Genomic DNA, 64,308 nt, shown 5'->3' with positions numbered 1-64,308 from the left:
TTCTTTTTTTTAATCTAATTACCTCGTATTCAACACAGATTTCCAACTCTGCTTGTGAAATGATCTGTATGGTGCCTAATGGCAGCGTGAGCTTCACCTCCCACAGTCTTCCCATTCATTGTCTTTTTTTCTCTGATTGCCATCAACTGAATACATATAGGGAAGGATGTAATCAGTCATAGCAATACTATATTTTTCTGACTAACTTTCCATGCTGGGGCACAAGCATAGTTGCCTATATCAAAATCACTGGAGTGCACTCTCAAGTCTCTGAGCAATTACAAATCTGTCAATCTACATAATGTAGAGGAAATGCCTCATGTAAACAGCTGGAGACCGGAGAGCTGCTGCCGGGTGGCAAAAGCACAAAAGGGAGGAAAGGTTAGAAAGAAGAGGGGGGGAAGGAGAAATAAATTTGTGAGCAAGTCATCAAGAAATAACGAACCGAGAAAGTTTTTCAAGAAGTTCAGTAAAGTCCATGTTCTTTTATTTTCGCAGGCTTGCACAAATCTACATCCTGTCCAAGTGTCCTGCTGATTCACCTGCTCCACGTGCTTCCTCTTTATCTCCTCCTACTTTAAACCCCCTGAGCTGCTGCCTGGCTCCCACAGTCCAAACCCAGCCTGCCTAAGCACCCTAAAGCCCATCCTGGCACCCCCATCAGCCCTTGCAGCCCCCCTGCCACCTGCTTCTCCTCTCTTGCCACAGTCCAACCATGCCTTGGACTGCAGCACCAGGGATAAGCATGAGTGTTGAGATTACTGATAATTAGCAGGGCAGATTAGAGCCCAGGTGTCCAGATGGCCAAGGTGAATCCCGTCCTGACAACAGCACAGACAGACACATTTACAGCTTCACTGCTTAAACTCAAGATACGTCAGAGGAGCAGCGGCATACAAACTGCTCACTTGCAAACTTTTTTTGTCAGTGATTGATGGCGTGCAATTAAAAGTTATCAAATTTAACTCATTTCCCATCTTGTTTTCTTCGAAACTTTGGAAGCTAAACGTTCATTAGCTGAACATCTTGAAAATATCGGGTACGAGACAATGGAGCCCTGGGCGCACATTAAAGAAGCAAGTTTCAAGGATCGATTTATTCATCCATAAGAGCAGAAAAATAATGTCCCCGGCCTAATTAACCATCGCTGATTTCAAACACACAGGAAACATATACGGTGCCTATAAAAAACATCCACCTTCCATCTAAGTTTTCCTCTATTATTGCTTTTCAAAACTGCATCCTGGTGAATTTTATTTGAAAAAAGACTCTTCCATGTCAATGTGAAAACACGTGTCTACAAACTATTGTCGATTAATTATAAATATACATTTTTTAAAAGTGCAATGACAATGTTTGTTTGTCTTCTTGGTTCAGTTACAGCCAGAAGTACTGATTCAGCAGTGACTGGCCCTTCCACATACGGGTGTCTTTACATTACAATCATTTGAGACGCATTCACTGTCCACCGACCATCTCAATTTCACTCACTGTGTGACTTCTAGCACTGATTAGCTGCACCTATATTTAATTAAGTGAGTCATTCTAAAGAGTGTGAATACTTTATTTTACATCTTTTATTTTTAAATAATCGACATGACTGTGTAGAAATCTGTTCCTACTGTGACTTTAAAGAGTCATTACAAAATAATAAAATAAAAAATCCTGTCAAAATGATTGAATGTTAAAAAGCGATAACAGAGAAAAATTTCCAAGGGGGTTTGAATACTTTCATGGTTTCTGTACTCATAATAAAAGCTACTTATTGCAACATAAACTAGATTTTTTAATCTATTTTTTTTATCATATGTAGTTAAGGAGGTGGGACACAAACACTCAAATAACAACACAAAAACAAACTGACTGACATTTTAATAAAAAAACAGTCAGTCCTCATTATCTGTAATTTATACTGCAGCTGTATTATTAAGGACAAAAGTGATCAGTAAAGATGGAGCAGAGCTTCTATAGAAATCAATAGAAAATAAATATTTGTATATTACACTTAGGTAATACTGCAATACAGTGGAAAAAAGCTCTTCACAGTTCTGTTTACATTACAACATACAAATAATTAAATGCGATAAATGACACAATTTATTTATTTTTTCTGCTAAAATGCCCTGTTGGTAAGGCTTGAGGTGACTACTTTAGTGATACCTGATTCATAGAACAAATGACCCTGCACACTGTGGGCTACAGCATACAGTTTTACAATGAAAAATGTCAATGACAGTTAACTCATGTCGAGATCATGGCTGTTGGACACCATCCCACCACCTATACAGCCTTTAAATCCAGCAGTAGCATCAGCACATTGTTTTATGCGCAAAATGTTTAATTTGTAATGAAATCGGTGACATCTTTTAAGTAGGGGAAGTTCAGCAGACTGCTTCCTCTGTCAGTTATTGCCATCTTCCACCCGCCTTTGCCCAATCTGCTATAGTATCTGTGTTTTGGTCTAATCTTCCCCGTCGTTCAGATGGCTCTTGCCACTTCACATATTTATAGTCTCTGTACAGTATATGCAGAACTTCAGTTACCCTTTTTGTTGCTTAGCCTTATCCTATAATTTGCCTCTGACACTTTGACTGGCTCTCTATGACTAATTTAATGCTCCCTCTTTGCCATCCTACTTGTGCTCGGTGTTTTCGCACACCCCTCATGCTTTCCCCTGTCAGTTATCCTTTCTGTGTCTCGGGGCTTAAAGGCGAACAGACTGAAAAGTCAAAGGGAATCATAAAGCGACAACGTGGACATGACGCATTACTGTACACGAGTAGTGACCTTAACTCCTCTTTTCTGGCCACTAGCTCTTGCCCCACATTGATGCCCCTGAGAGATACGACTATCCCCCTCCCCCCCGATCTTGCATGATGGAGCCCCCCTGGTGTTTGGAGGGCCAATATGTTTGGTGACAGATGCTCTCTGTAGGACATGTGTGTTAAGACGAGGAGCGGGGGCAGCCGAGCATGTGTAGCCTCGCTGGAGGACAGAGCGGTGCAGTGAATAAGGTACACATCTGGCTCAATGCCCGACTCACTATAAATAACCCAACACACAATGAGATAAAGATGCCTCAAGCCAGTGCTACTGTACTGTATGTGTGCTTACATGGCAGCATGCTGTGGTCAAAGACAAATACAGAGCCAACGTAAGCATACACATATGTACAAATTAGCAAACACATACACCGTGCATTGATGGAGATAACGGTGTTAGACCTCAGGCGGCTGCACGCTATCTCCAGCTCTCCACCGCATCCTCCCAGGTAATTATCACCGATGATGCTTTGCTATATTAGCACGTACTTCTCCTGTTTATTGCTGTCAAGAGAGGATGAGGGAGGTAAATGGCTTGTTTGCCTGCTAATGCATTTTTAACCGTTCTCAAAGAAGGGTGAAAAGAAGGCAGCCAGTTAGATCTAAAACCTCGCGGCCCACGAGTCATTAGGCCCGCACGGGGATGGCTGTTGCACATCTTCTCCTAGCAACTTGCCTCCCTCTGTGCATGTGTGCGTCTGTGTTTGTGTTTGGAGATGCCAGCTGCCTGCTCAGCATGTTTGTGAGACGGGGAGTGGACCTAGTTCGTGCCCCCGCGTGGCTCTCATACCAACACAGCGCCGAGGCCCCCGAACGCTCACCCAACCTGACCTCCGAAAAACAAAAAAACCCACGTAAGCACAAACATGAGCGTTAAAAAAAACCCCATAACAGAGCCAAAATCAACTGGCGCGCACAAAACGAAAAGCATTGAGACTGACATAAATAAGCACGGAGCGGCAGCTGAATGTGCGGAATGAGCAGAAAGAGCAGCACATCTGATAGTACACTCAGGATAAGATGTTGAGAAAATGAGTCACTCTGAGTTGTCGCTCTCCTGCATGCGGTGTGTCTATTCATAAAAGAAGATGTAATCTGGGAGCCTGAGTCAGTTTAAATGCACAGCTGATGATTCACATACAGATGAGATGGGGAATAACATTTCTTTCTGGTAGTAAATATTGGTTTTCCACTTGCTGTTGATGTACTATAGATCGATATTAAACATACTGAGTGTACTCGTGGACCTATATCTGTTTGGTGCAGCGAAACAGAACATCTCTGCTGACGAAGCCACGCAGAAACACATGACAGCACGTCCCAGCGAGGGATAACGGGACGCTTTAATGCTGGAGTTGCTCGGGAAGAGAGATCAGATGGGAAATCCTTGTCAGTTAAATACCGCTCCAGTCTCCTTTCATTTTTATCAACTTTGCTGTCTCTCCTTGCTCCATTTTCCAATCCCCCCCCTTGACGTACATCCGTTCCTGTTCTCTTCTGCTCTCTTCCTTTTCTTTTTCCAAATAGGGGAAGCGGTGACCCAGCTGGCCACGAGACAAGGATCATTCTAAGAGCGGAAAGCAGATCGGCCCAGAGCATGTTGCCATGTTGAGCCGCCTACAGTGACAATAGCGCGACAGGAGCACAACGAGGGTCAGATAACCGCCTGAAGCTCGAAGGCGCTGCGATAAAGAAGTCTCACAATCTGTCGGTTTTGATAAGCTTAACTTGGAAAACAAAAATAGATTAATTAATTAAGTTTGCTCAATGTGACGAGGAGCAGTTGCATCGATTGCAATCTGCTGTTTGGATTTTTCCAAGAGACAGAGAAGCAAAATAAAAAAAGTAATGGTAAAATATCTTTATTGTAACACTCTGGATAGAACAGGCATACCACTATGGTGACACCACTACAGCCTGCTTGTTATATGGCACACAAGCAGGCATGCTACACTTTTTTCAGCCACAAGTTTCACAACAGAGATTTAAAAAAAAAAAAAAAAAGAAGAAGAAGAAGAAGAGGGGGGGAAAAAAAGCAGCATTTCATCACAATCTGGTTTGTGCATCTCACCGCTGCTGCTGTTCAACGTCTACGGGTCAACACTTCTCACACATCTACTGTTGAATGTTGAGTCTCAAGGCAATTCGTGGAGGTGAAGACGGAGAGCGTTTCGGGGCACCGATGCCTGAAATTTCACACATGAGGCGTGTCTCTCCATGCTTGTGCTAATGACTGACCTTGGCACTCCTGCGTTGCAGCGGTGTGCCGGATTAGAGCGACAGAGGAACGCTGCCTGTGACTGTTTGTTTAGGGTTGGAGCCACACTGCAGGCACTGTATTGTCCTGGTCTCTGAGGATTCGTCAGGCATCCCAGACAAAAAATCATCTGTTGTCCAGGAAGGGAGCCACATACGGTTTTCACAACTATCTGCGAAGCTCGCCAGCTATGCTTTTTTTCTAGGCCAGACAGAGATCAGGTTTCTTATTCTAATGTAATTAGCATGTGATAATCTCTTGGTAGAAAATGTACATAAGCCAGGGTTTAAAAATGACATGACACTGTCTAACCTACATAAATATAACTGTGACCCTAACTTGCCGGCTGTGTTCAGTGAAAATACTGTTCATATTGGCACCAAACAAATGTCATTTGTAATCTTTTACAAATCAGCAAATTGTTACTCTGCAGGAAGCCTTGAATACTAAAGTACTTCATCAGTTCTGAATTTTAGATCCAATCTTCTTCACGATTTTTTTACTGTGCAAAGTAATTAGGTCAATTATTGGCAACAAAATAAGGGGTTTTGTAATCTGCTTTAACAGAGCTTGTTATCTATGCATGTCCTCGTTTCTATCCTGGCTCTGTTTTCTGGTCAAGTGCTTGACGCAAGACCGGGCTGAGAAAAAAAAGAGGGAAAAAATGTGGAGGAAAAAAAAAAAAGTGGAAAAAGCAGATGGAAGGATGAGGGAAACTGTGCCTGCGGGTGGAGTGCTGAACATTTAATAAGAAGTAGAGCTATGTCCAAGGACATTTCCTGTAATTGGAAATGCTGAGATGTAAATGTGAACTGGTGTACTGGGTGATTGAGGTGTATTGTTGTTGAAAATTAAGAAAAAACCAAAAACTTGGCTTGCGTTATTAGGAGGGCTTTTGGCCTTGTTTTTCCTTCCTTCCTTGCCTTTCAAACTTGAGAAAAAAAAGCATTTTTGTTGTTGTTGTTATGAATGGAAAATACAACCAGAATAGAAAGAAAACATCTTTTATTTGACAAATTTGCTTTTTCGCTGGACACTTTTAATTTCAGTGTTGCCTACGTCTGCAGCGACACACTGCAGCGGCTCTAACATATTGACTCAGATGTCAACAGCACTTCATCACACTGAAACACAATATTGCGATGTCTAGACATTTCAGAATACATTTATTGTCACTGTCAGACACTGAACTACAACCTGACACCTTATAGCTCAGGTGCAATCCTGCACTACACTGCCTCGCTGACTGGCTCTCAACCTTTTAAAAACGTCTTGCTCATTATCTTATTACAGCATCTACACGTTTCCTAACTGCGTCTGCATTTCCCCCCCGTAATCTGCTGGATCCTTTCTTGGATAGAAGTGTCTTCAGTTTGTATTGTAGTCTGAGGTATATGATGTGCAGACCTGTCCTGAGGCTGTATCTGCAAAACAACACTCGTTCTTTAACTCGCCCCTTTATAACCTAAGTTATACCCAGTCACCATAAACTGCCCTCACGCTGCTCTTTGCTACAGTGGTGAGAAAAAAACACATTGGGCTTTGGCTGGCTACAGCGTAATCCTACCCTTTCTCATGGGTATTCACTTACAGTAAGTGAGAGCTATCATCAAATATGCAGCAGCTTCAACTAATGCTGAACCGAGTATTAAGAATAACATTATTGTTTACAGAACACTCAAAACATGATCCGCTATGGCGACTACCACCACTACCTTTTTTTTTTTTTTTTTTTAACTTTTTCAAACAACAAGAAGTCATGGTGTAAGCCTGTCCCCAGGAACTGTAAAAATGCTCTTTAATATGAAGAAAGAAATGTCAAAGAAGCACAATGAGGGGAAAAAAAATAGAGCAATTGGCTGTGAGTGATGTAACACCTTCCCTCTCCTCTGCCCTCCCAGTGTGGCTGATTAAAATACTGAGAGCTCCATTGCACAATCAATACACACACTTCATTCGGCAACCTTTTTTTTTTCTGTCTTTCAGATCTCTTGACATCTGAGCTTTCATCGTTTTTCATCAAAGCCTGTTGCTTGTACGTTCGCCACAAAGCTGTTGTCTCTTTGTAAGAGGAAACTCCACGCAGCTACATTCTACTTTTCCCTGAAAAAAAAAAAAAAGTTCATTCTTTTCCTGTCCGTGTGGCTGCGTTATAACCCCTCGTTCATTCAAAACAACGACTGAACACACTTCACTATGGCACGTTCCCAAACCACATGGTACTGGACACATTTAATAAAAACTGAGGGGAAATTCGATTACACTTGTTTCTTGTGCTGGGGCTGCTCACGTCCCTCAAGGCTGATAAGATGTCCAATTATTTGGTAATTTAGTTCAGAGGAGCAGGCGAGAGTCCGATCTGCTCATGTAAGCAGGCAAAGTATAGCACTGTACATCATGGCAACTCTTTGAAGCCCTTTCCCTTATGCCCTTATGACTGGTTCAGTAGTCATAAAGACACACTTGGGGCGCTTATTTAACAAAATTAGCTCTTGGATACAGTATTGTGCTTCACCAAGGCAGATGCAATATATAGAGAGTACAAAAAATGGGAATAGTACATAGAAGGTTTCAGTCTCTGCAGGAGAGGATGTGGGGTTGCTGTGGTTGAGGACTGGGGACTACAACTAGATGGAGCAGTGGCTTAAGCAGGGGGGCAAAAGCTGGACCTGAGGCTGAAGAAGGGGGTTGGATTTGGGGTTGAAGGGGGGAAGGCTGCAGATCGGACCTGCAGAGAAGGTATGAAGAGTCAGAGCGACGGTTGGGGTACTGTTCACAGGATAAAAGCTGCAAAGAGAGATGGAAGGGCACAACATCTACGGTACATCTACTGGTGCAGAGGCCATCAAAGAGAGAAAGACAGGATGGCTGGAGGCTGGAGGGGAGAGGAGGGCTCTTGGAGACAGGGTGAGGGGACCGGGGGGAACAAAGCCGATAGTCTCACTCACGGTAGAACACATATTCAGTGTAGCTGGTCCAGATCTTGTCGTCCGTCTGCTCATGGGCAAAGGCGCAGGTTCCTGTGGAGTTACAGGCCACCATGTGAAAGCCTGCATCTGCCAGCTTGTCAAACGCCTGCTCCAGAAAGGTGAACTTGAGATAGTAGCGGGACGTGTAGCGCTCAGGGGGGCGGTCGGGGTCGCGGCTCTCGTTCAGTGTTTCCCCAAACACCTCTTTGGCCAGGGAGGTCTTCCCACACACCATGATCCGTGCCACCCTGCGGAACTTGGCGTCGGTGTGGCTGTCGCGACCGAGGGTGTACGAGCCTCGATAGCCGATCGTGATGAACCCAGACCGCTTGCCGTCCATGGCGCCGGGCACCAGGCTGGCACAGGCGGCGGCGGCGGCGCCCAGGGAGCCGAGGTTACGGGCCGTGTCAATCCCAGGTGAGGAGTCCTCTGGGTCGCTCTGGCATCCCTCGTCACCCAGGGAGTTCTGCTTGCTGATCTTGGGCGCCAGCAGCTTGACGAGCTCTGGCAGGTTGAAGAACTCGGCCTCCCTCTGCAGACGGCCGCGCTCGGGGAAGTGGTCCGGAAGAACCAGCTGCTGGTCCCGCATGTAGTCCAGGATGTAACGGAACAGGAAACCATCCCGGTCCACAAAGAAGCGCCCCTTGGTGTCCCTCGCCAGTCCTTTGGTTGACTTTTGACTGAACATCTCCCACAGCAGAGAGTCCGGCACACTAGTGAGGGTCGAGTAGCGGGTTATGTACACCTGGCCCCCAACGTTGAGCTCTATGATCTCTGGGAAGGGTACCTCCTCCCCAGAGATGCCACTGTCTGGTAAAGCCATGGTTCACTCTAGCTGTGCTGGTGCAGCTTTAAAAACTCTCTCGGTTGTGCTGAAAGTTAGTGAAAGACTCGACAGTGTTCTCAGCACAACCCTCCACAGTGATTGGTGTGGCCTGTTGCCTGTCAAAGATTCCAGGTCCTGCTGTCTGTGGCAGTGAAGCGGCTAAAACGCGGTGCACAATTGGAATGCGTGCATAAAAAAGAAAAAAGAAAAAAAAAAAGAAGCCCAGGAAAAAAAAAAAACAGCAGTTACACAAGCACAAGCTCTATTCTAACTACAGCTTTCCTCTTAATTACTAAAACATATCACAGATTATTTCAGGCGGCGGCGAATTGAATCCGTTATGTCCTTTACGCGCAGAGATGTGATATCCTGAGGAGGAAATTCTGCTTTTCACACCAGTTCTCTGAGCAGGAACTGCAGCATTTTTTTCTTTACACACCCGCTCATAACGACTTCTCTCGCTCTAATGTTGCTCGCTTGTCCTGGCGCAAACAGGATCAGGTGGCCCAACTTCAATTAGGCAATCCATAGTTGGTGAGAGCCGTGGGTGTCCCGCTGCTGAAAAGCCACGAGATGAAGAAGATGTTCCAGATGTAGTGAGAGACGAGGAAGGTGTACAGAAAGAGCTCCGTCTTTTCCATCACTTGATGGTGGGGGGGGTGTGGAGGTAACAGCTGGTCGGCTCCTGAAGTCCCTGCGCTCCCGGCTCGTGTCAGACTGTAACTCTGAACTGCAGCGTAACGGAGGATACAGCGTTATTCCTCCCGGTTGGCCACGCCCACCCACGGTGACGCGCCTCTGCCGTGATCCAGGTCAAAATCCATCCCCCCCTGAGTCCTCCAGGAGACAGTGGAGACAGGCAGGACATCTCCTGGAGCTGGTTTTTGTAATTAGGGTAATCATATTTTTTTTTGTGCAATTTCATTTAAAGCTTTTATTGAAATGTTCATTGCCCCCAATTTTGCCACTCACACAAAAATAAACTGTGATTTTTATTTATTTATTTTGAGGAAATTGTGCCCAAGTTTGCAGGAATCAATCCAGTGACTCAGAGCTGGTGATGCATTTATTTTTGGGAACACTCGCTATGATGAGTGCAGTCTCCTACAAGGGTGGGTTAACAGTGACATCTAGTGAATACTCAAGAGGTAAAAAAAAAAAAAAAATCTCTTACAGAACATTGACAACATGGGATTCTAATGACAAATACAAAAAAGATTTAAACATTCCAGTCGAAATGCACCTCCGCTGATGAATGTGTTTCCTCGCTGGGATGTTTGACCTTCGCTGTGCAGAATGATTTATGAGCAGAGCTGCCGCAAGACTGCAAATTCATCTGCTGAAGAGGGGAAAAGTTTCTCTCTGCTCGTCTGCAGTCTGACTTTATCTGATCTGAGCATGCAGCCCGACTACTGTGATGTGGGAACTTGAAAGCTCAAGGCCACTTACACTGAGGATGGGCTTTTCACTGAAGTAGGAGATGTCTTGTTTCCAGCAGTTCAACCTTTAACATGAAAAAAGTATTTGGCTACTCTGCAGTAGATGTGATTTTAATGAGATTTTATCTGCCTAAAAACACGAGATAAATATTATTATTGTTTCACCATACCTTGTGTTTGTTAACAGGGGATATTTAATTATTAAATATATATATTGTTCTACCTTTAACATGTCCACGTGATGTTTTTTTATAAGCTGGAAGACAGGTTGTGAGTGAAATAAGCAGTCAACACCACGGTGGAGCATTTCCACCTTGAAATGTACTGATGACCATCTGACAAACACGCCTAAGGAACCAATTCTGTTAACAAAAAAATGGATATTTGTGCAGAAATCTGTCAGCTACAGCACACTGGGGCATTGTAAATAACAAACAGGTGTAGGCACACACACACATAACTGTACTCTTGCACAATGCAGCATCACAAGCTCTACCTCCTTATTATTTATGTCTTCTTTCTATTGTTTTTATTGAAGCTTTGAGGAAGTTCTGCATTTCACTGCACACGAGCATGTCACAGATAAAAACTCTTGAATCTTGAAATGTAGCTAATTTCCCCATGTTCGGTAGAAATTGGATAATTGAGGTCGTTTTCTCGTGTGGTTTGGTGATGTCATCTGCAGACACACCTCTGCCTCCTCCACCACTCTGCTCTAAAACTCATTACTTAGGAAACTTATTCTACTCGTCGCTGCTTATTGTATGGAAAAGGCCGGCAGGTCAACTCTGTGCTGTACACACCTGAAACATCTGACACCAAGGACTAAATAACACTTGTAGGTCAACTGAAAACTGTAATTACAAACCGCTCCGCTTCTGAATGAATGAATGAATGAATGAATGAATGAACTTGCAGTACGGGGCCTACTGTATCATTATTCATCTCCAGATTCGATTTCTGGTTTAAACATACGGCTAAATGACTAACATTACAACTTGCTGTTGTGTAGCATAGAATACTTTTACAGTGTTGAAGCAGAGTCGTAGGTGAGCTGGTGTGCTTAAGCTGCAGCGAGTGGGAGTGCTGGATGGTGAGACAGATGGGTGCTCCACAGGTTTGGGCATTTTAGAGCAGACAAGAGTACATAGTTACATCTGGACCATTTTAAGGTAGGATGGGATTGAAAAAAACTTGTAAACGTGTGACTTTGAAGCACAGAAAGGAGTTAGAACTACAGAGATTTAATTTTTTTGCATTTGTAGCAATGGACACGGTCCTAATTGAAATTTTATTGTGTAAATGTATCTGACATAAATCATTATTGTTCAAAAGGTATTTTTATGTGTGAAAACTCCACTTGTCATTTTATGAAAGCAGTGACAAAATACTGAATTTAAAGAGCTTCAGTTCATTTCATTGCTAAAAATGGTGATATCTTTTCTTTTTTTAAATTTTTTTTAAACAATGTCAACTCTACCAGTTTTTTCTTGGGATCTTACCTAAAATACATAATAGAAGTTTGCATAATAATTGAAATCTGAAAATCAAGATCCACTTTCTAACGTTCACACACCATTTTCACATTAAGTTTTAAACACACCTGTAGATAACATGGGTGAGTCAACCCAGTCAACAGGCTGCCTGCTGTTTAAGCTATCGTTCCCTCTCTTTTCTATTTCAGTCATGTGTACTCAACCACCTTTCACTGACTAATCAGCGGGCCAATTTTGCCCGTCTCCAAGCAATCTGGCACTGATTTCCCCGAGGGCCCCGCAGTCTCCAGCTGGCTTTCAGCGCCGCAGCCTTGTCGCTGACAATCTGGATTGGAAGACTCTGGTTATGTGGGCCACCACAGGATCTGGAGGTAATGTGGCAGCACGGTCTGCCAGCGTTATGAGTCGATGACACAGACATTTGCTGTTCATCTTTACTGAAATATGCAAGAGCAATATGCTGTGTAACGCCAGAATCCTGCAGAGTCCAAAACCAAATATCCCAAACAATGTGCTCCCATGCAGAACCATATTCACATATTTGGAAGCGCTGCAAACAAATTAACCCCTGCCAGTGACTGAAAATGATTAAGTTACTAAAATTGCACCATTTCTGTATGAATCTTCACCTTTTAACTCACTGCACATCAGCATGTGACCCTGAATTTCTACTGGTTGGTTTCATTATTCTAATCGCATCCACACCACAGCCCATTGATCCTGGGAAATATGGACAAAATGACTACATCAAATAAATTAGTTTGACCTTCTGCAACGGCTGGATTATCTGTACACGTCTGTCAATTCTCATCACTGTGATGGCCTTCTGAGGCTGTTAGGTGCACTGTGTGTGTGTGTGTGTGTGTGCGTTTGATGCTCTGCTGATTCAAAACAAGCAGAGAAGAGGCTTGTAACCCATGGGAGCGAGAGATAGCGCTTCAGCATACTCAGAGAGGAAAATGGAAAAATGTGCTTACAGCTGATGCTTGGGGGGGGAAAAAAAACAGCATGAATTTGGAGAAAAACAACCGCACATGCTCCTCATACTGAGTTGATATAATGCATAATGCGACAGTGACAAAAGCACAGTTACTTAGGTAGGATTTTATAGATATGTCTGCATATTGATCTCCGCAACCTCAGCGGTTTTCCACCGACAGCGGCATCAGTGAGTGATTTATGAGCTGTTTAGTGGGATCAACAAAAAATGAACAGGCTGTTGCATCTATTTTCTGAGGCGCTGGCGGCGCCCATGTGAACCCACCTGCACAGCCTCATTTCCCTCAGTATCAGACATCATACATCTTTCATGACAGGTGACATCCAACTGAGAGGACAGGACACATCTGAGACACATCTCAGCGAGGTTTTACAGAGTGTGTTACAACAAGTTAAACCCTCTGAGAGCTTCAGCGGAGGCCGGAGATGCAGTTGTTTATTTAATAATGAGACTATTGAATAAACAGTTAGGGTTGACACCCAACAAATGCACAACACACTAATGAAATTAAAAGTGGACATTTAACCCGCAGCCCACACACCCCCGTTACTTCTGCAGACTTTTTAATTGAATCACTTTACTCCACTTTCTTCCTGACTCAGTCACCGCCTTCCATCTCTTTCAGCGATTACACCCAAATATTTTAATCGGCCCATTTGTTTCCTCCTTCTCTGATGCCTTACCCAAACAAATCAGATCTTCTCTATAAAATATATCATGTATTCGACTTTGACAAATGTGGTCCAACATTCATAAGCATCTCCCATCGATCTTTCTCTTCTCTCAGTTCTGAAGTCTGTGGTCTGAATTTGAAGCAAATTAAAGAAATTCACTGAATCTGAAGCAACTACTGGTTGAAGTTTAAGTTCTAAAAATGGAATTAAATGTATTTATTTAAACCGTTTGTAATTGACCGCTGCTGTAAAGTGTTCACATCACACTATTGGCAGTGTTCAAAAGGTTTTGAGGCTTTCGATTTTTAGATCTATCATATAATACCATCAGGATCGGTTTAAGTCATAAAGTCATACAAAGTATTTTCTGTGAGGAGTCCTGCAACAGATGGCGTGACCCCCTGAGGGCCCCGATCTCCACCCCACGGAGTCAGTCTGAGATTACATGAAGACGCAAAAGACACCGAGACACAGTAAGACCACAGAAGAACTGTGGCTATTTCTCCAAGTTGCATCATCAAACTACCGGACAAGTAACCTGAAAAAATGTATGCAAGTGTACCTAAGAGAACAGCTGCTGTTTGAAAAGGAAAAAAGGAGGCCGCGCTAAACACCGTCAAGATGGCAATTTGTTCTGTCTGCGTATTAATTGAGCTACTTGTGGCATCCTCACAACACTTTTAGATTTACTATTTAAACAGGCAACATGTCAATCTCTGTGTAAATGTTGTGCATTTAATTAAGTTTGTGGTTGAGTCAGTGTGCAGTAGTTCAATGCTGACAGCTCTGGAGGTACATGTGATGTAAATATAACATGCCTTTTCAAAAAAGTGTTTTTGATGAAACAGAAACAGGAAAATCAAAAATGTAAATAATGACAGAAATGATGGCTGAATTTCATGTAGCTGCTTCGCTTTCAGGGTCTTTGTTGTGACAAGATAAGACGGCTGCTGTGAAAAGAGACCATTTAGTCTTTCTAACATCTAGACACTTGTAATAATAGTAGTCGATCGGTGATACAATCAAACTGCTTCTCAGCCCATTAGCTTCTTTTCAGTTCAATGCAAATTAAACTTGTATTGTGACCCACACATGATGCCGACATCAATCAGCCCGATAAGCAGATGCAATGAAGTGTGCTGATTTCCTACAATCAGATAAAACTCACTGAATGTGGCCTCTAACTTGCTGGGGAAAACTAATTCAGATTCACCGCAGGGTTGAGAACTGTGCAACTGTGTCCGATAACTTTCCCCTCACTGCTGTCTGAGCTTTTTTTTTCTTTCCAAAGCCAATGAGGCTCCGACTCCCTTTGAAGCACCTCAGCTTGTACAGTACCCACAGAATCTACTTGCTGAGTTGGAGATGCTCTTAATGCTGCAAGATTGCATCATTGCAGCTGAAAAAAAAATCAAAAATTTATCTGCAAGCTCAAAATGAGTTAAACTGAAAGTGCTGAACTTTGGAAGGCTTTACTGTTTCTGTATTTCAGAGCTAAAGAGGAAAAGATAGCGAATGTGAGATAAAGCTCTGCCTTCTGACACACTAAACCCGACATCAATGCACAGATACTGTACGTGTATCGATGCACTGAGACTCAAGCAAACTTTTAATCCCCTTTTAGTAACCAGCTTCAGAACCGCAGATTTAGTGAGACTTACGGGCATATTTCATCATTTATCAAGGGTTGCCTCAAGTTCCACAATCATTGCAAATGTTGAAACGGTACTTGAGGGGTCACTATGAACCCAAAACTGATGAGGAGGCTGCCTCAACTAAAGGTAGTTGTTAGGTGTTAAAAAGTTACAGACGTGCTCATGTGAGATTTGGGTAAATCATATTCATATTAATTATTATAAACAACAAATTAATCAAATTAGTCCAAACTATGTTTGGTCCTGAATGTACTCTGTATCAAACTGGCCTATAAACCTTATGATCGAAATACAAATGTATGGCACAGTTTTATCTATATTCTGCTTGTTCCTATTAACTTCAAAGGATTATCTGAAATAAAAACCCACAGCTGATGTCACTTTAACCCGATACAGATTTGCTAAAGCCAAATCTATTTAGCTCTATATGTGCATCTGTATGTGTTAAAGGGTGAGAACATTTCTAAATGGGCCTTTTCTTCTTATTGGGACAGAAAGTACAAAAAAAGAGTAAAAAGATAATTGTTTATTTTGGTTCTTCCCCACCAGTAGTTTATCCACAATCAGACTGAAAGAAAATATAGACTAAGGTACACGAAATGCAGGGATTTTTAATATATACCACAATTAATTTCATGGAGACAGCATATGTGCATACTTTAAAGACTAATGCCAATATGATGACCACTGACTTCAAGGAAATAATCCCATGTCTGGGATTGGGTTGGGTTATTTGGGACTGGAGGACTAGTGTCTGGGAAACTTGTTAGTGAGCACAAACAAAACACAAAACCCAATCACTTATCCATAGAACAAAACAATAACTGGTTTCACCCACCGCTGTCAATGACAATTCAGTTGTGATGCAGTAATGGATCGTGCCCACTTGCTAGAGATAACACTCAAAAGAATCTTCACCTTTACCCACTCACAAAGCTCTGTATGTGTTTATTATCTAGGAATGCACAGATATATTCCTAGACAATAAAATCCCATACATGTCATTAAAATACAAAAAAAGAAAAAAAAATGATTAAAGTGCTTTCTACTGACTCAAACACATAATCTCTGAGAGAATGGCATTGATACAGCATGTTTGAGAGTTAAAAATCACTTATTTTCTGATTAGCTGTGTTCATCAGTGCTTAAGGGATAAAGACCAACAGATGTAAGGCATGATTGCAATCAAACGGTTAGCTGAGAGTACATCTGTGTCAGGTAACATCACACATATGCAACTTACAGTGGCAGTCGGATATAACCACTTCAGGGGTTATTAAACGTGAAGCCAACCATCTGTCAAGTTCATGTAATAATAATACACCGGTCAATTATCTGCACCATCATAGCAGATGTAATCGTGGATTTCTGTGTCAGAAATGTGTACACTAAAGGGATATTCTAATAAACCAACTGCACTCTTCTCTGTGCTAGACAATGTTGACCAGACCAGAAAATTTCTGATTCAACTTTTAAGACATATTTAACAGAATATAGTCTATATTATTTATACATGATAATTTAATGGAACTCCAAGTGTTTAGGCTTGGGAGGAAAATCCAAAATGATGAAAGTTCAGCTGTTAGGTTTAATGAAATATCTTTTCAAGATGCATTGTTTGTCAACATCAATGAAAACCCATTTTGAACATAGATGGCCCTGTCCATTAAAGACCACATGGCATTGAAAACAAATGTCAGGGTAAAAGCTGGTTAATAAGGAAGATACTAGTTGGTACAATGGAGGCAAACTTCTTCTGTACTCGTTCCACATCATCTGAAGAACTAGCATGACGTTCAGAAAGCACCGCCTGTTTTACAAGACACAGTCATCATCTTGCAGCATTTCAGCTGAGTGGGTATAAAAATATAGACATTTGAAACCCTGAATATATGTTCATATGTGATTTTCTGCAACAAAAGACAATTTACAGCTGTCCCACTCAGTGTGCACACGGTCTTTTGTAGACTTCACCCCCATCTAAAATGTGTTCTTGCATTACTCCTGGGGGAGGAGGTGTATACGCAATACAACACAGAACACAGAACAGCAAATATAATGTTGTTGCCTTTATCAACTGCCTGCATCCGTCATTTCTTTGTTAATACACTAAAATTACCTCTGGGTGTGTGACACAGATTTACTCGGAAAAGAGGAGTGTGTTTGTGTGTGTGCGATGACATTACATCAACATGTCTTTGTGATGCCTGGCTATGTGCTGGCTCTTCTCTGAAGGCCTCCTAAAGCCCTTGGTGCAGTAGTCGCAGCGGTGGGGGTAGTCCTTGGTGTGAATTGAGATGACGTGGCGTTTGAAGCCAGAAGCGTCCGTACTGTTATACTCACAATACTGGCACTGATAAACCTTTCTACCACTGTGTGTCTTCATGTGCTTCTTCAGCTCAGCAGGCTGCCTGAAGCCTCGCCGGCATCGCTTGCACTTAAAAGGGAGGTCCTTTGTATGCAAGGACAGGATATGGCGACTCAGGGTGAAAGTGTCGGGAGCATTGAAGTTACAATGCCGGCACTGGTGCACCTTGTTGCCCTTGTGCGTCTCCGCGTGCTTCTTCAACTCTGAGGGCCTGTGAAAGCCTTTCTCACATACATCACACTGATGGGGAAAGTCCTTAGTGTGAACTGAGATAATGTGACGCTTCAGATCACTGGAGTTGGTGCTCTTGTGCTCACAGTGCGGGCACTGGTGGGTCTTGTGGCCTTGCACCATCTCTATATGACGCTGGAGTTCCCGTGCATCAGCATAAGCTTGGGGACAGTGGCTGCACTTAAAAGGCAGATCTGCACCATGCTTGCTCTTGATGTGAGTCTTTAGGTTGGACTGATCTGCACAGCGAAACTCGCAGTGCGGGCAGTGGTAGGGCTTCTCGCCTGTGTGGGTCCGCATGTGTTTCTTCAGCTCTGACGGGTGACGAAAGCCTTTGGCGCACTCGACACAGACATGTGCAAAGTTCTTACTGTGCACGGCCAGGAGGTGACGGTTGAGCAGACCCTGTTCAGCTGTCTCATAATCGCAGTACTTGCAGTGATGCAGTTTGGGCTCCCGGTCCTTGACGATGAGTTTGTCCGAACCCAGGGGGCTGGACTCGTGGTAGCGCCGTGTGTACTCAGTATATTCTGGAGATCGCTCACTGTTGTGGCTCAAAAGCTTGTGACTCTCCAAGTGGTTGTGGAAACTGACCTTCTTGTTGGTGGTAAAGTCGCAGTCTGTACACTGGTACTTCTTCTTAAGCAGATGGTCCGGGTGGTTCTTCATATGGCATTTGAGGAAGCCCCGTGACCGAAACTTCTTTCCACAGATGTGGCAAGGGTAGACAGTCAAAGGCATTCCATCTGGTCCAATGATAACAGCTGCAAGAAAATTAGAAAGAAATAGCATGGAAATTATGATCAACTGTCCTTATATGTAAAACTGATCAAATCATCAGTGTTTCTGGAAATGAAACACAAACACTCGCGTCATCATCTCATGCCCCATCAGTAGTATATGCTGATCATACCAGTCTGACATTGCCGTGTTTCTCCTTTCTTCTTTTTCTTAGCTTTGGGTTTGAGGGCACGATTTGTTCCCAAGCCCTCGCGGATTTGCAGAAAAGGTGTAGCAGCTCCATTCTTCACCTGATCAATGGTGTTACCTGCACAGACATTGTCACAGTTTATATTACAAAAGGATAGACACTGTTTTATCTCACTTTCATTCTGAAATCTACAAAAAGCATTTTAGAAAGAAAGTTCGCTTGACCCTATGGTTACATTTTAAACATACTGTGTATCTCAATTGGAACATACCAATGTCATCGTCGTCATCATCATCGCTGTCATCCTCATCATCCTCTTCTTCTTTTGGGTGGTTCTTGACTGCCATGTAGACCATCTTGTCACGGCCAACTCCCAGCCTGCCCGATGATGCTGCTTCCAGATCAGGGTGGCCATTCTGGTAGTCATCTTCTGTGATTACCTCTGTTCCACCTGGAAAAAGAAACACAATTTGTCACTGCCATGACCCACAGTAATTTTCACAGGGACAGGTCTAGGGATAATTTTTTATGTCGGAAAAAATTATGTGTTTCAAAGCACACAGAGGAAGAGGCCACTTGCCTAAATCATCATCTGCTTCAGCTTTAAAGATGTAGACTTTGATGACCTCAGAGCCGTCCTCTTCTTTGGATTCCTTGTCTTCCATTACCTCCGTACTGATCTCAAGAGGAGTGTCTCCTATGTCCAACTTCTCTCCCACCTCATCCACTTCAACAAAACAAACACCACTGGTTATGTAAAAAGATTTAGAAAAGGAATGTTTAATAATTTCAGTTGTTTATACAGCAAGTAGTCTTACAGGAAATCATGAGGTAATCTTCAGAGCTGCTTCTTGCATCATCGTCCTCATCAGTCTGCAGGGGAACAGCCTCAGTTGGCAGCTGTTCATGGATTATGGTCTCAGAATTTGCCTCCGTCACCATCAACCCTTCTGACACAAGCTCGTGGTCCAGTGTGTTGTCCTGGTGCTCAGACAATAACTCTGCCACAAACACCTGGTCTGGCATGTCATCGTGGTGGTGGTTTGAGTCCTGGATGAGGTCTGAGGTTAGGACATGGTGGTGATGGGCGTCTAGAGCTTCCTCTATTGCAACCTCTGTCCCCAGAATATTTTCAGGCATGATCACGCTGTGTTCTGAAGGCACCATGTCCTCACTGGTTATTTCATGTGCCTCTACGCCTTGAGACTGCAGACTTTCCACATCTACCTCCAGGCCTTCAACAACCTCAGCTTCTAAGCCCTCCACTTCCACCTCCTCCTCAAGACCTTCAACAACATGAGCTTCCAGGCCCTCTACATCTACCTCAGTTTCCAGGCCCTCGACTACTTGTGCCTCAAGGCCCTCCACCTCCACCTCACCCTCTAGGCCCTCAACAACCTGAGCCTCCAACTCTACGACCTGTGTCTGTAGCCCTTCGACTACTTCTGCCTCCAAGCCCTCTACGTCTGCATGTAAGCTCTCCACTACTTCGGTCTCCAGTCCTTCAACCACCTCTGTCTCGAGGCCTTGAACCACTTGAGTCTCCAAGCCTTCCACCTCAAGTCCATGCTCCAGGAGGATGCCCTCGTCCGTCATCACATCAGAAAGAAGCATGCCCTCAGGCACCGACACCACAATGTGCTCCCCATCGATGTGAGCCAGACCCCCCATGCCTGCAACTGTGAATATAAGACACAAAAGGATTACATGAAAAAGAGTTTCAAAATGACAGTTAAAGCTACAACTTTAGTTACGTTGGTGTAGGTGGGTCATCTTTTTGTTATTACTACGCAGTGAAAATGTCACAGTGACCATGTAATGTTTCTTTGAGTGAATTATTTAGCGAGGTGATTTACCTAAATGGCATTTTCACCGTCAACTGTGCTGGCACAACTGATTCAAGCCAATAACTCAAAGTCTAAAAATCGTGCTTTTACAAATGACAGGTATTAGTTTTTACAGCTTTTGCCATTAGCTGTATTTACACTTGTTTTGTCAATTAGAAGTTGCATTGTGAAATGACACACATGTTCGTTACCTTGTACTGCTTAAGCACCTACCAAAATCTTGCATGATCATAGCATGGGGCATCTTCAGCTCCTGAGTGTGTAGCTCCAACACTCCTCCTCCTTGATCCATGTCTTTACTCTGTAAAAAAAAGACTGAAAATGACAGCACACACTACATTATTCACATTATTTGTATGAATTACTAAACATGAAAGTGAAAAAGAAAGCAAAACTATGATGGCTAGAATTTAAAACATACCTTCACATTTGATGACAAAAACCTTTACAATAAAACGAACAGGATATTTGAGGTGTCTCCTTCCATCAAGGTGATCAATCACTCTAAAGAGGAAAGAACAAATGATATGCATACATATATAGGATTAGAAAAACAAAGCATATGCAATGGGTTAATCTTTGTGTTGTGCAAATATTTTAAAAATTGTCTAGATGGGGTTGAGTTCATAATCTGGGCGCTGGTGTCACCACAGAAAATCTACCTCTGTACGACTTAAATACAGGAGGTAGAAAACGTCTTTTTCCTGCCACTGAGGAGGAGGCGGACAGTTGTGTTGTTGACCACTGGCTCCATCCATTGCCTATGAGGAGTACTACATGCAGTATCAACCTGAGGACATATAGCTATACACCTGGAGCTGGTACAGCCTGATGGCTGGAGCCCAGCTGAGACAAAGGACTGTTCCGCTCAGTGTACTGAGGGCTGGCTCGCAGGCAGCGGCTCCGATAGCTCTTGGAGGACGAGTCCTGCTTGTTATGTGGGAGGAAATGCATTGTCGTCACATGACGATTCAAAATAAGGCAAATATGTCATATCTGCAATGGTCTGTGGTGACGTTATGGGTGTTTGGTTTTCACGGATATGTCTTTCTGGGATAAAGACGAACACTGTGCTCACACTAATCGTTTCTAGCGTCTAATATTATAGGGTCTTTGCACAAAAACACACTGCTCAGAGTTTCTGGCCGCCAAATTAAAGTACGGCAATTATGCAATGCATACTAAGGCGGCTACCGCCCTCCACCCACCGGAGCTAACTAGCAAGCAAGCTAGGGCTGAATCTCCGAGCGCCATTTTGTTTTAGCATAAAGGCTAACACAAGGGACATGATAACCGTTAAAATGCGGCGATGTAAGCACCAATTACACACAACGTCACTATATGATCAAAGCCATTAGCACAAGCAACAAACTAAGATGCTTCATGATTTTTTTTTTTGGCGCGTCGCTTCATCTGGCACGACGACGGCCGTCCGTTTGGCTAGCTAGCCTGCTAAGCTAGGTGGAGCAGCTCGTGCCGCATTATCTTCCATGTTGTTTTTCCAAAAGGCTGAAAGAGGCCCGCTACGTCCGACTGGGCCCTTGCGTCTTATTCCGTGTGCCTTTTTGATCGATTCAAAATAATTTTACCTGATATCGTCGTCTTCTGACTCTACCGGCGTTTCGCCCCCTTCTCAGATTTGTCTGTTATTGTTTTGGTTTATTTTTGACGGTAAGCTAAGTGCGGCCTGCAGTTTTGGATCCCCGGGCGCTCTTTGCTAGGCCTCGGCCAATCAGCTTGCTTCCTGACGAGCAGAGGGAGGGCGGGGGGCAGACAATGCGTGGCCTCGTTTACCGCTGATCCCTTACTATTTGCGTCATGCATAAGAGAGCAGAGTTACATTAACACAGCCATTCTCTTAATGGGGACATATTTACGCCAGGTTCAAAGACACAAAATCCAAACATTATCACAGTAGCAATTAAAAAAAAATATATGTGCTTGCACACTGTGTGCTCAGACTTTGTATGCGCAGACGAGGCCTGTAGGCCATTTTGTCACAAGGGGTGGGTAGCACTCTTTTGACAAGTGGTTGGTCGCACACCCAGGAAATATCCGGGATCTGATGACGGAACTGCTTGTGCTGCATAGTGTAACTAATTAGCCTTTAACGCAAATACACTCGGACTTTGCATGCATGGATTAAAAATAACCACAAATACAATTACAGTTTCAGGGTAGACTTTATTATTCATTTTCATTACAGCTCCTAATTTTCAGAGGCACTCTTCATGAGGGTGCATAGCTGACTAAGGCACAAGGCCTTTGTGCATAATTTTTTTTCTGTCTTACAGTGGTTTCCAAACGTTCAAATCCACCTCTAGATATGCAGTAAAAATGCCTGGAAAACTCAGTACTGTAACAGTACCTTTATTGACACAAGATTACTTCTGGAATTAAAGAGTTGCAGCTGTAATGCACCTTGGCACAAACCATATTTCTTCTTTTTATATGATTCATAAGGGCAGTGTGGTTTACAGGAGTTGCATTGCTGTGTAAGCAAATAGCAAAACACAACTACAGCACAAATCTAAAGGTAATTTCACTATGAACCACTCGAACATTCATAAATTCGCACAGATCGTTGCGGAACACATGGAAAATCTGTCATATTGCAGTTAGATAATGATGAAAAGGCTGTTGGGCAAAGGGAAAACAACAAAACCAAGCATGCAACAGTCAGCACCTTCATCTAGTAGTAATTCACACAGAAAAATGAACAAACCAGCAATATCTTCATTTAAATTGTCTTCATATCAATTACATCAACAGTACAGTAATACAACCCCTTAATATTCCAGCAGTTTCTCACAATTACCATAGAAAAATAAGTAAAATTGACACAAACGAATCTTCTGGAAGCTCCGAGTTGGTCCATATAACAAGTGGAGTGTGCGTGTGTGTCTTCTCGTCTGCCTACACATCCTCTCTTTGTGTGGGTTGACAATGTTTCATGCGAGGGAAAGAGATTAACTACAAATCCAGTGCAGCCCAGCGCTCTAGTCTGAAATGGGGGACCGAGAGGTTGTGTAACACATTTGTGGACACAGTGGGTGTCGTTCCTTTGTATTGAGAGGTAACACGGAGAAGTCAGGTGACGGTTGCAGCAGTGAACATCCTTCATCGCCGGCAAAACTCAGTAACAGCCGTCTTTCCAGGATTCGTCTGAGATTTTAGTCATTCCCAAAGACCTGTGAATAAAATACCAAGTTAAACTCAATTTACACAAGAGGCCAAATATCAAACTGTAATGAACTGAATGGGATAGAAATATGTACTCTCAATGAAAGGACATGTTCTTCATCATTGCCCCACGTCTTAACAGTTTCTATTTTGAGCGCTCACCTTCTGGGAGGGTGTGAAAGTTTACTTCTCGTGGAGGCTGATGGCACAGCCTGACCCCGCCCCACTACAGGCCTTCCTCCCCCAGCTGAGGCCCTTCCGGGTACGTAGGCTCCTCCGTTAGCAGAACCCGGCGACTGGACCCTGCGGCCCGCTCCTGCAGGTGGCCCTTGGATGACAGGCAGACCTCTGGAAGGCTGACGACCAGCTGCCATGGAGCCTACAGGAGCGACGGCTTTAACTGGAGTCCGCAGGGAGAGAGGAGACTGACCGTTGCCACGCAGCCGACTACAAGCCATACCTTGAGTGGAGGAAAGGCACAGTGGTATAACAGGACCCTGACCCAAATTGCTTCTAATAGATATGTTGGGAACTCAAATGAATGGCATTATTATATACAAAAATATAAATGCACTGTGGTTGAAATCCATTTGTGGTATATAGGAGTTGCAGACAAGCTTATGAGTAGCAGTACTGAAATGCCAAGGACAACGCCGGAGTTGTAGAATAATCATGTAGCAGGTGAGTGAAAAGAGGATTACCTGTACATTAGCTGGGAAATGTCAGGGAAGATGAGTGGTCAGGGAAGAAGGAGGACACAACTGAGATACTCTGTGTAAATGTAATCAACTCTGACCTAGCTGTAGTATAAGCTGGTTACAGATGGTGACTTCTTTGTCATTGTCCACCTTAGCTCAATACATCCATTTTCATTTAACAGAGCAACATTAGATTTTTCAAGTCAATGTCCTTTAAAAATATACAAGTTGTATTTGTTAATCTATATATTATTGTCTACAGTTTGCTTTTGTTCTATGGGATAAAAGTCATGAGAGCACACAACATCTGTTGGCATGTAGTATTGTTGCTCATGGTACCATTCTGAACAATTGTGTAGTTTCTTTTATTATATTCAAACAATGTTCTGCCCTAATGATGCTGAAAAGAATTTAAAACCGCCCTGTTTCTTTGTTATAGTATGAATCCATTGGTATTGTGCCACCTGCATGCGTGCATTAGATGAGAAAACCTATTCATTAAAAAAAAAATAAAATAAAACCTGTTCCATAGAGCCGCTGGCGGTTACATTTTTCAGAGTAAAATCCTCCTGAACACTGGTCAAAACATACCTGTGGTCATGCAGAGGTTAAGAAGAGGTCAGGTGGTAGGATTAAAGTGGCACTAAATGGGGCTTTATGCAAGGAAATGCAGGTGCTGTTATATCAGAGGAGAGGTGGGGATCAGGTGAGGAGGGCAGGGTTACCTGTGGAGGGGGAGTGTGTCAGGTGAGACATGCGGTTGCCAGAGCTCTGGAGGTTAGCCTCCATGCTGCGGCTGTTTCTGACAGCTTCCAGGGAACGTAGGCTGGTGCGGGGGGCCAGATTAGGCATGCTGTGCCTCAACTCCTCTGGAACCACACACACACAATGCATTTAACAACAGCAGTATATGAATCATCACAAGTTTGGCAGAAGAATCTCTGTGATCGTCGTGGTGATCTTCTGGATGCTGGGTAAAAATGCAGAATTACTACTGGTTTGAGCTTACCCTCACTCTTGGCAAATTTGAGCAGCTCTGCACTGGGGCCCTGGAGAGACCGTCTGGGTGTTCTTGTGCGTGGAGCCCCGAGTCGGCTGCTGTATTCCTGACCGTGGTTGGAGGTGGAGGGAGAGAGGCACCGGGGTGAGCCTAACGGCGAAGGGGTGAAGCGGTGTCGTCGCTGGGGCATGGACGAGAACTCATCCTCTTCGTCCTCCAGGCTGTAACTGTCAAATTCCTGGTCGCTGTATGTTCCGCCCCGGCGCAGGGACTGCAGAGATGCTGTGGAGCTGCGGCGTGATGCAGACGCTGAGCTGGAAGCGTAATCCTGCCTCAGACCTGTCACCAAAATTGTTAAAACAAAGCAAAAAATGCAGAGCTTAAAACAAAGTCAAATTATCTGACTTAATGGCGTGTAAGAAAATTTTAGCCACAGTCGAACTATGCAAGTTTAAATTCTAGTTCGCTCTCAGTTCAGGGCCCACATGCTTTATAGACTGCATCTGAAAACCAGATGCTTTAAAGTGGTGCAACAAGAATGTTTCATTTAAAAAGCTCCTTCAAGTGCAGTCAAGAAATGCAGCCTTCTTTACCCAACCTATGCCTTGATTCATTGGGATATTTCCAAAATATCGAGCACTCTCCAAATGAAACAGTGCTGAGAATTGTGTCTTTAAATGCAAGAACTGGTTTCAACTCAGTCAAACAGCTCATAATACAGATGTTATGAATGTGTCTTTGCTGCTGTCAAGGTTGCCAGGTGAAAGGGGCAGCGCTTGGAACAACTGGTGATGCAAATAAGAATTCCGTGTGTCATTTCACAACGTTTGGTTTGGTCTTTGCGGTCTACAAAGGCCATGACTTCAATGCAATCCTATTTACATGTGATCCCTCTACTCACTCTCTTCCTGTAGGCGAGCCATGATCTGGACATCCGTGAGGTCCTGCAGCTTGTAGCCCATAGAGATGGAGTCATCTGATGTGCTGAGCTCACTGTCTATGGAGGACTGCGAGCTTAGGGCTGAGTGCATGCTTGTAACACCTGTAAACACATGTGGGGATACCTGTTAATAAATGGCAATATTAGCCGTAGTTTTTAAGTTATTTCCACCTCTTCGCAATGACCAGTAATAGATGCAGCGCTCTTCGATGGCACTACACCTTCATAATCACTTACAAATTTATGTACATATTTCAATTTGTAATTTCCAAATCCTTTTCATTGATATTCCTGAGGAGCAAACCGGTCGCAGGCTTATACCTGACACAATACAATCACATTACAGGATGATGAGTAGCTATCAGTGTAATCCCAAATTAAAAACAGAAATTGGTTGTGAAGGAAAGCGTTGTGATAAAAGGGCCTCTGTCACACCACAAAACAAGCACAGCAAACTGGACAACTTTTGATTTCATATTCGTCAGGTGGAAGTGAAATTTAAGGTATCACAGTGAATTCATCAATATTTAAGAATTTAAAGTCTGACCTTGGCAAGTTTAAAATAACCCGTTTCTCCACCCTGACTTCACTACAACTCAGATCAGCTGCATTAGTCTAGAAAAAGGCCTGTCTGCTTTTGATGCCCGGGAAAGCTGTGGCTGAAGCTTCCCTGCCGGCCATGTCTCTGTCTGACACAGGCCTCACACTTGAACTGAGACAAACGGGAAACGACATCATCATCCGACGGCATTTGGTTATGTAAAATATTTGGGATTAGATAGGATCACCACCCACAAGCCAAGCGTTTACAAGTTCATGCAAAGATTTGTTATTAACAGGGATTTCACAACAGCATCAGCATTGTTGGTCTTTGCACAGTATCAGATATTGTGAGACAATGTGAGAAATAACAAAGTGACTGTTAACAACTGCCACCGCAAAGTCAAGATCCGAGGTTTTACAGTGTGTTTCACACAGGGTAGCATTGCCAAACACGCTCCATATACCAGTGCTTTATCCCCTGAAGTACAAATTGCATATACTTTACACAACTACTGACCATCTTCCAAAGCACACGAGTGTACTATATGCTGACTCACACTGGGGTCCATTCATTTCAATACAGCATACTGATCAAATCAAAGATAAGAACATTGAGATAGATCATCGCAATGAATACCATATTTGTTTGTTTTTTATTTACCTAAATGATCATTGGCCAAACCTAGGGCAAAGGTCTGTTTTTGTGATACAGACATGCGTAGGTTGACGAACAGCGACCTTTATAAAGCAATAAATTCAAACTGACACCTTTACCTTTTTAGGCAATCCACACTTGCTTATTCATCTGTGACATCAGGTCATAAAATGAATGGTGGCCAGACAGGAGCAAAAAATAAATCTAGAACATTTATGGAAAGTTTGGGAAATGGTTTGTAGTTACATACAGTATACGTACACAGTAAAGTGGGTAAAACATGCAAAAGTGCAACAGTAGTCATTAAAATTTACCACCGAGGACACACTGCTGATGCATTAGAGCAAACACATATCAACTGACCTACACTTTTACAATAACTGACGTTATTGCCACTGTTGTGTGGAGCAGAGAATGAGGAGCACAGTGTGTTAATGTCATGCCATACCTGAGCTGCCACAGGTTAGTAGGGATTTGTTAGTTGATTTGTGGTACCCAGGAGAGATCAGGCCTGAGCCTGTCGAGCCTGCTGAGCCTGCCTCTGATGGGCTGCTGTACATGTTCCTCCATCGAGACGCTGCAGGGGACAGGACAGGAGGGATCAGATATTACCAGAGAAAAACGAACACCATTCCCAACACGAATGTGATGTTAAGTGTTATGGTGGCTAGTTGTAAATCATTTCAGTCGAGGGTTTTGTGAACAAGCTGTCACGATTGAGGTATGTTTTTACTGCAGCCCCTGTTTGCTTCTGTGGTTCCACTGAAATATGCTTTTTGCCAGCAGGTAGTTTCATGGCCCGGTGACAGCGTTTAAAAAAAAAACGAGCGCTGTCCCAGGGGTGAAGGTAATCCAATCTAACCAATGACTGCATGTAGTCATTCAGCCCTGGTGTGAATAGCTTTGTTGTTCAGGTTCTGCACTGTGCAGGAAGTAGGAACTGCACGCAGGATAAATAATGAATAGGGTCTGTAGGATCAGATGCAAACTTCTGTCCGCACGTACAGACGCAAACATTCACTGCCAGCACTCAGGCTTTGTCGTACAACTTCACAAGTCGCAGATCTGTGCACATGCACAGCAGAGGTGAACGGTAAATAAGACAGCCAGAGCATGGAGCAGTAAATGTCCTGAAATCGGTGTCTGAACTTGGGTTTCGGCTAAGAATCTCTAAAGGCAGTGGTATGAGTCATAGACCTTCAGATACAGAATCTCATTTATCAGGAAAGCCTTCTTATTTCAAGTTTGCAATGCAGAATAATAAAGAGTTAATGGAAAAATGCATGTGTATGTTCATTTAACACCTACTCTGGTCCAAGCGATTGATCAGGGTCCGACAAGCCATTTCTGTCTCTGGGCTGCGCTGATCAAGAACCTGCCGACACCACTTTAACGGAGAATCTGGGCCTTGTTCTGCTACTTGCTTTTTAGGAGACACATATAACCTGCAGGAAAGAAGCACACAAGAGGAAAATATACTGTTATACCAGGGAAATGAAAGGGATGAAAACCTGAAGTATGGAAAAGGCTGCAAAGGCTGAGGAAGTAAGCCTAATCTGCTTCTTATTAAACATGCTTGTCAGAAGTGTTTGCCAGTAAGTGCCAAGCAGAAATTTTAAATAGGAACAAGCTAGAGATTAGTGTGAACAGCTGGTGTGCAAGTTATGTACTTAAAAATACTGTGCAAGCTATTTGACGTGGGAACGTTTTTCAGAAGGTACGTGATATAGTTATGACTGACGACGGGCAGAATTAACACACAATCACTGGTGGTTTTCTGGCAAAAGGACATTGTGCATCAGCAAAGATCACTCATCCAACACCCAACCTGGGCCTTTTGTTGGAGAAGAATGACGTAATCAGACTAAACAGTAAGTGATCACACACCTTAGGCAAGTAGTGCATCTTTGAATGTCTTTGCTTAAACCTCGTTCAATTCAAATCCACATTAATCTACTCCACTTGGTAAATCAGGCTCATCCTAGTCTATGTTATGTAACGTCAGGTCACACTGAGACTACACCTAGAAGAAGGTGCACAGGCTTCTTGCGTGCAAAAATGGTTTGTACACTCGTAACGACAGACAGATAAAATTAAGAGATCATCTAAGATTTAGTGGCTTACTGGGGATATGAATAGATGATACTTAAAATATGGTGACTTTCATTCCTGCGATCTGTTTGTATCACATTCCGCTGTGAGGAAAAAAAAAATTTCAGCAACATCCCTTAAGGACAAATGTGCCAGCCAAGGTGGGTTCATACGCAGCCGCAGTTAGTGATGCTTCCTCCGCAATGTGCCCGACGTTGCCCCAGTGAGAGCAAACAGCCATTAAGTCACCACAAGCTTTGAACCGGCGATCACATGGGCAGATCCTTTGAGTTGAACGCACAAAAGGCCCGGACTGACTGGTTCTGGACCAATCAACTACAAATCATCTTCCCATTGGGCAAACACAAAAGGGCCCATTTCCCACTGGAATGAGGAAACAATACGGAGAGCAATATTCAGGTCACACATCCTGCCAGAGAGCACAGCTTCTCAGTGTGGGGAGGGAGGGAGCTACTTCGTTCATACACAAACCCTGTGTTTGATGCAGAATAACGGTGCTTGCATTTCATCCGTTGACACCGCAGTTTTGGTCACAGACTCATACGCTGCTATTGGTATTCATGGAAGAGACAAGTCTGCAACTGTCCTTCAGTTGAACTCTTAATAATGTGTAATATCTATGTATCTTTGTGCAATAACACACTGTTTATTATGCTGTATACTTATACTTATCTTTATTTCTATATTTTTTGTACTGTTTATATTTCTAAGATTTTGAATGGGAGCAACTGTAACGTCAGCAATTTCTCCTCAGGGATCAATAAAGTATTTCTGATTCATTACTGCCAAATCATAAAAATACACCAAATTACATTGACTAAACCAACATCGTAAGGGGTCGAGTTAACCACACAGTCATGCTATAATTATGTGCTACGTCATAATTTTTTTCTTCTCAGCAGCGTCACAGTGCCATATGTGCCTCATTGACACAAACAAGTCAACTGCAAATTCAGGATTATTCTGCTCCACCGCCACCATGTGAGCAGCACAAGTTGGGAGGTTTGAAGTTAAGGCCCATGTGTGGAAGCTAATGTACTCAAGATACCATTTTACTGAGCTTAAGAGTTTCCGACCACAACATTAAAGCACGACGGACACTCAAACATCAATACTAAATAGCTCTAGCAGAGTTGAAACATTGCCTGTTTGATCTAATGAAGTTGGATTCCAGCGCAAGAACACTGCTTTCTTTATCTACTCTTTAAACCTGTGCTATTAAAAGCCTAATTACTCTCTTATACAATCAAAAACCCATAGTGATAAAAATCTTGCTGCCTGTGTTTCAGTCCCTGCTGCAGTCTGGTCACACAGGGAGGGGGGCCCCTCAGATCACATGCTGTGCAATCCCACCTAAAGCAGTTTAGCCACGCGGCAGCATCCAGCCCAGAGCAGATCAGATTATGTTGCTGTTAGGATTACTCGATGTTTTTGGCTATGATAACCTCACAAAGCACATATGGTATGGCTAATGATGTGAAACTGAAAATAAGTCATGAATGGTCTGGCTGTTAAGCTCCGTGGCTCAGCTGCTAAAGTAGCCGTCAGGAGCACAATATGGTACCTGTTTTAGACGATACGGCACAAACAACCATGTCTAGACTGATCTCTGGCAAAAAATGAACACGGATTATTAACCCCTGGTGTTGCTCCTTTTGGGTAAGTACATTTAGCCAATTTAACTGGTGGAAAGTTGATCTAGTTTCAAAATATAGTTTTTCTAAGCTTCAACTTTACCTGCAATAAGGGTGAAATTCATGTGAAAACTGCCTTTTTGGTCTTTAGTACATTGTGTAAAGAAGCTTAGCAAATGCAGATCTGTGTAAGGTTATGTGTAATCATTTTCTGTACCAGTTTTTCTCAGCATATTTAATCACGCTTCACTTCCAGCAGCCATAAAGAGCTCCTCCTTTGTGTTCACATTAACCTGTCAAACAGGTAGTGGGCAGGCCATGCACCTGTTGTTTACCTCGGCCTGAGAACACAGAATGAAGTCTAAGAGAAAGTGCTTTACATAATATTTGATTAGATTCCCCTTTCTTTTACAGCTTCCTCATCACTCCAGCATTTTTTTTGTCTCTTTTCTCAATCACTAACATTGTATAACTTCCTCTCCTAGCTACAGACAGCCATCGGAGCAGGCGTTCAAAATGCCATTGTCAAGCAGAGGATTAAAATTTCAAGATGAGATACCTTGTGTGTGTGGCATAAGAAATTAAATGCATTTCCTGTGTTACTGCAAAGCTAATTTTAAATCCGAATAACAAATGCTACATAGTCACTACCCTGTGGGGGAGTAGCACACTTTAAGGTTAAGATGAAAAGGCACAAATGACTCATCTGGCTGAAGGGGCTTCTTTACCTACAGAAAGGCAGACGTAGCAGAAAACTTCAAATGTGACCTCCTTGTAACCTGCACCGCCGGAGCCCAACTTCCCCTCAAGGTAACTCCTATGTGCTTCTATCAGTATAATTTGTTATCCCTGCCTCATCTTCAAGTGTTTAGCAGCATGGGTAGTGACAGAAATGTATGTTGGACAAGTGGAATCAAAGCATAACTCGAGACCAGCGACAAGCAGTGCAGATATAAGACGTACCAACTGTCCTCGTCCTCTACTTCTGCACACTCATCCTCCAAATCTAGGACATCCACCTCATCCAGCGCAGTTTGGTCCACCCCTGAGTCGCTCTCTGCAAGTGTCTCTGACTCATAACTGTCCTGAGAGGGGCTCTCTGGCGTCTGGCTCTGCCCCTGAGACTGTCCTGCTCCGTTTCTGCAGGTCAAAGCCAGAAAGCCCCCACACGGACCCCGATCCTCCTCTTCTTCGTCCTCTTCCTCCAGCCTGCTGGCCACGGGCAAAGGGGACATCTCCTCGCCGCTGCTGCTGTCCTGAGGCGGTGACAGCTTAAAGTCTGTGCTGCCCAGCTCGCCGCTGGGCTCCAACCTGAGGCAGGAGTTGGTCACCTCTTCACAGGTCAGCCTCTCGTTGATATTCACAGCGGCTGTGAGGTTGCTGTTGGCTCTGTGGATGATAGTCTTGCCTCCTCTGTTGCGCAGGGTCTCATTCTGGACCTCCAGCCTGCGAACAAGCTCCTGCAGCTTTCGGACCTCCTCCAGCTCCACCCCTGCCAGGTCTTGACCCCCCTCCACTGCCTCCTCGCACCCGGGCTCGGAGCTCTCCGTGAGGCCAGTGGGGCTGCCATTGTCGGGCTGAGTGACCACGCTGGCACTGTCCGGGACCACCATGCCGCTACTCTGTAGACACAAAGAGTTACATTAACATGATTACATGATAGAGCAGCGACGAAATCAAGCTGCATGTAGGTTGTTGAGGGGTCACATGCTTGGCAGCAGCTCAGTACAGTATAAATAACCCAAACACAGACGTTAGCATCTCAGTGCTTCAGTCAAATGCAAAGCTTTCAGCACACGAAGTATCAACAACACAACTCGTCTCAGTTAGCTTTTATTTACATGGCACCGACCACTTTTTGTGTTAACTCTGCAGCTGCAATTACAGAACAGCTACAGGGTGATGCTGTACGCCAGAACATCTGCCACCAACGCTGAAAACCTGCAGCTGTATCTAGTTACAGATGTGTATTTGATCCCTCTGGTTAACGTTAGCTCCGGCTAGCATGCTACCAACACAACACATCGTACCGGTGATTGAGCCGTGTTGTCCCAGTTGTCCCAGCGAGCTGATGACTGAGCTTGCCCGCCACTCGGAGCTCAAACTCCCCCGTGAACCATGAATGAAGGAGCCAATTACGACCACCAGGGAAGGTCCTCGGCTCGATAGTGATTGTCAAAACAGGAGAAATAACTCTCCGTGAGCTAGTCCATGTTCGCTCGTTGCCAGCGCATCACCGACAGCGTTCAGCACGTCGCGCTGCTAACTAGCTTGATGATGGAGTTTAGTTAGCTCAGTCAACGGACCCGCAGCGGCGCTCGCCCCTCCCCCCTGCGGCTTTTCCTGTTATTTAGCGCCTCCATACGGCGGGACGTGGTACTGCAATGACATTGTTTTATGTAATATCAATAGTAGCCACCTGGTGTCGCTGTTTACAAAGAGGCCCGTCACACTACTGTGTTAGTAGACAAGTCAACCTTATTTATATAACACATTTAAAACGACAGGTGCTTTCCAGCAGAAAAGTGAAAGTAGAGTTCTACCTAACAAGTTTAGTGACAGCTTTGCTCCCAGTATTTGTAAATGTGCTCATTATCATGAGTTCTATTTGCTTATATGCTCGTTATTATTAGTTGAATGAATGAAAATGAAATGAAAAATACTTTATTCATCCCAGAAGGGAAATTGAATTTAGTTCTACTTCCTTCTATGCGTATTATTAGTAGTTCTATTTTCACATTGCACCTTTCTGAACTTTTTTAACCCTACCCCATTTTATTGCATTCTGTACTTTTTCAGTATACTATTTTATTGTAAATACCAGCGCCCGGAGAGAACCCACACAACATGCAAACTCCACGCAGAAAGATCCCAGGGATAGTACCTGGGATGGGAACCAGGGATCTTCTAGCTGTGAGGCGACAGTGCTAACCACCCATCCACCTTGCAGTCCTGGGATATGTTATGTATTGTCTTAAAAGACACTAATTCCAAAGCTTAACTGTCCCAATTTGCCAGGTGTCCCATTTTACCACTACTCATTCTACTTTAACAAAGTACCTGACTGATTTATATCTTAAGGTTGAGACCCTACAAAGTTAAAAATGGAAAATCCAAGGATTATGTGTTAGAAAATATACTGGTGATAGTGGAGAAGAAAAGCTCCCTTTTAAGAAGGAGAGACCGTCAGCAGGAATCAGGCTCAGGGAGGCTGACCATCTGCCTCAACCGGTTGGGCTGAGGGTAAAGGGGAGGAATAAAAGGAAAGCATAGACAAACAAACGACAAACAAACAAAAAATAACTGAATGGGACAGGTTTGTAGGACCAGATCAACCCTGTGCAACTCCAGAGCCAGAAATTCCTGCAGAGATACAGGGAGAGAAACTATAGTAGACTGAAGAAAAAGTTAGTGACCTGCAAAAATGCATAGAAATGGAAGGAGGGAGTGACAAGAATTACAGAAAACCTGAGTATAAACATGCATTAAGACCACTGTGTAAACAGAACAGCCACAGAACAGCATACTGGCAAGATGTTTTTTTTTTTTTTTTTTTTTTAAAGGTAGAATTTTAGAGGCAAAAAAGTAAAAGAGAAATCTGATTAAAGTAGTGATAAAATAAGCTAAGAGTAGACATGACGAAAGCAACTTCAGAAAGAAATAAAAGCATAGAGGAGTGTGCAGTAAATGAAAAGCCTGGTCACCTTTGGTTTTAAAATGTGTGTGGGGGGGTGAGAGGAGTAAATGTGATAATGACCTAAGTGACCTTGGGGCAGAAGATGGAATAAACGTCTTGGCAATGTATTGTAGAGCTGATAACAAGTACTGAAGACAAGCACAAGTGAGTAAAAACTGGAGTGATGTAATGTCTTTCCTTTGAACCAGTTAAGAGCCTGACTGCTGTAAACTGTAGCTATAGGTAAGGTTGGACTGTGTCAGGCCCATATACAGAGAGTTACCGTAGGTCAGCTGTGAACGAACAATGGTAAAATGAACAAATGATATTAACTTATTGCACACAAGCTTATAAAGTGGTTGTTTTTTAATGATAGCTGACTTTTCTAAAATGATCATCATTGCCTTTATGTTGTACGCTGTAACAACATTTTCTGGGAAATTACAGTAAAATGCAGTCATCAGTATTTTGGTGTAAAAATTTAGAGTATGAGGTTTACTGTTTAATACTGTGACTAGACTTGCCAGTAACAACCTGTATTTATATATATAGTGTTGCCATTGTGATCAACATTAAGCATAACTTTGTTTTCATAAATGCATTATTTATGTATCTATTTATTTATTTATTTATTTGTCTTCAAATGGTTCAGAACAACAATACAATAAAATGTGCATGTACAACTAAAACACCTACAACAGGTGTGGTAAATAAGGGCATCAGTATGAACTTAGCAATCATATTTCTATCTGCAAAAATCAGGTCACTCATCTAAAAAATGCCCGTGAACTGTTGTGCAAAAACTTTTTGTTCGGTCTACGCCCTCATTTCTTGCAATAGCCTGCTGTTAACGGTCATACTTTTTTTTGGCTCAGAAAAAAAGCATCAGATTTAGCAGAAAACAGTACACTACTATCAGAATTTGGCTGCAATGTTGCAGTAATTTATTACACTAACTGGGCAGATAGTGGAAAATAAACAAAATAGTTGCTTCAGATTTATTTCTGCCCATTTTTTGTTGGACAAGATGAACTTCAAGAAGTAGGGGTGCTGCCAAAAACACCAGTTTAACTTGTTTTGCAAGAGACAGTTATATTGCGCAGATTAAACATAGCAGCCAATAAAAATGAGTGTGTGTTGTTCATAAGCAGAGTCCACAAGCAAAGACTATCAGAAAATGGTAATTCAGAAAATGGCTCAACAATGGGCCTAAATTTGTGTCTATAAATATATTAAGCTGTGTTCTCATGGTCTTTCTGCTGTGTTGCAATTTGTGGTATGTTGTCATAGTGTGCAGACAAGTCTCATCCTGAAAAAAGAAAACATGCATGCCATCACATTTTGCAGATTTATGAAAGCCACCATCTCCTTGAAAATTAATTTATATTACATGATGTCCAACAGGGTTCCTCACAATGGAAGACAAACTGTGAATCTGCATGATTGTCTATTTTTGGTGACTTTTCCAACCAAAGTTAATTAGATGGTATAAGGTATGTCTTTGCTCTCAAGTATGTGGTTGTGTGAACATGTCTCAGCAGGCTCGGTATGGAAAATCACAGTCTGCTCCATCTTAAGCAATCCACACACATAGTCTGAGAGTAAAAACTAAGGCCAGTCCCTGATCCGTGTGATGCATTTCTCCCTTAGGGCATTCCAACACACCATTGCAGCAACATAGTGTAAAGAAAGAGTGTTACTCTCCTTACATGTTTAGAACAACACTAAATAACTGGGCCCTGTATATGGATGCTAAATTTAGACATTGAGATTTGACTTTCAAATGCAGACCGCAGTTCATTTTAGCAACCTGGAATGTTCTATACCTGCAGCTGATCCCTTGTTTTTATTTACTGCAGGTTTGGACCTGTTAGATGAGGCGACTTCACTTGGGCGAGTCAGATTCATTCAAATGTCGGAAATGAAGTCATATACTTGTAGCCCAAAGGTGATCAGGGCAGTTATAATCAGTCTTTTATTGCTGCAAAGTGAAACTTTGATGGACTTTGATTGAGGACTCTATCTATGTATGTCAGAAAATCAAGTGATAAGAGAGTATTTTTAAATATTCTAGTACCAGTGCCTGCATGTTCTCCCCGTGCAGCGTGGGTTCTCTCTGGGTTCTCCGGCTTCCTCCCACACATTCCAAAAACATGTTGAGGTTAATTGGTGATTCTAAATTGTCCGCAAGTGTTAATTTGTGAGTGTGCTTGGTTGTCTGTCTCTAAGTGTAGCCCTGTGATAGACTGGTGACCTGTCCAGGGTGTCCCCTGCCTTCGCCCTAAGTCAGCTGGGATAGGCTCCAGCATCCCCGCGACCCCAGTGAGGATTAAGTGGTGTATAGATGATGGATGGATGGATGGATGCATGGATAGTACCAGTACCCACAAGAAGCTCGCCTTTATTTGTATTTGTAAAACACGAAGACATTGTCTACATATAAAACCTACTACTGTCTGCGACTGTATTTAACAATCTTTCCCCACTTTTCCCCCAAAGTTTCATTTCTTTATCACACATGTCAAGGTACTAAAAGATAATGAGCTCGTTCCCTTGTATACTGACTGAGCACTATATATATATATATATATATGCAGAGAATTACTATCAGTTCTACCTCCAATCTTTCAATTTTTGAAAATATAAAATTTGTAACTTCAATTAATAACTTTCAGAAAGAGATTACTTGTCTACAAATCTTTTTTGTTTTGCTTTTCAGTTTCATTTTTCTTTGCAGTTTCCCATTTCCAGCAAACGATTAAAAAGATATTATTCATGTAATTTGAAAGAGGTACAAATGAAACACGTGAAAACCAGCATGCTTCAACTCCCCAAAACCTTCTTTACTGACTACTAAAGCAGCAATGTTGCATCTAGCTAAAGGTCTTGGGATGAAAAATGAAGACTGTTCCAATACCTAAGATTCAAAGTATAACTGAGCTCTAAATACAACTATTTCCATTTGCCACCCGTGGTCAACAATTAATAGGCCCTCTTAGATTAATGAACATTTTGCCCTTATAAAATCTGCTCAAACATATTACGTTTATAATGGTTAAGATACTTTGTTCAAATATACACAAATGCAGCTCAGGCAATACGTTTTTTGACACATCGATTTTTATTAAAACAAAAATATCATCTTTTGTGTTATTTTCAATAACATTTCCTGAATGGCACCATTTACAGGCATACTTATGGTATCGTTAGCAATGCAATATCTTTGATGGAGTTCCATTAATAAAACCACTTATGATCATTTCCTTGTTGGTAAAACCTACACCCTGTACAATCTTTCTCTTGCTCTGTTCAACCCGTTCTAAACTGCATGGAAAAAGCACAGTAAAATACATGCATTGCATTAATTTACTTGGGATTAAACACAGATCTTTGCCCATAGTTTCAACCCAAACACCATTTGTGATCAAACATGGCGGCACAGAAAACAGAGGCAGAGGTGGAGATGATGGATAGGGCTCCTAATTGGAAGACGAGCAGGGAACAGGGCAGGACTGAAGGAGAGGAATCATGGCCGGTTGGTTTCATTTAGCTTCTTCCACGGCTTTCTTCTCTTGTTCAATATCTGTGTGAACAAAAGAGACATAGAGATGAGATGATGCTTATCATATAAGTGAATATTATCATCCTGTAATCATCTGTCTAAAGCAAAATGTAAAGCATCAGTGTCAAAAATTCTACATGTGGGTACGATTTATGCAGCATCTGGTACGACAGATGGTTTGACTCATGAGTTTGACTCTGCTGCTATTAGTCTGCCAGAACTTCTAGTCAGTGGTCAAATGTCTCTGTCAGTTTCTCAAATTATCGGGAGTGTACTGAAGTTAACAAGTTATGGTGCCCTTCTACAAATCTGGAAAATGCACATTTAAAATAAACTTTCAAAATTAAAGCTAGAGGCACAGAAAGTTTTAGAGTGGGGCACGTTTCACAGGAACTGAATACTACATATCCCATAATGCAACTTGTTTATGAGCTAAATGTCTGCCTGATAAATATGAGCACTTTTTGGTTGTGACACAGTCTATCCGTTTTAAATTTGTACTCTCCGTGTCTAACCCAGTAACCCTAATGACATTGTTTGGACATAATCAGGGTTTTTCGCTCAGATTTAACTCCATCAAGGGGATGTACACTGATAAGCCACAACATTAAAACTGTTGCCATAATATTATGTAGGGCCAATTTGTCCAAAAAAAAAAAACAGCTCTGATACATTGAGGCATGGACACAGGACCTCAGAGGGGTGTTACTGTGGTGTTTTGCATCAGGACTGTTGCAGTGGATTCTCTTGAACCTGCAGGGTGGGGTTTCTGTGAATCAGGCCTGTTCTGCAATTGGAAGGGTATCTGGGGAGTTTGAAGGCCAGTTAACGCCCTAGACTTTTTGTGCTCCTCGGGGCTGTTCCTGATTAGATGGTCTGCAGCAACGTTTAGGTAGGTGTTAAAGTAACATCCACATGAATCCTGAACCTAAGGTTTTCCCAGCATAGCATCGCATCCACTTGTTTTAATGTCATGTCCGATCACGTGTTTAGTCTATTTTCACAGACTGTCCAGCGCCCCCTATTAGAAACAGACTTGATTTCAGGTGCAAACTCTCTGAAAAGCCCCTTTAATGTAATATCTGACTGTCTGTGCCTCCCCTCCCACATGCTAGTCAGGGCTGTGTTCAGATTAAGAAAGAGCAGGAGTCAGACAGCAGGGAGCCTCTCAGCCTCTGGAGGGAAAGGATGAGCATTCTGACACACTTTAAGTCTCCTCCATCTCCTGCTTCATGTCAGAAGAGTTTATGATATAGTTTATCATCTGGGTCTCTAGTTTATTGCTCTATTTAGCAATTACAGTTTAGGATTTTTTTTTTCTCCCACAGTGCCAAATAGCCCCAAGAAGCCCTATCTGATCCACGTAGCCATCTTATAAAGAGTCATTGTTTTATGTGTCTTTTTTTTTTATTACAGGTTGTTACTAAGAAGGATTAGCTCTCAGGTTGCTGGGTGTGTATGTCAAGTTAATCAGTGTTGCAATGTTTGCAGTTGCCCTTCATAATGACAGACAGGGAGGAGCTAAACCACGCAGAACAAGGAACCAAGAAAAGGGGGAATGTAAAACAGGGACAGATGAGGCGGACGTTTGTTAAGAGTGCGCTTCTTTTTGTCACAAACACCTACCCTCCTTGGTTGGAAGTGGGTTTTTTTCCACCGTGCTCGTCTTCTTCAGCGCTTTCTTGTCAAAGTTCGTCACTTCCTGGTTGACTGGATTGTCACTCATTTTGGATGGATGAGTTCTAATGGAGGAAAGCGGGAGAGAAAGTACAAATAAACTTTTTTAATATTCAAAGAATGGACGAGAAAGCACAAACGCATGATGCGGAAGACATTTTAAGATGCTATCTGCAGTGCATGCCCATACAGGTGTGCGAATCAAGCCACACCTCAGTTTAAAAAAAAAAAAAACAGGAGAGCGAGAGAAGACAGTACTGGGCTGAACTCTGGAGTTATGCAAGCCACTCACAAGAAATAACATGAACAAACAGCCCTAATGGGGTGTCATGTTACACTGCACTGTTATTTACTAGCATTCAAATCCACAAGGGAGAACTGAGGGGAAGGAAACATGCTGTACTATACAATGATTTGCATTTACGTGCAGACATTAAGGAGATTAGGAAAATATTAATTATACACAGGGGATAAAAAAGAGGCGAACTACACCAGAATCTGAGTGGAGAAAATAAAACTTTGCAGCACAAGTTGTTGTTTTTTTTCCCACAATAAGCATAATTTAGATGTTTTTAGGATAATGCAATGGGAAGTTTGCCATCAGGGGAGTGCCTGGTATAACATTATCTCACCCGCCACCTCCCACACCTACAGATTGCAGCTTCTCAAAGCTCTGCACAGCATGAATGAGAGCATTTTAAATATCTAACATCATACTTAGCATGTGGCAGGTGAGAATATACATTTACAAGGCCTCTGGGGGACACGAGAGGCTGAAAAAGCAACGTTAAGTAGCCTAATAATGAAGTCCCACATACAGTGCAGAGGAATGCAGCACTGCCAGGTAGGCTATCAACACACACCCTGCAGTACAGCAGGGTAATTCCACCAACTGTATTGATATGGCTTTATGGCCGATGGCAAAAAAAAAAAAAAAAATGTTGTATACATAACACCTATAAGCCTCTGCTTCACAGTCTATTAATAATCCCTTAAAAATTAATCGCATCTACACTGCATTGCATTACATGAATTAAATGTCCTTTTCAATGCAAATGACAAACAGAAAGGAAAAAAAAAATCCTAATAGTTTTACCTGGTGCAGCAGAGAGCAGCGAGACCGTCCTTTACAGGTAAGATGCGAATGTGTAATCCGTGCAAAGCCAATGGTTTAAATAGAGTCAACACGCCCTTCTGCACGCCAACATGGACACCGATGCTCTGGACGCTGATTGGCTCCCAAAGCTCGGAGGAAGAATTTTAATTGGACGCGTTTCTCTCCCCCCCTCCCTCCCTCCCGCGCTGTAGTATCGCAGAGGACTGTTCCTTCCGAGGCCAAAGTTCTGGATGTTGCAATCACCTGAGTCATCTGCTCCTTCCTGTACCTGCATGCAATGAATGAAGAGCCATTGTTTCCTTTCATCAGACTCTGAGCTCCTGTCATCGCTGGTGCGCATGAGTCCATGTGTTCATTTGTTAGCACAGCACCATCTAGTGGACAGCGTGTGACACGACGTCAAATCTAATGCAGTCGTTCTCAAATGTATTCACACCCTTCCATTCAAGAAAAGGCAAAATTCACAATAGTCACTCAAATAACTAGAAACTGAAAAAGTAGAAATAAATAAATATTTGCTAAGTTATAACTTAGTGAAATAAAACATTGCTTTTGAAATGTGGTTAAAAAGAATAATTAAAAACAAACCAACAAAGGACAAATTAGAGCACTTTGCTGATGAGCAGTGGGCCAAAATCAAAATACCTGTCAACAGGTGCAGAAGTCTGACTGAGAGTTACAGAAAACACTTGATTACAGTGATTGGCTCAAAGGGTTGTTCAACAAAATATTAGTTTACGGGTCCCATCATGCTTGTACTTGTACTTTTTTTATTTTTTAAATATTTCTGTAGTACAACAATTCAAAAGCAATTTCCTAATTTTCATTAAATTTTTATTTATTACCACTTTTGTCAATTTCAACTTATTTCAGTGACAGCTGTTTTTTTTCCCCCTTCTTTAATGGGAGGGTATGAATCCACTTGAGGATGACTGTACACTGTGTGTACAATTATTAGGCAAGTGATTATTTTGACCATATCATCATCTTATCCATAATTTCCAACTCCAAGCTGTATAAACTTGAATGCTTATTGGATTTAATGCATATCAGGTGATGTGTATTTGTGTAACGAGGGAAGGTGTGGCCTAAGGAGATCAACACCCTATATCAAGGTGTGCATAGTTATTAGGCAGATTCTTCTCCTCAGGAAAAATGGGTCAAAAAAGAGATTGAACTAACTCTGAAAAGTCAAAAATTGTAAAAAGTCTTTCAGAAGGATGCAGCACTCTTGAAATATCGAAGATATTGGGGCGTGATCACAGAACCATCAAACGTTTTGTTGCAAATAGTCAACAGGGTCGCAAGAAACGTGTCGAGAAGAAAAGACGCAAATTAACCACCAAAGATTTGAGAAGAATCAAGCATGAAGCAACCAGGAACCCACTATCCTCCATTGCTGCCATATTCCACAACTGCAACCTACCTGGAATGTCAAGGAGTATGAGATGTTCAGTTCTCAGAGACATGGCCAACGTAAGAACGGCTGAAACCCGACCACCTCTGAACAAGACACATAAGTTGAAACGCCCAGAATGGGCCAAGAAATATCTGAAGACAGATTTTTCAGAGGTTTTGTGGCCTGATGAGATGAGAGTGACTCTTGACGGACCAGATGGATGGGCCCGTGGTTGGATCAGTAACGGACACAGAGCTCCACTTCGACTCAGACGGCAGCAAGGTGGAGGTGGGGTACTGGTATGGGCAGGTATTATTAAAGATGAGCTAGTTGGACCTTTTCGGGTTGAAAATGGACTCAAAATCAACTCTTAGACCTACTGCCAATTTTTAGAAGACACTTTCTTCAAGCAGTGGTACAAGAAAAAGTCTGCATCTTTCAAGAAGACTTTCATTTTTATGCAAGACAACGCTCCATCACATGCATCAAAGTACTCCACTGCGTGGCTGGCTAGTAAAGGCCTTAAAGATGAAAAACTAATGACATGGCCCCCTTCTTCACCCTATTGAGAACTTTTGGGCCCTTTTTAAGCAGGAAATTTACAGTGAAGGTAAACAGTACACCTCTCTGAACAGTGTCTGAGAGGCTGCGGTTGCAGCTGCACAAAAAGTTGATTCTGACCAGATCAAGAAACTGACTGACTCCGTGAATGGAAGGCTTGTGACTGTTATCGAAAAGAAGAGCGGCTATATTGGTCACTGAGGGTTTTTATTTTTATTTTTTGAAATTTCAGAAATGTTTATTTGTACATTTTGATTGTGTTTATTACACTCACTTGAACAGGTGAAAATAAACAAGTGAGATGGGAAAATCTTTGTTTTTCATTTAGTTGCATAATAATTCTGCACACGTATAGTTACCTAATAATGGTGTACATAGAGATATTCTCTTAAGAAGGCCAAAACTTCACTTTTACTACTTCAATGTTCAAGTTTGAGGGTTTGTTAACATTTTGGATTGACCAAGAGCAGTGTAGTTGTACAAAAACAAAATTAATCCTCAAAAATGTAACTTGCCTAATAATTGTGCACACAGTGTATTTGTGGTATGAGAGCAGAAAGTATGTTTAAAGTAGAAAATCCTGTCAATGCATGGATAATTTCATGCATCTATAAGTGCATTTGGAGGAAAAAAGTGTGTATTCTGCAAAAACTAAGTGATGTTATTCTGTAAACAGGGGATTTAGTTTTTTCCAACAAATACTCAGATCAAAAATATAAATGCAGCGTGCAGTGTTTTATTAGATTCCATCCATTCTTCTCAACATAAGGTGATAAGTACCTGTCGTTCCTGCATCTCTGCAACAGAACTGAGCAACAAAGTGCGCACTAGATTCAAAAGAATAATGTATGGGTCAAAAGTGGAGTCACGGACCAGAAAACACAGGTAAATAACAAATCACGCATCTAAGACACAGAGAGTTAATGAGATTTTTAATGCTGGCTTGTGGTGTGTTGTCCCACTTGTCCTGAAAGGGCTCATTGAAGTTGGTGAACATTTTGGGGGACAGGGTCACGCTGTCAGACGCGTCCATCTAGAACATCATGTGGCAGGTTCCCGGCGTCCGGCATACCAACAGCTCATTCTTGTCTTTCTCTTGTCATCTGTTGCATCGTGTCATTTGAATAAAGCTACGTTTTAAGGTGGACTTTTATAGTCACTGGTCAAAGGAGGGTCAGTGTGCTAATCATGCAGATGTCTGATTATTCTCATTTAAAGCCACACCTGAATAGGGTCTGGATGAACTCATCAGTCAAGATCCCTAGTTGAGCAGCTCAGAATCTTTTTATCCAAACACAACAATAGAAATGAGATTAAACTTTTTCTCTACGTCAGAAAAACAGACCGTCTGCACATTGTTTTTATATTTTTATTCAGCAGAGATACATGTTAGGGTATTAATCTACAGTGTAAATAAGTTTATTAATTCCATTTATTGACCCCCCTCCATGGGATGAGAGGGTTGAAAGTGTTGTAGAGTATTTTAGTTTCAGATTAATCTGACCTGCATGTGTTTCCGCATGTGGCAAGTATCTGAAACCTTTACACAGGAAGACCCTAAAATCGTCTTGCAGCGAGACAGCAGTGCTGCACCACTGAGACGCAGCCTATGATTGAAGACAACCAAGTGGCTAAAGTTCCAACTAAATCATCTTGACAACTGCAAAGAAGGAAACAACTTATGTAGCACAGGGAGGGGCAATCTCCATAAAAACAACAGATGGGTTTATGTAGTTTAAACAGCGAAAGAGGTAGATTTGAAAAACATTTTTATTACAAATAAAAGACAAACAAGTTGCTTAATGATGCAGAATGAGTTGAATTGCCTTTAGTACACAAAATGTCCAGAACAATAACTCAGTTTCACCCCGCAAAATATTAAGTGAATTAAATATAGAGGGGCAAAAAACAGCAGCAGGTATGCTACAATAGAAAAAACTATTAACTTCCATCATGGACTAAAGTTGACAGTCCCTGGGAAACAAACCATCATATAAAAAAGATCTACCTGAGAGTGATACTGTATGATCCCACAGGGCATTATAGAACCGCAGAGCCCTGTAACACATTAAACAATCAAACAACACTACTAAAGGTAAAGATATATTTTAAAACCCAGAATACATCACAGTCTGGGAGGTAAGGTAGCACCTTAAACAGGTTACCTTGAGTGAGGTGTAAATGTAAAAACAAACCCGAGTGTCATCACGCATCATCTGGTAATGTCTAAGTTAGCATACTTCATAACTGCAAATGAAGACGAACAACCAGTCAGACAGGCTGCACTGAGTACATCGGGACCGCAAAGGTAGCTTGTTGCAATATCATACGTTAAATCATCTTGATCAGTACACAAACAAAATGCATCAAGCTCCTCCGTGCACTGAAAGGGGCATGGCGTCAGTTTTCCATGTTGCTGGGGGATTCGTGAGAAGAACATCATCATCAAAGCTGCTGAGCTGTTCAGATATGTTGACTTTTAGACCCTCGTATGGATGAAGTTTTGAAAGAGATTTTTCCCATATTGTAACTCGCTTTTTTGTAAACTCTCCACGTCCTTCAAAGTAAATGCTTCCAATATGTAACACAGGCTTTCTGTTGTAAACTTAAACTGAGATGAGCGCTACTTTTTAGCTTTAGAAAACAAAACTAACTTTCTGACTATGCAATTTCTACATCTCACATTCAAGTCTGACCTTTGTGGCAGGTGTCGGCTCATCTTTTTCTCCTAATTCGCTGTCATTTATATCGTCTACTTTGTTCAGAAGAATAAAATGCCCCCCAAAAATTACCACAAGAACAAGAAACAACTGTATCCAGAGGCTGAGTCGTATCTACCATGATGAGTAAAATGACTTAAATAAACAAAGATGTCGGAGTTTCCTTATAAGATAAAAAAGGCAACCTGTGATTCACCAGCACCATATGTATATTTCTAAAAAACAAACAAACAAACAAAAAACTTTGGCTCATGACAAATATTCACCCAAACTTCCTTCCTTACATCTGTAAATAATACACTGAATAATGTCTGAATTCCACTTAGCTGCAGTGGTTTCAGGATACTAAAATCCCCGTCACACTGTAATGGTTTAATTGGCACACTTGAATTAGGTAGAGGGGTAGGCGATACTGCAACATTTGATATTGATCCGATGCCAAGTAAATACAGGGCCTGTATCGCCGTGTATGTATGTGAGGAGAAAATGAGAAAGAGGAGACAAGTGAGCAAGAGATGTGAGCAAGAGGAGCGGTTTTTTGCACAACCACAATGTAGCGGTTGCTGAACGTACAGAAGAGAAACTGAAATTTAAGTGTGGGTTCTATTGCAGAAGTATAGATCCGATTCCGATACCAATGTGGTATCAATACTATCGATACTTTGGATTGATCCGCCAACCACTAGTAGAAACATTGTGAATGCTATGAATGACACCTGTGCTTCTCCTGCTATGAAAGATCCTGCTTGAACATAAGACACGAAATAGGATTTGAATTTGGGGGCTTAAATCCCTTTCATTTCCAGATGAAGTTGCATGAAAAGAGTAACACGGAAGGTCAACAAGGAATAAAATACTGCACATTACTGACAATTACATTTTTAGCATGTCAAGTCTATGTAATCCAGTCACAACCATATCCTGAAAGATAATATGACAAACTATGATAAACAGTGACTCCTCAGCCTGATCGCTTCTCCTGCCTGTCATAAATAGCAGTGGTGATTCCCCATGTGATGCATGACCTCAGAATAACCAGGGAGCCCCCTCGGTACAGCAGAGGGAAACTCCTGTGGCGAGATTCCCACAGCAACCTCCAACAAGCCAAGACCCCTTTCACCTCCCCGCCGACCTGCGCCTGCATGTTTGCCACCAGTACAGACAGCGGGTACAGAGTCAGGCTGATGGCCATGGAGGTCAGCGTCCCTGAGACGAAGGAGGAGGCCACCGGAGAGAGGCCCTGCTCCGCCACGACACCGCACACAGGCCCCTTCAAGCCAAAGTAGAGGGAGCTGCCGAGGGCGTTGCGGACTGCGATGGGCAGGAATCCTCTGTAGTAGCCTGTGGCCAGCCTCTGCGCCTTCAACTTCACAAGAACACTCTTCAGGGAGGGCAGGTGGCGGTCATTCTGGCCGTTCTGCAACACATTCTGAACGCGCTCAAAGGGAGTGAACACCACAGCTTCTATTACACCTGCACCGAGGCCAGCCACAGCAGGCAGAGCAGAGGTGGAGATGACGTTCTGGGAAGACAACTGGTGGAGGAGGGTGTCTTGGAGACCAAAGAGCAACGTCCCATTCAGTGTCCTCATCACCAATGGTGGAGCCACGCCCCTGTAGAGCTTCACAGGTCCCTCTTTGCGGAGCTGTCCCACCGCCTGGTGAACAGCAGTGTTGTGAATTTGCTGACGAAAGACAGTCTTATAGACGGGGAAGACGATGAGGGTGGGAAGAGTCGACAGCAAGCTGGAGGTTCCACCATGCAAGTAGCTCTGGAAACGAACGACTGGGTCCCCTGGGCCCTCCTCATCTTGTTTACGCTCAGGACTCACTGTCATCCTTGAGCTTAGAAAAATGAAACCACAAATCAAGTCCGGCTGGCACTGACCCAGTAACAGTGATGCTGCAAATCAAGAAATAAACCAAAGATCTCAAGGAGGAAACATCACAGTCAAAGAAACTGAATAACTTAACTTAGAGCATGTGATCATAAACATTTACTCACCCAGTCAGCTGTCACAAGCAGAAAATTGAGTAGTGAATAAGCTACTTATTTCCCAACGTTCATTGTTGGAAATTGAAGGCAGCACAGACGAGTGTTTCTTTCTCACTAGCACAAGGAGAGCAGTAATTTGTGGTAAGTGGTGTAGTTCCGGTGTTCGCTTCGACAATGTGAGCGGTGTGAAACTGCATTTCACATAACAAGATGCTCTGAGCGTTAATCTGCCGGTGTCTGTCATTGGCCCGCCTCGTCTAGAATAGCTATTGGTCAAGGCGGGCTACGTCACGACGTCGTGGATTGGCTGGATTAGCTGTCAATCAAAGTGCAAGAAAGGGCGTCTTCAATGTGAGACACAAGCGGGTTTATATCCAACTGAATGTTATTATTAACAATGGCAAGCTGGACTATTTTTACTTGACACATGAACGTCGACGCAGTTTGCAGGAGTCTAATAACAGCTGATAGTATGAAACGGAAACGTATCTGCACTGCCAGAAAATAAAAGCTGGTGCTTGTAAATAAAGGCAGCCAAAAATAGTGAATCTAAAAATACTGGAGTTAATAATTAATATTATAGATTTTTAGTTATATAAGGTAAATTACTCTAGGTAAGTAAAATAAATTCCCTGTAGTCTCACACTACCTTATGTCCACAGCTCTGTGAGGGAGCATAAAAACCTCACTGGGACTATAAATGGAACTTTAGCTTTAAGCAGTGCAACTAATGTGTTATGCCTTGTCCATGTTAAATGAATACAGCTTTGGAAACATTTTTTATACCATCGGTTTTCTTAAAGTCTGCACAACAGACCTTCAACAATAGTGATTTTAAAATAATTTTGTAATAGTGGCAGCTTCTAAAAAGACACAAGTGTTTAATGATAGTTGAATAATGCAATAAATTACGCTTAAAAAGACAAAACTGTAAGCATTTCAAAAGTGAAACTAAATTGTCAAAAACATTCTTTGAGTCACCATTTTTTGTGCAAAAGCTGAATATGTAAAGTCTTCTGCTAATCAAAACTAAATGATCTCATAATGATTTGTGATTCGTGAGAAATGACAGAAACAGTCATCTTGGTGCTTAAAGAAGAGTAATATAGTAGGAGAGCCATCACTGACTGGCTTGGAATCAGCAAAACAGCTCTCCCATAAAACCAGAACAAAACAATGCGGTATAGCTCCACCAAGTATCGCAAAGTAAGAGGCAGAGACGAATTGTTTTCAAAGCCGCACAATAAAAATATATAAAATTACATCTATGACCCTAATTCTCTGTTGCATGATTTCATATTGTGCCTATAGGCATTTATAAACCCAACAGCAAATCTCACCAGAAACCAGACAACAAAGTTCAACGTTTAAGATGTAACGAATATTTTATTAAGAATGCGTCCTCAAATAACTGGAGCATTCACACTACTGAAAAAGTAAACACAAAGGTTTGGATTATGCAAATTAATGACAAATCCTTCCTCCAGACATACAAAAAGAAAAAACAAAAACAACAAAACAGCAGGTGAACATTTCTGAAGGAAGCTCCAGCCTGCAGAGACCCCAAGCTAAAAACCCGACAGCTTATCTAAAGACAGATCTTCATCGTAGACCCTCGAAGGGTAAATCTCGGACACTGGGCAAACCCCACTCAATGAGGGCACCTCAAGAGTTGAAAGAAATATCCCAAAATGTTGTTTACAGCCTGCTAAGACACATGAAAGTTCATCATGCAGTGACAAAACAAACAGCAAAATAAGGGAGGGAGGGAAAGAGATCCAGACTGGAGGAAAATGAAATTTCATTTCAGACTTTTGAGGCACTCTTGGTTGAGTGGAGCTTCAGTGACACTGTAAACTAGTTCAACACACATTCACTTCATCAGTTTTTGTCTTTCACACGGCAGAGAAAACGGGAGCAACATGATAAAACTACGCTCGTTCATTGTAACAAAAAATGCACTGTAACAGCTTCAAACGCCAGATGCTTCTCCTGACCACTGGAACCTGCCAGAGATATTTATATAAGCTCTTTGACAACAGATTGAAATGACTCCTGGTGAGGTAAAATGGTCAGGAGAAACTATCTCAAATGTTATAAATGAAGGACAAATTTCACAGTGGATAAATACTTCTTTATCCATATACAATAAATACGCCAGCCTAAATCTGTAAGCTTGCGATTGCTTTGATGCCCTAGACGTGAAGGGACACCGCTTGAAGGGTAAAGTGAGGTGGGGTCAGCATTAGTAACAGACATGACAGTTCTTCTTTTTTTAATATATATAGTTAATTAGCAGAACTTCTTTGTTAATGGTTGTGTTTGGGTTGGGGGATTCCCTCTTCTTTTATTTGGTGTTAATAGCACACAGTTGATGGTAAACACCATTTGTTACAAGGGAACATGGCTGAACAGGTATGACACAGACTCGCCGTTGTGAGTTCTACGAATGGCCTCTGCAAGGATCATGGAGATGTCAATAACCTGGAGGCAGAGAAGCACAAGTTGAAAAGCTGGAAAAAAACACTATTTGGGAGTCATTTATTAAGTGCGAATACCAGCTTCCAAAATATATTCATTGCTCAACCTGAGGATGTTCAGCTTTGTTTCTAAATGCATTGATGAAATTATTCTGTATTTTCCACTAATGGCTTAAGCCCCTCACCTGTATTTTGGGACAATGCTTCATCTTCTCCTCCTGAGGGATTGTATTGGTGACCACCACAGCTTCAAAACAGGCATTGTTGATGCGTGAGATAGCTGGCCCAGAAAAGATGCCGTGGGTCAAGATGGCATACACCTTGGTGGCACCGGCAGAAATAAGTCTACAGAAACAGCACAATGCATTAGAAGTCTCCACATGACCGGATATACCCTGTAGCAGAAGTCTCTAAATTGAATTCAGTATTGGAGTTCATTAAACCACAGCATCCCACTTGATCGTTTCTTTTCTTGTGATGTAAATGTATTTATGCCAAAAGGTAAATAAAGGGTCTTACTTGTCAGCAGCATGGCAGATTGTGCCACACGTGTCAGCCATGTCATCCACCAGAATGGCAACCCGATCTGTCACATCTCCAACCAGAACCATGCGGTCCACCTCGTTTGCCTTTTTCCTCTCCTTGTGAATAAGAGCAAAGTCCACATTCAACCTGTCCGCTATTGAGGTGACCCTGCAAAAAAGGAAAGTCCACAAGTTGAAGCTGATGTGCACGTATAAAACAATTTGTGCATGTTGAATTAGAGTAAACAAAAGGTTAATCTAAAGTAAATTTCAGACGTGATACGGTGAGGCTAAGGTACGCTCAAGGGTAGAACTTATGACGAGTGGCCTCGTCAGCATACCTCTTGGCTCCTCCTGCATCAGGTGAGACGATGATGCAGTTTTTCCATTCAGGGATGTTCTCTTTGATCCATTTGAGCACAGCTGGCTCTGCATACAAGTTATCAACGGGTATATCAAAGAAACCCTGGGGAGAAAAAAAAGGAATAAAAGACACACGCACTGGGGTCACAGGAGTTGAAGAAATGGGATCATATTTCTACTTGTTGACATGTGTGTGAACAGGCCAATGCCAATCAGATTTCTATTGTAGGTTCTCCCTAATCAGCCACAAATTTGGAACACATACCAAAAAGAGGATGATTTATGGCAGGGTAGTGAATAAGTCGCACTACTGTTCAGGTCTGTGTTGCTCACCTGTATCTGTGAGGCGTGCAAGTCCATAGTGATTATATGGTCGGCGCCTGAGACTGACAACATGTTGGCCACCAACTTGGCAGAGATAGGAGCACGGCTCTGCAATGAAAACAGATCTCTTCAGTCACATGGAACAAGTGGAGTGGCAAGCATGGCTCACTTCTAAAAATAACACCAAACTGAGAGCTTAGCAATGCAGATAATTATGCCAGTCATTTATTACAATAGTCCTGACTCTAGACCTTAATATGAATTATTTTCAAATAGTTGTTGCATTTACTTATTATACAAGATTAGTGATATGGAAAAATCAGCAGTGTGCATATATAATGGCTGGCAAAAATCCAGAACAGTCAAACAGGTTTAAAAAATGATTACGTTTGTCTTTACATGTAAGAATGATACTGCATTTTTTTCCACCATGCAACACAATCTCAGACAGTATACAGTCTGGCCTCTCAATACTACGTTTAGTAGATTTATGTTTTGGTAGATAAAAGTGCAAAACATTCCATCATGCAATGAAATGCTGAAAGAATAATAAACAACTCGCCACAGTGGGTGGAATGAAATCGGAGCCTCAGTTAATGCAGCGAAGCATACAGAGCAGGGAAAGGAAAACAAACGAAAACAGAACGCAAATATGCCTTGTGGAGCGGGAGCTGATGGACATGGCTGCAGGCTTCTTGTCATGATGCTTGATGGCAAATGGCATGACAGAAGTAAGTAGACAGATATCCCTCACCCCCACCTTGTCCTTCTTGTCTTGCCGGGCATACGGAAAGCAGGGGATGACAGCGGTGACCCTGGAGGCTGAGGCAATCTTGCAGGCGTTGATCATGATCAGCAGCTCCATCAAATTGTCATTGATCTCCCCACAGCCGCTCTGCACGATGTAGACATCCTCCCCACGTACGCTCTCCCCTATCTCCACGCTGCCAGAGGCGAGGGGGGGGAAAAAAAGGTGACAAAACAAACAGCACTTAGAGCCGTGAAGCTAACACACCATGGCAGGCAGGAGATAGATGAGGGAGAGTAAACAATGGCCTGAGTGACTACATCTGGATAAGGGTTCAAGTGAGGATAGAAAAAAAAGAAGTATGTAGCGCCAGAAAATGACAGTTTCAGTATGTTATGTGATGTAACTTTAAAATGTTGGTATAAGGCAACTGAAGTGGCTTTGCTGCTGAGAAATAGCAGACAGTTTGTTGAGTAGTTAGCATGAGTTGTGAGCCATGTGTGGACTACAAGTTCCTGGCAACACTGCGCGGCAATTTCACCGTGACACCACGTTTCTCATTAATACATGTCGCTAGGTTACAAACAATTTGCGTACCAGCTACACCCATGGTTATAAGCGTCTTTTGCCACAACAGCAAACCACTCACCATGTTTCTTGGTTGCTGAATTTTTTCGTTACAACCTTCCCCAGTTCGAGTCCGAGGCGGTCGGCTATTTTCTGAGACAGGTCCGGATGCGAGCTACCGCTAAATATTTTGATATTCGGCATTTTGTTGCGGTCCAGGGCGGTCGTGCGGTCCAAGCGGGCTGCGGCGGCGGGCGGCTGTAGAGTCAGAGGGGAGTCGAAGGTTCCGAGACAACCGCTGGAGACGGATCAACAGTTGATGAGCTACTCTTACCGAGCTTAAGTGTGTTCCCTACCTATCCACCATTATGTCCCACACATCACGCGTGCGGCTCTTCCTCCCGGGGCGGCGCGCACGCTTTCACTTACGTCTCGCCGCGATGACGTCATTCCGGCCCAAACGGTCACGTGGGAACGACGTAACTATGGAAACACTCCACTTAATGTTAGCGAGAAAGCACAAATAAGCGCACAAAAGTAGGTGAATACATGGCAAATTGTACAGATAAGTCACAATTTCAACTATTTTTTTCCTTTGTGTTTTACACTTTATGGGTGCAGAGATATTCTAAGTTTATTGGTAAGTTAATATTCTTATTTAAACCTTGCATACTCCGTTGACGTCTTCTGTTTACCAACTTCACCGTCATGTGCAGGGTCGTGCTAGCATCTTAGCCTATATTAGCTCCAAGATGTTTGGTGTGCTTTATCATACAAAATATTATCAATAGCCTGTCAGCTCTGTAGATGGAGATGTAATAAAACTGCACTTTCTGCTTGGGTTGTCATAAATGCTACAGCCTATTTTCTCATTTAGGTAGAAACAACCGAGTGGTTATGATAATATATACCAGTCTATGGTAGGGACCCTGGCAGCACTTCCTTTAGGACCCCAGAGACAACATGGTGACCAAGCAAGTGTGCTTTATCAAATTCCTCCCCAGAAGAGGTAAGAATGCAAAAACACATGTAGAGATAAGTACAGGTAGTTTAGCAAAGTCAGCAATTTTGTAGCAGGTATTTTGTCTTATCAGAACAGATTAATAATAATAACAACAGTATAATATAATAACAGTTAATAATAAAATGACTAAATGTGGCACACTGAGCCCGGACTTTGTCATTTATACCTGTGTGTTTCCCACTGAGACATGTGACAATGTCTATTGTGAATGCAGTCTATTAACCATTACAACAACATGCTGTATAGAGAGGTTTGGCTGATGTTTGAATCGCGAGTGTTGTTGATCTAACATGCACTGCAAGTTGTACTTTTAAAACCTAATTTACAATTTTGTAACTGACTCCATCCTTAATGCATCATTTTTGGCAAAGAGTCTCCCTTCCAGTTGCTGGTTGGCTCAGCCATGATCTGCTTTTCAAAATTTTAGCAACAACACAAACATCACAGGAAAATATGTAAGCCTATGTTAAATGTCAACAAAACAAAACCATTTTACTGTTAGCGGTTGGTGTTGTGTCAAGTCAAGGAGGTTTGCACTGTGAAGTCAACATCAGTTTTTGCCAGAGGCAAATGAATGAAGCAACCACAGCAGTAAGAACCTGCTTGCAGTAGCAAGAGAGACGTTTCCTGGTAATGCATCATTCACATGACGTCATTTGTTTGCAAGCATTCTAATGGACACCATGGCATTACCGCAAGTTTAATGCATGCAATGTCATTTCCAAGTTCTCTGAAAGAGTTTATATAATATACTTTATTGCTCTTAAAACATGAGTTAACTTTGTACACAGACAGAAGACCACAGTGACGACAAGATCATTGACAGTAAATAAAGACAGGAATGAATAGGTGCACATAAAGAAACAATGGATCAAGTCATGGTGGGTCCATCGTGTGAATGAAACACAGACTAATCCACACAGTTTGGCAAAGCAACTGAACAATGACAGCCACAGAAAATGTTTATTATAATGTTGAAATGTTTAAGTGTTGATGAGAAAACATTGTCTGATATTTTTGTTTATAAAAATAAACATGTCCCATGCTTTATGCTCATAATATATTCTTTAAAATATATGTTTTGCTATTAGTCTCTATGTTACATTACTACTATAAATAATTACCTTACTGACATGTTTTATTTTGTCCTATTTACAAAGTAGTGAAGAGTTTGAATAAATCTTAATGTTACAAGTAATGTTTTAAAAGTGTTTCTTACTCTCTCAAATGTTTTATCTTATTTACATTTACAGTGTAAAATTATACATTTCCACACTGGATGCCATTTGCAAAACATTAACATATTGCCACAATACCCTTTCATTTTTGCCTGTGTCTTTACTTCAGAATAGGAAAATTATCTGTACAAACAGTATCATCACCTTCAGTAGTCACAGTATCTTGCCCTGACAGTCTAATACGTAAGGGAAAACATGCAGTACAATGAAGGAGAAACACTGCATATGGTTATGGAGATGCCACATCAATAGCCGAGGAAAAACTGTTAAAAGAGATGCTCGTAAACACCACAAATGTGTCCTGAAACCTGCACATCTATAAAGCCTCTACGATTAACTTCCAGGAGTAACAAGAGGATGAGACACAAAGAAGATTTCAGACAGGAAATGATGTGTTAGTTTTATTAAAATACATAGAAAACTACTTTGTGTGTTTCTTATATATTTGCTAGATTGCACAATGTGTAACAGCACATAGAAAGCAAATTTGTTTATATTGTATCTGTAAACCTGAATAAAAACAAATGAATCTTTTTGAAATGGGTTAGCATTAGCTTTGAGGAGGTGAGTTATGAGAAACTAGTGGTGTCGACTCAAGTGAGTTTTTCAGCAGCAGAGTGAATAAAAAACACCGAATCAAACATTAAAAGATACATTTCAACTTCAGAACTAATTTCAGAGGTTGTGCAAAATCCTAGTGGTAAGCTTACTCACTTGCAAGTGGATGTCTATATTTAAATCTATGATTCACGATAGTGATGCAGTGAGCTATGTATTGGTGGTTGTGTAAAATACACTCCTTGCGTTATTAAGTACATTGTGGGTATGCCTTCTCTACAGCTGAGTGAGGTAACAGCACTCATTACTGTACAGTGGATAAGACTGTGACTGGGGTCTCTGCTACATTGTCTGCCCTGAACAGGTGTGTGTGTTTCATACCTGTACTGTTATAGTGAGAGAATGGGCCTCGCTTGATCAGTATAGTTAAGTATGTCATACTTGTCCTTTAGCGCTTTTCATTTTCCAACACTGTTACTTACATTTTGACTCTTGTATCAGTACGTCAGACACTGTCAACATAGCCAACAGAGATCAGTTTTGCATTACAACAGTTAGAAAATTTAACAAACATACACACATCACCATCTAACCAACCAACCCTTTGGACTACGCAATTTACAGAAGTCGCTACTTAACGAGATCTCTGAAATATTTTTGTCCAAAGCATACATTTATTTCTGATGTATTATAATTTTTATAGTTCTCTTAATTCATTACATTTCAAATATATTCTTCACCTTTTTTCGTCACAAAACTTTATATTATTTGCTAAGTAGACACAACTCAAATATACATTTACATATAAAATATTATACTATAATGACTTGTATGTATATTGTGAATATTGATATGAGGTGATTAGCCCTGTATCACCCAGTCTGTTATAGGGTTCTTATTCCATTGTGCATTAGTTTGGTGTATCTTTACATTTCAAAACAAGATCCACAAGGCTACCTCAGGGCCTGTAAACATGGGATGGAACAGTTGCATTGCACTTCTTACTGAGGATGATTCATTGCACGTATTGTAAAAATTGTAAACAATAAATAAATAATAATTTTGGATAAAGTAGCCACCCACATTCTGGACTGTTCTGATTACATTCCTGCCAGATTTTTTCTTATTGGGCAGGCAGAGTTTTGATGGGTCGAGTGAGTGAGCTCATGTTATTGGTGTTGGAGGAAACTTGAGGGCACACTGTCTTTGTTGGCAAGCTGCTCGAATGCCCCATAGACTCTTCTGCTGCACGCAAAAGCAAAGTGTAGTTGATAGCTACTTCCTCAACTTTTCTCAACAGCTGCAACCTTTGGGTTTCTGAACGAACCCCTCTGACCAACTTGATGAAAGTCTGTGTTAGTTCACACAACACTTGAAAGCTAGCTGAGACAACAGCGAGCATACGCGTTGGGCTTTTTTCAACACTTGCCACTCTCCGACATGATGCTCTGAATTCTTTGAAGCGCACTGCAAGCTCTTGTTTGTACTCTGCAATCCGTGAGGGCTGAAGACGCGCCTCACCCTCAGCTTGTGGGCTGTTAGCGCATTGACGCAGGATAGCTAGCAATTCATTAGCATCCAATTGTGCATTTAGGAAACCATCAGGCAAGCTGAAAGTTTTCCCCTGCAGTGCCTGAACTCGTGCTAGACTTCCCTCCAGTGTACCACAGGCTCTCAGGTCAATCTCCTGTGCCTGCGGCTCCTCCTCTTCTTCCTCTTCTTCCTCCCCACTGCAGTCTTCTGCATTGAGAACCTGGAGTGTTTTACTTACAACTGGAAAGGTATGTGAGTCCAGCTCCATGCCTGGAAGGACTTGAAGGGGTATGGAATATGAGAGTTCATCTTTCTCACTGCTTTCATCTGCTGCCTCACATTTCCTGTAGCAGAAACAGAATGAGCAGCATTTATCCTTGTCATCACTATCTTCACAGGGCAGGGTGAGCAACACCTCCCCAGTCCCTTCTTTGCTTTCACGCAGTAGTTCCTCTCCCTGAATGAAAAACACACTCCTTTTCCCCTTCCCTTCTGCCTGGTGAGACTGAGTGTGGACTGGCTCGACTGGAGTGGGGAGCCTCAGGCCTGTGGCCCTCACTCTCTCCATCTCTTTCTCTAGACTCTTGGCTTTGGGCTTCACCTCAGCATACACAGGTGTGCTCGTGCTGTTATCCAGCTCTCCGATGCTGTATCGCCTCTGAAGCTTCTTATATTGTGGTGCTCCCATGCAATCTGTTTGAGAAGTACAGGTGGGTAAACAGGAGCCCTGTTCTCCTCGTGGCTCTCTTGACTCAAGGCTGGTAGATCGTATTCGTGTGGTCTTGATCTCCAAGGTCTGAGGTCTCCTTGTTGCACCTTGAGTGTGAGGGGATTTGGAGACTGCTGGAGGAGTCTTCGAGATAGCTCTCTCTCTGCCTCTGTTTTGTGTCTCTGTTGTGGAGCCAACTGGCGTGTCGGGTAGTCGCATGCCCCTGCACATTCGCTTGCAGTCACAACTGCGTCGCTGCTCCCTGGAGATCCCTGGGGCCTTCAGGACAGGACTGGTGCGGAGCTGGCAGGCACAAGGAGTGCCTGAGGGAACAGGTGATGATCCTTGGGGCAAAAATTCTCCCTGTGATGACTTGGGTTTCAGCAGCTCCTCCAAAAACTCCAGCTCATATTGGCGAACTTTCTGCAACTGAGCCCTTCGCTCATCTGTTTCTCTTCGCATTCTTGCTGGAAATGTAGCTGAAAGAAGATTTCTAAAGCTCAAGAAAGGAGCACTGCGCTGGGACTTTCCCTTACCACTGCCTTGCTTTTTTGAGTCTCTAGCTGGGAGAGTGGAGACTTTGTCCACAGAAGGGCTAGGGGTGGTTGGATCATCTAAAATAGGTAAGGATTTTATGGGGCATTTCTGTGACTCAGGGTGGGATTTGCCCTGGGCACTCTCAGTCTTGCTTTCAGCTGCTTCTTTTCTCTCCGCTTTTGCGGGCAAACGAGGGGAGTACTTGGTTTGTATTTGCGGGCTGGGTTTTGCTAAACTAGGATCTACTCTCACTGCATTTTCTTTGCTGTTAGCCAGTTGGAGGCCTTTGGCCCTAAGACGCTCATCATCTGTGGGCGAGGAGGATTGAAACACCACTATCTTTTGAACCTGTGGATCTTTTAGTCTTAGTTGAGGGCCAGGCTCCTGTTTTACTGGGCATGTGCAGAAAAGGTCATCAACCGGCAGAAGTTCTGTAGAGCTTGAAGGCTTCATGGTCTCGCTAGAGGCAGTCTCGGCATCTTGGCACATATTAGAGGGCGAACTCTTGGCAGAGGCAGTTCTGTCCACAGGCAAGAGAATAGGTAAGGCTTTGTTTGTTGCGTCTGTATTAAGAGGTGCTGTTGTCTTCCCCTTTATAACATCAGAAACATTTTTGCTCAGTGTCTCCCCAGAAGAATTTGACAACTTGTGATCTTTACTGACTTGAGCTGCTAGTGAAGCATCAGACACTTTAAGTTCTTCAGGTGGCTTAGAAGGGGGATCAGGGGTATTTGCTTTGGTGGGCTCAGAGTTATCTTTTATTTCTGCTTTCTGTTCAGTCTGAGTAGTGTCTTGATTGCCCCCCTGCTCTGTCACAACACTGAGTATTGCTGAGTCTTGGTTGGGGCTGACTTTAAAGGGAACAGTCTTGCTGAGGATTACTTGCTTGGGTGGACAGCCAGCACGAATCTGACCCACAGAGAAGGCTCCAGTCCCTATGGTCTTTGCAGTGCATCCAGGGATAGCAAGAGGAAAGTCACGGCGACAGAGGATACGCTCCTTGTTGATATGGTGAGCCAGCAGGTAGGCCTGGTTCTGGTTCTGCTTCATAGCCGACACCATTTCAGAAACATCTGTCAATTCAGAAGAGTTGGTCTCATGGCCCGAGTCCAGTGATGATTCAGGTGTAATGGCAGCTAAGACAATCAGCCCTGAGGAGGAAAGCAACAGAATGCACTGTTAGAATAGTCACGGAATAACAAATAATAACACAACATAATATAAAAATTAAATCTAAATGGAATAGTGTTGTTCTGTAGTAACTGAACTGTAGCAGTTGATTGACTGTGATCAGAAAATATAAAAAATGAATTGTGGCATATTTTTTTATTTTTCAAAATCTGCCCTTTGGAATTAAATTTATAGCCCATCTTCAGACAGACTCATGCCCTGGTGGGCTTCCTTCACCTAAATATAACAGCATTGCAGCTTTTGCATGCAAATCTATCTGGGTGTTTGAGAATTGTGCCAAGATGAGCAGATGTCCTACTATATGTTAATTAAATCTTGAAAAAAAAAAAAGAGCTGTTTAGTTTTGGACTTGTTGAGACACAGCATTGTACAATTGTCCACTATTCATTCTTTAGTTGTGTAAAACATGTTTTTCAATTGATAGAAGCCATCATTTTTATAGCTCGACTTGAATGTTTTTCCAGTTTGCAACTTTCATTAATCAAAGTTGTTTTGAACATATACAAATTATGTAATTACTTGCCATTATATAACCATTTTACTTTAGAAATTATGTACTGTACATTTAAAAAAAATCTGCATCAATACTGTGTACTGTAAATGTGATTTGATTGATTCAAAACATAGCATTGTATTGGATAAGCACTACTGTTAATTCTGTGAGTCATGGTCTGACTGAGGTTGTTGACCTGCAGTCTGTGTTGGCTGTTGCGGGTGATGGGGGTAGTCCTCAGAGGCTGCCAAGGCCTCAAGAGCCTGTAAGGTGGACACCAGAGCATCATCAAGCTCCTGGGCATGATCTCGGACTGTTCTTGTGGCCACATTATCAATCAGCGTCACAGGCACATCTTCCTTGGCTTGGGCAAGCTTCCCAGAGGCAACTCCAGCAGTGGCACTGGTTCGAGCCTTTCTTCCTCTTTTTGGGTCATCCTCATCAGAGCTGTTGTCCCTGAAGCCAGGTGGTGGGGCAGCAATAGCAGGTGGTGGTGGTTGCAGCTTCTCCCCGCCACCATTTACCTCTTCCTCATCCTCCTCTTCATTTCCAGGGGGTGGAAGGGCCATGAGGTCCACAGCACCTCCATCTCGGGAGGCACAAGCACCGGAACAATGTTTTCCTGAGCTCCCACTCAAGTTCACTCCGGTTGACAGACCTTCTGCCCGAAGTCTAGCTTTGCAGGAGTCACAGAAGTATCGTGAATTTTTCTGGGATTGACCCATTGTTTGGGCTCGGATTCTAAATCCTGCATTCTCCACTGCTGGGCTCTCTGAAACCCCAGCTATTTCCTCTGTGCTGTGCTGGGTGGGATCTGACTTGGTGCGGGGCCGTCCAGGGGGCTCCTGAGAAATAAAGTTCTCATTGATGTCGAGTTCAGCTTCAGCATGCGTTTGTAACTCCTGAAATTGTTGTTGTTCTCGGAGGTGGACATGACACAGGCCTAGATGCTGAGGTTCTGCAGGAACTAAGGCTCTTGAAGAACCTGACTCCCTGTGTGAGCTGTCCCTCTCGTCCGTTCGCCGCCCTCCACTTGGCAAGCTGGTTGCCCCAGATCGCGGGTGAGCATGGTGGGAGCTTCTGTAATCTAAGGATAGAATTGTCAGAGCAGTGGAGAATTTGAGGTGTTAAGAACTGGAAGGGATAGAGATGATCCAGATGGAAAAGCAGAGGCGACAGCTGGTGGTCACATGGGGATTATTCATTTCAGAGATGGATGTTGAAAGTTGAAGTTTGTTTGAGGTTAGAGTGTTAGATTCTGGTGGAATGTGATGATGTGATGGTACGATTCTTCTTTAATGTAGACAGGTTGATACAGCAGATGGCAGAGGATCTGTTCATGCTTCAACAGTAAATGTTGATGATTACAGAAAAAAGTACAATTCACTGTAAATTTCCAGGGTATTCTAGCTCGGGGGAAAAAAAAGTGCAGTATTCCATTCCAATGAGTCAAGATGGAGATGAGAAGAGACAGCAGAGGGCGCCATGGGATGAGAGTTCCAGGATAAACTGGTTACAGTATGATTTCAATCAATGAAGAAGCAGTGTCCATCAATGTCCATGTAGACTGAACATATAATGAAGGTTGCCAAATATTTCTTGACATGCAGTGTCTAATATGATGCTGAAAGAACTGACATGTATCACTCTAATTGTGTAGTATCTTTTATCTCAAGTTTTTAAGAAAGCTATTGTTTTCTGTAAATGTACCTTTCTGTGTATATATTTGATCAGTTTGTAATTTTTCCATTTAAAATTTGATGCCTTTTGCTTAATCGAAATAATTGTTTGAAATGAAATAATAGAACACTTACCTGCTTTGGTCAGATGAGACTGACCAGGGGTACGAAAGTAGATGGTCCGTTTAGGGTCTACAAACAGCTTGTAGTAGCCAGAGATGAGGCACGCAAAATTACTGGCATCAGGCCATTCCATGAGTAGCACCAGGGGCTGTGGGGGGTGGTAGGGAGGGGAATTAGGAGACTATTTAGAGGACAGGCAATGAGCATTGCCTGCTCATTTTGTTATGACCTGATGAAATAATATTTATAAAACTGTGCATCAGTTTGTACTGGTCATTTTCAGCTGTAATACCTTGGCCTCATGAATCGACACCTCCACGCGAGCCACTCCTTGACTCTCTCGGTAGAGCTGAATCTTGGAAACCCGACTGAACTCAGCCAGAACTGTTGTGAGATTGTTTTTCAGGTCAATCACATGACTAATGCCATGTCGGGGGCCCACCAGTAGTGTTGTAGCTGATTGTTTCTCATCCTGTAGAAGAAAACAAGTAGTTTAAAACTATTTACATAGTATATTACTTTAATATATGCCTTTTGCAATCCAGTGTTTAAGTACGTCCTTAAAAATGTTAAATGTGTGCATTTTAAAAGCAAACCTCTTGTGAACATATGTGCACAGGCTTAAAGACTCATACTAAAACTGAACGGAGAGATTAAGCAAAACAGATGTATTCTTAAATGCAAAGATTCAAAAATGTATTACCAGTCCAACTGTGTGGAACAGTATTCCACCAAAAGGTGGGAGGTCATTGAGTACACGCATGTACTGCAGCTTTCCTTGGAGTGGAGGGACCTGTCAACAGAATGATACAGAATAAACACTCGTCTTTGAAACAAGAATCATTTTCCTGCACTCCCTCCATCCTCCTGGGGGCACTGTTGAGCCACAGATGTTGCTAATAAAATCTTATGCAACAGTTACATCTATAGGGATGAAGGGCTTGTCAAAAGGACTGGTTATTAAGCAGACAAAACCATACAATGCAATAAAGTAACATCTCCTCTGAGTGTTGAGATTTGTACATTATTAGCAATCAAGAGGTCTGTATATATTTACCATTATTATAAATGTGCTATAATAGCAGTATAACCAAAGGCAATGAACTTATCCACAAAGAATTGTCTGGATATTTCAATCATGGAAATGGATATAGTTGTTAGTGTTGAAGTGTTTAAAATGGAGAGACCTTGTTGCCTGATGGTGGTGGATGCTGATAGGTCTTCAGCAACTGCGACAGGGTTTTACACACATTCTTCTCCTTCACCGTTGGGAGTAGAGTGAGTGGAAGGAAAGGCTCTAGTCCCCACTCCTTTCTGTGTCCGAGAGCAGAGAGAAAGATGGCAGAAGTATATACAAAAGAGAAAAACAGTGGAGTTCTTAATCAGAGTACAAGTAAGATATAAAAGAGGGCACAAGGGAGTTTTTTTTCATCCCATGGGAAGACACGGTGACGCCTCGCTTACATCCTCTACAACTCCTGGCTTGACATGGCCACCCTAAGTCTATTACAAGCACAGTGAATCTGTTCTGCTTCTGTGGTTGTGATAGCAGAAGCTAATTACTTGCTAGGTTGAGGTTTTGAAGAATAAATGAGCAAATTGAGGGAGAGATGTAATTTCACAAAGCAATGGATTTCTTTGTCTCATAACGACCTAAGGAAAATGGTCTTTGAGTAATTTGAGTTTTTAATACTACTGGGATTAATTATTAATCATTTAGATATTACTGAATGAACAAACTTCACTATGGGGCTCACTGATATGCTACTCAGAATTGGTAATGAGGTAAGAAAAAATGCAATACATCAAGTTTTGTCCGGAATTTCTCACAAGTTCATTTGAAACTAATTTAGTTTGGGGACTTACTCGACATGCTTGAGAGAGATCTTCTGATTGGGCCTTGCAGAGGACACAGTGATGTAGATATGTAGTGCGGCCAATCGTAACGTAATGTCAGATTTCCAGTCCATGCCAAAGCGCTCCTTGATGACGTCATTGCGACTCTGTGAGGACATGATGAATTGTATTATGAACAGCTTTTTAAAAGATTGGAAGATTGGAAAAATACTACAAATCTGGTCATTAGTTTAATTGTCCGTGACAGCTGTCAGATTTATGACACTGGATATCTCCACTTGATGTGAACGTTGGAAAGCTAAGCCTAAAATCAGTCAGACACAGCCAAGGTACACACAACCCAATAGAAATATTAAATAAAACTAACCATCCT

At 42.4% G+C, this 64,308-nt stretch overlaps 6 protein-coding genes across 8 annotated transcripts in view; all 6 read right to left on the bottom strand.

The window, feature by feature from the left end:
* Nucleotides 1-6,067: 6,067 nt before the first annotated feature.
* On the bottom strand, nucleotides 6,068-9,603 carry kctd12b (potassium channel tetramerisation domain containing 12b). Its single transcript, XM_008299298.1, has one exon. It carries the CDS (start codon nucleotides 8,869-8,871, stop codon nucleotides 8,020-8,022), a length of 852 nt encoding a protein of 283 aa, XP_008297520.1. The 5' UTR covers nucleotides 8,872-9,603; the 3' UTR covers nucleotides 6,068-8,019.
* Nucleotides 9,604-15,649: 6,046 nt separating this feature from the next.
* Nucleotides 15,650-22,209, bottom strand: znf711 (zinc finger protein 711). 2 transcript variants are annotated; one of them, XM_008299296.1, is made up of 8 exons: nucleotides 22,105-22,209; nucleotides 20,937-21,019; nucleotides 20,729-20,830; nucleotides 19,487-20,347; nucleotides 19,249-19,395; nucleotides 18,940-19,119; nucleotides 18,651-18,785; nucleotides 15,650-18,501 (listed from the first exon to the last, which is right to left on the bottom strand). In XM_008299296.1, exons 3-8 carry the CDS (start codon nucleotides 20,805-20,807, stop codon nucleotides 17,321-17,323), a joined length of 2,583 nt encoding a protein of 860 aa, XP_008297518.1. In that variant the 5' UTR covers nucleotides 20,808-20,830; nucleotides 20,937-21,019; nucleotides 22,105-22,209; the 3' UTR covers nucleotides 15,650-17,320. The 2 variants fall into 2 exon arrangements, with proteins under 2 accessions (XP_008297518.1, XP_008297519.1); XM_008299297.1 differs by having other exon boundaries at nucleotides 20,729-20,816.
* Nucleotides 22,210-22,679: 470 nt separating this feature from the next.
* Nucleotides 22,680-33,534, bottom strand: LOC103370289 (SLAIN motif-containing protein-like). The gene is made up of 9 exons (XM_008299295.1): nucleotides 33,311-33,534; nucleotides 32,244-32,902; nucleotides 28,843-28,979; nucleotides 27,983-28,111; nucleotides 26,298-26,438; nucleotides 25,406-25,735; nucleotides 25,122-25,265; nucleotides 23,861-24,158; nucleotides 22,680-23,706 (listed from the first exon to the last, which is right to left on the bottom strand). Exons 2-9 carry the CDS (start codon nucleotides 32,891-32,893, stop codon nucleotides 23,652-23,654), a joined length of 1,884 nt encoding a protein of 627 aa, XP_008297517.1. The 5' UTR covers nucleotides 32,894-32,902; nucleotides 33,311-33,534; the 3' UTR covers nucleotides 22,680-23,651.
* Nucleotides 33,535-44,627: 11,093 nt separating this feature from the next.
* On the bottom strand, nucleotides 44,628-48,122 carry LOC103370287 (solute carrier family 25 member 53). The gene is made up of 2 exons (XM_008299292.1): nucleotides 47,997-48,122; nucleotides 44,628-47,836 (listed from the first exon to the last, which is right to left on the bottom strand). The coding sequence occupies exon 2, from the start codon at nucleotides 47,827-47,829 to the stop codon at nucleotides 46,954-46,956; it is 876 nt and encodes a 291-aa protein (XP_008297514.1). The 5' UTR covers nucleotides 47,830-47,836; nucleotides 47,997-48,122; the 3' UTR covers nucleotides 44,628-46,953.
* Nucleotides 48,123-49,349: 1,227 nt separating this feature from the next.
* prps1b (phosphoribosyl pyrophosphate synthetase 1B) lies at nucleotides 49,350-53,383 on the bottom strand. Of its 2 annotated transcripts, none has more exons than XM_008299293.1 (7): nucleotides 53,076-53,383; nucleotides 52,433-52,622; nucleotides 51,688-51,786; nucleotides 51,333-51,457; nucleotides 50,987-51,160; nucleotides 50,653-50,812; nucleotides 49,350-50,471 (listed from the first exon to the last, which is right to left on the bottom strand). In XM_008299293.1, the coding sequence occupies exons 1-7, from the start codon at nucleotides 53,195-53,197 to the stop codon at nucleotides 50,379-50,381; spliced, it is 963 nt and encodes a 320-aa protein (XP_008297515.1). In that variant the 5' UTR covers nucleotides 53,198-53,383; the 3' UTR covers nucleotides 49,350-50,378. The 2 variants fall into 2 exon arrangements, with proteins under 2 accessions (XP_008297515.1, XP_008297516.1); XM_008299294.1 differs by having other exon boundaries at nucleotides 52,439-52,622.
* Nucleotides 53,384-56,936: 3,553 nt separating this feature from the next.
* The window catches only part of frmpd3 (FERM and PDZ domain containing 3), a 16,537-nt gene continuing 9,165 nt past the window's right edge, over nucleotides 56,937-64,308 (bottom strand). Inside the window, exons 9-15 of the mRNA XM_008299290.1 lie at nucleotides 63,945-64,081; nucleotides 63,266-63,392; nucleotides 62,782-62,871; nucleotides 62,371-62,550; nucleotides 62,091-62,226; nucleotides 60,473-61,363; nucleotides 56,937-59,743 (exon numbers count right to left, since the gene is read on the bottom strand). Coding sequence (XP_008297512.1) covers nucleotides 56,937-59,743; nucleotides 60,473-61,363; nucleotides 62,091-62,226; nucleotides 62,371-62,550; nucleotides 62,782-62,871; nucleotides 63,266-63,392; nucleotides 63,945-64,081 — 4,368 coding nt within the window. The remainder of the gene's footprint in view (nucleotides 59,744-60,472; nucleotides 61,364-62,090; nucleotides 62,227-62,370; nucleotides 62,551-62,781; nucleotides 62,872-63,265; nucleotides 63,393-63,944; nucleotides 64,082-64,308) is intronic.

Source organism: Stegastes partitus, unplaced genomic scaffold, assembly GCF_000690725.1.
Source record: "Stegastes partitus isolate 25-593 unplaced genomic scaffold, Stegastes_partitus-1.0.2 Scaffold1400, whole genome shotgun sequence".
Classification (NCBI taxonomy): domain Eukaryota; kingdom Metazoa; phylum Chordata; class Actinopteri; family Pomacentridae; genus Stegastes; species Stegastes partitus.
This window is presented reverse-complemented; position numbering and strand designations above follow the sequence as displayed.

Excerpts from the sequence above, each read along its gene's own strand:
- znf711 (XM_008299296.1), bottom strand. The coding sequence starts at position 20,807 with ATGGATCAAGGAGGAGGAGTGTTGGAGCTACACACTCAGGAGCTGAAG. Across the intron at positions 19,396-19,486 it reads AGATTACCTCATGATTTCCT|TGGATGAGGTGGGAGAGAAG; the intron begins GTAAGACTACTT and ends GTTTTGTTGAAG. Across the intron at positions 18,786-18,939 it reads TGATGACGACGATGACATTG|GTAACACCATTGATCAGGTG; the intron begins GTATGTTCCAAT and ends ATGTCTGTGCAG.
- prps1b (XM_008299293.1), bottom strand. The coding sequence starts at position 53,197 with ATGCCGAATATCAAAATATTTAGCGGTAGCTCGCATCCGGACCTGTCT. Across the intron at positions 52,623-53,075 it reads TTCAGCAACCAAGAAACATG|CGTGGAGATAGGGGAGAGCG; the intron begins GTGAGTGGTTTG and ends CGCCTCTGGCAG. Across the intron at positions 50,472-50,652 it reads AGCATTGTCCCAAAATACAG|GTTATTGACATCTCCATGAT; the intron begins GTGAGGGGCTTA and ends CTCTGCCTCCAG.
- LOC103370289 (XM_008299295.1), bottom strand. The coding sequence starts at position 32,893 with ATGGTGGTCCCGGACAGTGCCAGCGTGGTCACTCAGCCCGACAATGGC. Across the intron at positions 25,266-25,405 it reads CAAATTTGCCAAGAGTGAGG|AGGAGTTGAGGCACAGCATG; the intron begins GTAAGCTCAAAC and ends GTGTGGTTCCAG. Across the intron at positions 23,707-23,860 it reads CTTTCACACCCTCCCAGAAG|GTCTTTGGGAATGACTAAAA; the intron begins GTGAGCGCTCAA and ends TTTTATTCACAG.
- kctd12b (XM_008299298.1), bottom strand. The coding sequence starts at position 8,871 with ATGGCTTTACCAGACAGTGGCATCTCTGGGGAGGAGGTACCCTTCCCA.
- LOC103370287 (XM_008299292.1), bottom strand. The coding sequence starts at position 47,829 with ATGACAGTGAGTCCTGAGCGTAAACAAGATGAGGAGGGCCCAGGGGAC.